The sequence below is a fragment of the Manis pentadactyla genome, chromosome 19, assembly GCF_030020395.1.
Source record: "Manis pentadactyla isolate mManPen7 chromosome 19, mManPen7.hap1, whole genome shotgun sequence".
Lineage (NCBI taxonomy): Eukaryota > Metazoa > Chordata > Mammalia > Pholidota > Manidae > Manis > Manis pentadactyla.
In genome coordinates this window covers 27,286,584-27,358,672 of record NC_080037.1, presented here as the reverse complement: position 1 = coordinate 27,358,672, position 72,089 = coordinate 27,286,584, and positions in this window count along the sequence as shown.

Sequence of the window (72,089 nt, the reverse complement as noted above, 5' to 3'; positions counted from 1 at the left end):
AATATGGAAGGCATTGTAATTTGCATAGATATGCTCTATTACTAGAAAAAGATACAAGTGAGAATTTAAATAAGACATATAGGTTTATATTCATAGTCACAGTGAATGTATGCAGACCTAGAATATATTGTGATTTGTTATGCCTATAATGTTTTAACAGTTATGGAGAGAGATTGCTTAGATTGGTAGTATCTGTATGGAATTTGAGGGAAGGGTAGATATTAGAAAGAGATGAAACTGAAAGGCCATTTTAATTCAAAACACATATGAATCTGGCTTATCTGAAAAGGAATTGGCTCTAAATTTTATCTCAAGATAAAATTATAGTGTGAGGTACTGATTTTGACAATGTGATTTTTTAAAAGAAACTTAACCCTCTTGATTGTCAACTCTTGCTTAATGATGTGCAGACTGAGTTATATCAATATGTGTCTTCAAAAAACTCATATACTAAGGAATAACGATTACTGGAGAATATGATACTCTCTTTAGTAACAGTTTTGAGCTCTAAATTCCAGTTTGCTTAAATATAAATATAAATATAAGTGCTGATTAAGACATAGCTACTTCAGTTGTAAAGTGATGCATAATACAGTAGTACCACTCAGCACACCAAAATGAAGGTACAATATGAAAATTAAATGAATTGTATTATACCACTCTGAACACTGCTGATCTAAAATTAGACTTTGAAATATATTATGAACCTCCAAAATCAACCAAAATCAAGTGTGATCAATGACGACAAATAATAATGTCATAGCTTGAATAAAAATCTCTAACCTCTTAAATTTTCCTTGCTTCATGAAAATATATACTTCAGTGGATTATAAAGTACAATTTGGTGATGTCAATATTTGTGGAAAACCAGGAACAAAAATGTGGTACTTCCATTCATTTAAAATACTTTTGCTCTCAGTGCTCATCCCCATAATGGAATCTGGACCTCAGCTCTCTACTACTCCATGAACAGAGTAGAAATAATGCTTCAGATTAGTTATTGCCTGTTCATTCAGGGTGTATACCAAACTTTATGAACAATGAAAGCTTTAAAATATAACATATTTTGGGGCGGAGCCAAGATGGTGGCGTGAGTAGAGCAGCGGAAATCTCCTCCCAAAACCACATATATTTATGAAAATATAACAAAGACAACTCTTCCAAGAATAGAGACCAGAGGACACAGGACAATATCCAGACCACATTCACACCTGCGAGAACCCAGCGCCTCGTGAAGGAGGTAAGATACAAGCCCCGGCCCCGCGGGAGCCGAGCGCCCCTCCCCCCAGCTCCCGGCGGGAGAAGAGCAGGCAGAGCGGGAGGGAGACGGAGCCCAGGACTGCCGAGCACCCAGCCCCAGCCATCCGGGCAGAGCGCAGACACAGTGCATGCACGGGGCCCTGGATTCTAAGGAAACAGGCCAGCAAGACCTGTGAGCTGGTCCCTGCAGTCGGCGCCTGAGGACAAAGAAAAGCGAGCGCCTTTTTTAAAAAAATTATTTATTTAATTACTTTTTGTTGTTGTTTTGTTTTGGCGAGTGCTTTTTGGAAGTCTTAAAAGGACAGGACGGGACACTTAGTCCAGAGGAAGGGAATATGGGGATCTCTGGGCGCTCTAACCCCCTGGGCAGCAGGGAGCAGGGAGGCCCCTTACGGAGATAAATAGCCTCCCAGCAGCTCCTGCTCCAACGCGACTCCACCACTTTGGAGTAGCTGCCCGAGCCAGGCCACGCCCACGGCAACAGCGGAGATTAACTCCATAGCAGCCGGGCAGGAAGCAGAAACCCTGTCTGCGCGCAGCTGCGCAGCACAAGCCACTAGAGGCCGCTGTTCTCCCAGGAGAGGAGGGCCACAAACCAACAAGAAGGGAAAGTCTTCCAACTGTCACTCGTCCCAGCTCTGCAAACTATTTTTATCACCATGAAAAGGCAAAATTAAAGGCAAACCAAGATCACAGAGACAACACCAGAGAAGGTGACAGAACTAACCAGTATTCCTGAAAAAGAATTCAAAATAAAAATCATAAACATGCTGACGGAGATGCAGAGAAATATGCAAGAGCTAAGGGATGAAGTCCGGAGGGAGATCACAGATGCCAGAAAGGAGATCGCAGAAATGAAACAAACTCTGGAAGGGTTTATAAGCAGAATGGATAAGATGCAAGAGGCCAATGAAGGAATAGAAACCAGAGAACAGGAACACATAGAAGCTGACATAGAGAGCGATAAAAGGATCTCCAGGAATGAAACAATATTAAGAGAAATGTTTGACCAATCCAAAAGGAACAATACCCGTATTATAGGGGTACCAGAAGAAGAAGACAGAGAAAAATGGATAGAAAGTGTCCTTGAAGAAATAATTGCAGAAAAAGTCCCAAAACTGGGGGAGGAAATAATCGAACAGACCAAGTAAATACACAGAACTCCCAACAGAAAGGAGCAAAGGAGGAAAACACCAAGACACATAATAATTAAGATGGCAAAGATCAAGGACAAGGAAAGAGTTTTAAAGGAAGCTAGAGAGAAAAAGGTCACCTATAAAGGAAAACCCATCAGGCTATCATCAGACTTCTCAACAGAAACCCTGCAGGCCAGAAGAGAATGGCATGATATATTTAATGCAATGAAACAGAAGGGCCTTGAACCAATGATACTGTATACAGCACGATTATCATTTAAATATGATGGATGGATTAAACAATTCCCAGACAAGCAAAAGCTGAGGGAATATGCTTCCCACAAACCACCTCTACAGGGCATCTTAAAGGGACTGCTCTAGATGGGAGCACTCCTAGAAAGAGCACACAACAAAACACCCAACATGTGAAGAATGGAGGAGGAGAAATAAGAAGGGAGAGAAGAAAAGAATCTTCAGACAGTGTATATAACAGCTCAATAAGCGAGCTAAGTTAGGCAGTAAGATACTAATGAGGCTAATCTTGAACCTTTGGTAACCACAAATTTAAAGCCTGCAATGGCAATAAGTACATATCTTTCAATAGTCACCCTAAATGTAAATGGACTTAATGCACCAATCAAAAGACACAGAGGGATAGAATGGATAAAAAAGCAAGACCCATCTATATGCTGCTTACAAGAAACTCACCTCAAACCCAAAGACATGCACAGACTAAAAGTCATGGGATGGAAAAACATATTTCAGGCAAACAACAGTGAGAAGAAAGCAGGGGTTGCAGTACGATATCAGACAAAATAGACTTCAAAACAAAGAAAGTAACAAGAGATAATGAAGGACACTACATAATGATAAAGGGCATACCCAACAAGAGGATATAACCATTCTAAATGTATATGCACCCAACACAGGAGCAGCAGCATATGTGAAACAAATACTAACAGAACTAAAGGGGGAACTAGACTGCAATGCATTCATTTTAGGAGACTTCAACATGCCACTCACCCAAAAATATAGAACCACCGGGCAGAAAATAAGTAAGGACATGGAGGCACTGAACAACACACTAGAACAGATGGACCTAATAGACATCTATAGAACTCTACATCCAAAAGCAACAGGATATACTTTGTTCTCAAGTGCACATGGAACATTCTCCAGAATAGACCACATACTAGCCTACAAAAAGAGCCTCAGTGAATTCCAAAATATTGAAATTCTACCAACCAACTTTTCAGACCACAAAGGTATAAAACTAGAAATAAATTTACAAAGAAAACAAAAAGGCTGACAAACACATGGAGGCTTAACAACATGCTCCTAAATAATCAATGGATCAATGAACAAATTAAAATAGAGATCAAGGAATATATGGAAAAAAATGACAACAACACAAAGCCACAATTTCTGTGGGATGAAGCGAAAGCAGCCTTAAGAGGAATGTATATAGCGATCAAGGCACACTTGAAGTAGGAAGAAAAATCCCAAATGAATAGTCTAACATCACAATTATCAAAACTGGAAAAAGAAGAGCAAATAAGGCCTAAGTCAGCAGAAGGAGGGACATAATAAAGATCAGAGAAGAAATAAAGAAAATTGAGAAGTATAAAACAATAGCAAAAATCAATGAAACCAAGAGCTGGTTCTTTGAGAAAAAAAACAAAATAGATAAGCCTCTAGTCAAACTTATTAAGAGAAAAAGAGAATCAACACAAATCAACAGAATCAGAAATGAGAGCGGAAAATCAGGACAGACTCCACAGAAATACAAAGAATTATTAAAGACTACTATGAAAATCTATATGCCAACAAGCTGGAAAACCTAGAAGAAATGGACAACTTCCTATAAAAATACAACCTTCCAAAACTGACCAAGGAAGAAACACAAAAGTTAAACAAACCAATTGCGAGCAAAGAAATTGAAACGGTAATCAAAAACTACCCACAACAAAACCCCCAGGCAGGACGGATTTACCTCGGAATTTTATCAGACACACAGAGAAGACATAATACCCATTCTCCTTAAAGTTTTTGAAAGAATAGAAGAGGAGGGAATACTCCCAAACTCATTCTATAAAGCCAATATCACCGTAATAACAAAACCAGGCAAAGACACTGTCAAAGAAGAAAGTTAAAGACCAATATCCCTGATGAATGTAGATGCAAAAATACTCAATAAAATATTAGAAAACCGAATTCAAAAATATATCAAAAGGATCATACACCACGACCAAGTGGGATTCATCCCAGGGATGCAAGGATGGTACAACATTCGAAAATCCATCAACATCATCCACCATATCAACAAAAAGAAAGACAAAAAAACACATGATCATCTCCAGAGACGCTGAAAAAGCATTTGACAAAATTGAACATCCATTCATGATAAAAACTCTCAGCAAAATGGGTATAGAGGGGCAGTACCTCAACATAATAAAGGCCATTATGATAAACCCACAGCCAACATTATACCGAACAGCAAGAAGCTGAAAGCTTTTCCGCTGAGATCGGGAACAAGACAGGGGTGCCCACTCTCCCCACTGTTATTTAACATAGTACTGGAAGTCCTCGCCATGGCACTTAGACAAAACTAAGAAATACAAGGAATCCGGATTGGTAAAGAAGAAGTTAAACTATCACTATTTGCAGAAGACATGATATTGTACATAAAAAACCCTAAAGACTCCACTCCAAAACTAATGGAACTGATATCGGAATACAGCAAAGTTGCAGGATACAAAATTAACACACAGAAATCTGTAGCTTTTCTATATACTAACAATGAACTAATAGAAAGAGAAATCAGGAAAACAATTCCATTCACAATTGCATCAAAAAGAATAAAATACCTAGGAATAAACCTAACCAAATAAGTGAAAGACCTATACCCTGGAAACTACAAGTCACTCTTAAGAAAAATTAAAGGGGACACTAACAAATGGTAACTCATCCCATGCTCGTGGCTAGGAAGAATTAATATCGTCAAAATGACCATCCTGCCCAAAGCAGTATACAGATTTTATGCAATCCCTATCAAATTACCAGCAGCATTCTTCAATGAACTGGAACAAATAATTCAAAAATTCATATGGAAACACCAAAGACCCTGAATAGCCAAAGCAATCCTGAGAAAGAAGAACAGAGTAGGGGGGATCTCTCTCCCCAACTTTAAGCTCTATTATAAAGCCATAGTATTCAAGACAATTTGGTACTGGTCCAAGAACAGAGCCACAGACCAGTGGAACAGACTAGAGAATCCAGACATTAACCCAGACATATATGGTCAATTAATATTTGATAAAGGAGCCATGGACATACAATGGCGAAATGACATTCTCTTCAACAGATGGTGCTGGAAAAACTGGACAGCTACATTTTGGAGAATGAAACTGGACCATTGTCTAAATCCATATACAAAAGTAAATTCAAAATGGTCAAAGACCTGAATGTAAGTCATGAAACCATTAAACTCTTAGAAAAAAACATAGGCAAAAACCTCTTAGACATAAACATGAGTGACCTCTTCTTGAACATATCTCCCTAGGCAAGGAAAACAACAGCAAAAATGAACAAGTGGGACTATATTAAGCTGAAAAGCTTCTGTACAGCAAAAGACACCATCAATAGAACAAAAAGGTACCCTACAGTATGGGAGAATATATTTGTAAATGACAGATCCGATAAAGGCTTGACATCCAAAATATATAAAGAGCTCGCCCACCTCAACAAACAAAAAACAAACAATCCAATTAAAAAATGGGCAGAGGAACTGAACAGACAGTTCTCCAAAAAAGAAATACAGATGACCAACAGACACATGAAAAGATGCTCCACATCGCTAATTATCAGAGAAATGCAAATTAAAACCTCAATGAAGTATCACCTCACACCAGTAAGGATGGCTACCATCCAAAAGACAAACAACAACAAATGTTGGCAAGGTTGTGGATAAAGGGGAACCCTCCTACACTGCTGGTGGGAATGTAAATTAGTTTAACCATTGTGGGAAGCAGTATGAAGGTTCCTCCAAATTCTCAAAATAGACTTACCATTTGACCCAGGAATTCCACTCCTAGGAATTTATCCTAAGAACGCAGCACTCAAGTTTGAAAAATACAGATGCACCCCTATGTTTATCACAGCACTATTTACAATAGCCAAGAATTGGAAGAAACCTAAGTTTCCATCAGTAGATGAATGGATAAAGAAGATGTGGTACATATACACAATGGAATATTACTCAGCCATAAGAAGAAAACAAATCCTACCATTTGCAACAACATGGATGGAGCTAGAGGGTATTATGCTCAGTGAAATAAGCCAAGTGGAGAAAGAGAAATACCAAATCATTTCACTCATCTGTGGAGTATAAGAACAAAGAAAAAACTGAAGGAACAAAATAGCAGCAGAATCACAGAACCCAAGAATGGACTAACAGGTACCAAAGGGAAAGGGACTGGGGAGGATGGGTGGGTAGGAAGGGATAAGAGGGGGGAAGAAGAAAGGGGGTGTTGTGATTAGCATGCATAATGGGGGTGGGAGAAAGAGGAGGGCTGTACAACACAGAGAGGACAAGTAGTGATTCTACATTTTGCTATGCTGATGGACAGTGACTGTAAAGGGGTTTGTGGGGAGGACCTGGTATAGGAGAGAGCCTAGTAAACATAATATTCTTCATGTAATTGTAGATTAATGATAACAAAAAAAAAAGAAAAAAAAGTAGGATTACTCCCTGATAGGATAAAACTAACTGTAAATCAACGATTTATGTATGCTTTAAATATCCTTAATTTTGATCATTTAACGGGTGTCAGATGATCAGCTATGGAAGTACATTTTTCTGATAATATTCCTTTCTCTTAAGAGAAAAGAAAAAAAAGAGCAGTTCCTGTGTGGTGATCTCCAACAAGTTCTTCACAATGATATAAAAGGCACGTCAAAGTTTGGGCAAAGGGTTTGTTTGTGTTTATACAGAGGATCAAAGCCTAATTTGGCTACACAGAAAACAAATTAAGACACGATATGAAGAAGAACTTCCAACATCAACATTCTCTGAAAGAGTCATTCAAGAAGATGATCATCAAAAATCTTCAACAAAGATCCTGGTGCTGTTGCAGTTGTAGCTGCATTCATCCCACCAGTTCCTGGACTTGCCATTGGAATGAAGAAGGAGATATCTAAGCTGGCCTGTGCATACAGTAAAACAACAAATTTGACTGGATCTATACTGTCGGAACTCAACCAAGAATTAGGAGAAGTGCAAGTTGCAGCGCTCCAAAATCTTGTGACTACAGACTATCTCCTGTTAAAAGAACATATGGGATGTGAACAGTCCCCAGGAATGTGTTGTTTTAATTTGTCTGATTTTTCTCAAACTATTCAAATTCAGTTAGACAATATCCATCATATCATTGATAAGTTTACACAAATGCCTAAGTTGCCTAACTGGTTTTCTTGGTTTCACTGGAGATGGCTGGTAATTGTAGGTCTGCTTTGGTTATGTAGCTGTATTCTATTATGCTAATGTGTGTGTGCAATTTAATTAGTAGTTTAAAACCTATACTTGCTTATGTTACTCTACAAGAAGATATGTCAAAGAAATAATCAATCTTCCCATATTTTCTTCCGTCTGCTACTTCAATAGCTTTTCTTCTTCCTTCCTAATTACAACCCTTAAGTAGAATTCGTGCCTCATAATGAAATTACCGAGTATCATAATTCTTCCAAGTGGTAAAGATACCTCAAGACAAATGCTGGGCATAAAAGCCACAGGGCATAAATCTGCAAAGAAGTAAAAAGCTAACCTTTTCAAACAATATTGCTTCTCTCTCACTTACCAACTTAACATTTCCCTGTATGGCCCCGGAAGATGACCGGTTAGCCAGAGACAGGAAAGATTCCTCAAGGGAGGAACAACCTAAGACAGGCACAGTCGCAGGGGGGTCATCAGGTGAGAAATTGGGGATCAACAGAGGTGAGGCTTAGAACCTCACCCCCCTGTTTTGAGAGAAATCTTCTGTTTTGTTGCCCTTGTCTAACTTGGATTAATACTTAGTCTACAGGCACACACCTAATCATCTACATTTGCCCTCTTACAGCACTAAACTATGTTTTCGACCTTTATCTTGCATCTACCTACCACTTCAGCATTTTATTAAAAATAATAATTATAAAGGGTGATATGTGATATCCACATATAAATCAAGTATAAAAGTCAAATGAATATTCATATTTGAACTGATTGTTTATAGTTCATAATGCATGAGCAAAACCGAAAGTTTCTGTGATGATTGCCCTTGTACTGTTCACCATGTAAGAACTTATTCACTATGTAAGAATTTGTTCACCATGTAAGAGCTTGTTTGTTATGCTTCAGAAGATTGGAGACTGTTTCGAATTAGGCTTGGGGTTGATTAATGACTGTGCATTGAGTCCCCTATACAGAATTTTATTGTTGTTAACAATCATTTGATCAATATGAGAGATGCCCTCTCAAAAAAAAATAACATATTTTAACATTTGAATTACCTATCATAAGCTTCTAATAATTTATTGAATTAAATGAATGTGATACATACTTATTCACTGAAAAACATTACTCTCTCTTATACAAATATTTCTGCTTCTAGCATTTTGACCAGCTTTTAGATGTTATATATGAGCACTTATCAGCTTTTATATCTAGTGATGATTGTATGGTTATTTTTTATTAACTAAAATAAATAGTTGATTCCAGTCTTTCCAACTTGGCCTATATATAGTATGCACGTGCACATGTACAAGGACATGCACAAGTACAATGTATATATGCCACAAAAATATTCATAAGGGAAAGGATTAACAGATTGCATTGACTGTTTCCCACTTTTATTTACATATGTAAATAGAAAGGTATGTGATGCAAGATACTTGGTGTTTTTAGGACTATGTTAGCTTGAGAGCGAATTCTCATAATATGCCAGATAAGGAACATACAATCTTATCTCTAACAAGATAAAATTCTGCCTTTACCTAAAAGTAAAAGAGAGTAGACAGGTGCCTGAAACAATATTGGGTTACAAATACTTCTAAAAATAGATTTAAAGAGAAATCTAATCTTAAGATATTTGAAAGAACATTTGTAATTAATTATAAAATTTACATTTAGGTTATAGAAAAAATAAGCTTATATGCATGATTGTGCATTAGTCCACATAATATGCTTTCGAAAGTAAGTTTTACTGCTAGCTACAAAGGAGAGTATTGCATAATAAAATTAGTTTCAAAAAATGTTTTTAAAATTGAATTTGTCTCTTGTGTTTGAAAAGTGGACATGTAAATATGTGACATATGTATATTTTTTAATCACACTGAACAAGAATACCACGCAGTGGTTTGTTTCTCATAATAAGACACATTATTTATGAATCCCAAAGAAATTCAAAGAAGTACACCCAGAAAAAACCATAAGAATGTAACTCAGTATTGGCAAAACAATAATGATAATTATGTTAAAAATAAGCTTTATCATTGACATATATAACCATTACAACAAATACGTATAACATCACTTTGCATGTGTGTGCATATATATCTGTGTGTGTGCATATATATACATACATGCATATGTATATGTATATATGTGTGTATGTGTGTATATACATATGTCTGACTGTGTGTATATATGTATACACAACTATCCATCTGATCTTTTCTATTACTGATGAGGAAACCCAGTAATTTATCCATATACCCAGAATATCTAGTAGGTAGATAGCTGACACTGAGGAAGTGAGAGAGAGAGAGATAAATACATTATGAAGAGGGAAACAGTGGAATGACTGCCAGATGATCCCACAGCACTTCCCTGGCTCCTAGCGACCCTGGGCTGGGCAGCGCCACGCCGCCATCACAGGAGACCCTAGCCCCACTTTGATTTCCCCAAGAATACCTCCACAACCACTATCATGGTTTCTTAGACAAAACACACAATTGTGTCCAAAAGATCGTGTAGGCTAATGGTCATCACTTGCCGCATTTCTATATACTCAGTCACATAAAAGAGACTGAGACCCCAGATCATTTCTCAGATATCATTGCATCTCCATGGAGACATGACCTACGGAGAAGGCCAGTCCCGCACCATCTCCCACCTCAACCACTGTACCGTCTTCTGAGATTCTTGGCCTTCCAGGAGTACGATACCTTGTAACTTCAACAATTTTTTTCTCATTTCATTTGAATCTGTGCTGTAACTGAAATCAAAGCTTCCTGAGATCGGTGCTTGTTTCTTCTTCTTCTTTCTCTACACATCTCTTCAGAAGGGGTGATTTTATCCCACAAACCTCTCTTGCCACTTTTTCTGATGGCAGTCTATTATTATTCACTTCCAAGCCCCTTTCTTCTTCTTCTCCTTCTTTTACTATGTATTTACTTTTGTCTCTCTTCTGTCTGTTCCTTTTTTCTCCCTCAGAATCATTTATTGTGTTTGCTGTATCTCAAATTCTCTTATCTTTTATTATTTAAGGTAATTTTGTAGGCAGCTTCCATACCAATACTTAATTACTCAAAAGTAGCACAACAATCTCCTATTTCAATGTTTTTCGTTTTTTCTTCAGTTTGTGAATTCCACTTTTAAGCTTAGGAAGACTTAAACTCCTCAAGGACTCCTGTTTTTATATAATTTCTGAGTTTTCCACCTAGAAATTCATCTTAATCTCTCTCTCTCTCTCTCTCTATATATATATATATACATATATATATAACTTTTTATATATTTATAATCATATATTTATAATTTTATTTTTAATAATATATTTATATATTTTTATAATTTTGTATTCTGATTGTTCAAATTGAATATCCTTTATTTGTAATCACTTCTGATGGGCAGTTATTATTCATTTTTGAATCATTTGGTCTCAAGTATAGTTATTGGAATGCCCTTATTAGTAGGACTCCTGCAGGTGATGTAAAACACTGTGGTCCCTGCTCTGTGAATTTAGGGCTTAAGGGTCAACCATCAGCCCTCTCCAGAGAATGCTGTCTGAGACAACTTTCAGTTGATATCCCTTTAGAGATGAGATAGAAATAAGTTTCCTGTAGAATGCAAGTTTCACCTCTCCAATCAGTTTTATCTCATTTTCATGAATCACAAACTCACACCAAATCACACAGAGTTGATACTGAAATCATTCTTTGAGGCACACATCCCACAAATTTCAGATTCCTCCAAGTACTTTTTCTTCTTTGGTTCTGAGACTCTCTCCAATTGACTTCCCAAATTACAGGGTTTGTGCATTGATTCAGTTCTCTACACGCGATCTCAGAAGAGTCAGCAATTGTATCAACACTATTTCCTCAGGATCTCAGCAGTTCTCTGGATCAAGAGAGTCAAGCATTTCGGAGTTGGGGATGGAAAACAAGGAAATGATGTTTGGATGCCATGTATGTACATATCCAAACTGCTGACTCTTTTACTTCATTTTATTCTACTGCATTGTATAACTCATCTCTCAAGGATAATTGTTGATATTTAAAATTGGGATATAAAAATATTTTTATCTCTGTATTCTACTGCCTTCACAAGAGGAAGGACTTCAATAAACTGATTTCTTTACTTTTGATTTTGTGTTTGTTAAAAAAAACTAATAATTTTATCATAGTCATGAATTCAGGAATGAATGTCCTAAGATGCATGATATCTGAAATCCTTAGTCAGGAAGACTTGCAGGCTTAAGGTAACTAGGTGGCTGGGGGATGGAACCATCTGAAGGTTCATTTGCTCATATGCTTGTTGCCTGCAGTGAGATGATTCTAAGACCAGTCTTCCGACCACAGCACCTTCACGTAGTCTCTCTCAGTGGCCTGGCTTCCTCACAGCACTGTGCCTCAGGGTTGTCAGGTTGACTCCCAGGCAGTTTAGGCTCCAAGCTTGGCTATTCTGGTGAACAAAGCCGAAGCTGCCGTCCTTTTCATGACAGCCTTGAAAGTCATACAGCATCACCTCCCACACAGTCGCTTGGTTGAAGCAATCATGAGACATTCCAGATTCCAGGGGAGAGGATGTAGATCCCCTGCACCCTACATGGGAGCAATATCAAAAAATTTTGATATTCTAAAGGAGATACTATTTTATCTTCAATTCACATCTTACTTTAAGAAATTAATGCAAGGCATAGAATTCAGAAAAATTGAGGAAAGTGCTTACATAGCCAAATTTTGCATATATTTGGGGAGTTCATTCCCTCCCTTCTCATTTCATTCAGAAAACAGTCTCAGAGTGTCACAATTAATTGATACTTATCCCATCAAGAGAGACTCTATGTCCCTTCCTCTGAATCTAGGCTGCTTTGTGATTGCTTTATATGCTGGAGTACATATTTAGAAAGGAAATGGAGATTTATTTTTTTAAAAAAAGTTATTTAAACTAATAGCAACATCAAGAAAAAATTATCATCCATTTCTCCCAGCCCCTACCCCCGCCTTTGGAAACCACCAATTTGTTCTATGAATCTATGAGCTTGGTTAGATTTTTATTTACATTTTTAGATTTCACATAGAAGAAAGATCATATGGTATTTGATCTACTATTGATTATTGGGGCTTAATGAAGTCAATAAAGAAATTCCTTCTTCTGCAAATAATAAGAAAATAAATAATACTTTAAGAACGAAAATTTCAGGTTTACTAAAAATAGAAAGAAAACTTCAGCTTTATTTCTGGTATGGTTCTTGGAGGATATGCCTTTGACACAGGGCAACAATGGGGTCCCAATGCTGAACTACAAAATTAGATTGATTCACACTATCAGACAGCACTGCAAAGCCACAGTTCTTCTCTGCAAACAAGACTTTGTTGCTAAGATTACTGCATGACCTAGATCAGAAGAGAAACTTAAATTTGTAAAATAGTTGTCTGTAAATTTCAATAGGACTTCCTAGATGTTTTACAGAAAAAAAATTAGTCAAATATTGAAAACTGGATCTTTATATCACATTTTCCTCTACAATTCAACAGATGTTGGAATTCCTTAACATTTCATTATAGGTTTATCTTCCTCTCATCTTACACTTTATGGTAAACTCACTCTAAAACTTTAATTACCATCTATACTCATATTATTCATAAATGTTTATCTCCAGTCTTGGACTTTACAGATTATTTGATAGAACCTCTTGGTGGTTCCAAAGTTTCTTCAAAGTCAACATGTGTGGAGAAAGCAGTGTTATGACGTTCCCTCTCCTTACATTCCCCACTAACAAACTAGCCATCTTTCACTATTCCTTGTCTAAGTGAGTGATATCACCTAATAAAGAACACTTGAAATTTCAGAATCATCCTTAATTTATTTCCTTTTTCCCACTCCCAATATTAGATCCATCATTAATCCATGTCTAAGTGACCTTCTACATATATCTTAAATTCATCCTTTTATTTTACTTAACTTGCCATAACTTTGCCTTGTTTGTATATCAAATGATATTTTAGCTGTTCTCCAAATGTCCTCTATAACTAAAGATATGTTTTTGAAATGCAAATATTTCCCCTTCATCAGAAACCACCTACACCACCAACCCTTTTCTTGCCTCAAACTTGTGCTTATTGTGCTTAAAACCCTTTTATGACTTTTTACAAATAAATACTAACACCCTGAATAATCTATCTTGCCTATCACCACAGTCTTTTATCTCCAAATTCTTCCCTCATCCTTTTGTTCAAATTAACTGGCATCCTCATGTACCTGTAGTTTACCATCTCCTTTCCATTATAAAACCTTTGCAGATGTTATGTCTTTAGTCTGAAACTCTTCCTTTACTTCACCTTACTAACTGCTTTTACTGCTTTTAAACCCTTCTTATTGTAACTTTTATGTACATCCTCAAGGAAACATTCCTTAACTTCTTAACTTATTAAATCATAAATTATAAATTCTACAAGGACCATCTATTTTTATTTGTACATATATTAGCTGAAGTATTCTTATATTTACTTAAAATTTTTGTTGATATTTTGTGTTGGAATATTCAAAAATTATAGACCCCATAAGATTAGGGACCAAAACTCTCTTCTTTACGAACTATTTTATTCCAAGTGTCAGGCATAGTAAATGCACATTATATAATTCCAAAGTGAAGAAATAAATACTTCCAATATAGCAGCATAAATTCAAATATATTCACGCAAGTGAATATCCTTGTCAAAATAACACTTATTCAGAGAATTCTACTTTTTAAAGGTAATATAAATATAAAAAACAAAGCTTCCATATCTATTATGATTATTCATTAAATCAACAAATAGTACTGAGAACTCATAAGCAGGGATAATACTAAATTCATGTTGGTCTGAACAAAATACAAATATGGTCATTGCTTTTGATTTATTGAACAAAGACAATGATACTGTTTTAACAATAGACGTTTTTATAGGAAAAGTGTGGTAAACTGTGAAATTAGATATAGAAAGGGTCATTGCATAATTTTGGAATGAGAAAATGTATTCCAAAGTATTTTTAATCTGAGATCTAAGTCTTATAAAAAGAAAAAGAAGAAGAGGGGAAAAGAGAAAAAGACTTTCTGGTACAGAGAAAAGAAAACTCGGACTCTGGCACACCAGAAAGAATGTGGGACATTTGAAGAACTGAAAAAAATTTAGTAAACTTTTAATAGTTTTCTTAAACCATAATTCACATATAAACGCTGCAGATACTTCATGCTTGATGAGTTTGGATATATGCATACATCCATGAACCAATCACCACTCCCAGTGTAACAGACATATCCATCACCTCCAAGATTTCCTCGGGCTTCCCATTTTTGTGGTAAGAATACAACATGAGATTTACCCTCTAAACAAATCTGTATGTACACAATACAGTATCAGGAATTGAAGCAGATTTCTGGAACTTGTTAATCATGCATAACTAAAACTTTATATTAAATGAACAAAAATTCTCCATTTCCCCTCTCTCCAGCTCCTGCTAAATACTAGTCTGTTTTCTGCTTCTATAAGTATGACTGTTTTAGATACCTCATATAAGTAGAATCATGCAGTATTTGTCCTTCTGTGACTGGCTTCTTTCACATAGCATAATGTCCTTCAAGTTTATCCATATTGTTTCAAATTGCCAGATTTCCTTCTTTCTTAAGGCTGAATATTATTCCATTTTGTATACCATATTTTATTTGCCATTCATCTGTCTGTGGACCTATATGTTATTTCCATATCATAGCTATTATGAATAATGCTGTAATACACATGGAAGTGCAGATATCTCTTCAAGATCCATATTTCAATTCTTTTAGTTTTATGCCAAGAAATGAAATTGCTGGTTCATATGGTAGGTCTATTTTAATTTTTTGAGAAACCTCCATTCTGTTTCCCACAGTGATTACACCATTTTTCATTGCCAATAACTGTGCACAAGGTTCTAATTTCTCCACTTTAACCTACATATTATACTTTATTTTTTCTTTTGAAAACAGGTATCCTAATGGGTAGGGGGTAATACCTCATTGTGGTTTTATTTGCATTTTCCTTGTAATTACTGATGTTGAGCATCTTTTCACATGCCCTTTGGCCATTTGTATGTCTTCTATGGAAAAATGTTAACCAGTTTCTTTGCCCATTTTGTAAATCAGATTGTTTTTTTTTTTGTTTGCTGTTGAGATGTAGAAGTTTCTTATATAATTTGGATATTAAACTTTTTCCATATATATGGTTTGCAAATATTTTCTTCCATTCTGTAGGTTGCCTTTTTACTCTGTACATTGTTTTCTTTACACTGAAGAGCTTCTTAGTTTGATATAGTTCCATTTATATAATTTTGCTTCTGTTGTTTTTGCTTTTGGTGTCATATCTAGTAAGTCATAGCTAAATACAATGTCATGAAGTTCTTCTCATGTTGTCTCCTAGGATTTTTGGATTTTTGGGTCTTAAATTCAAGTCTTTAATCCATTTTGAGTTGCTTTCCATGTATGGTATATGATTCAGGTCCAATTTCTTGTTTGCACATAGGTATACACTTGTCTCAGCATCATTTGTTGAAGAGGGTTTCCTTTTCCTGTGTTTACTCTTAGAATTCTCATTGAAAAATCTTGACCTTGAAAGTGTGGGTTTATTACTTGGCTCTCCATTCTGTTTCATTTGTTTATTTGCCTTGTTTTAAACTAGTACCATAATGTCTTAATTACTGTAGCTTTGTAATATATTTTGAAATAAGTAACTGTGATACCTCCAGCTTTACTCTTCTTTCTCAAGATTGTCTTTTGTGATTTCATATTAATTTCAGAATTGTTTTCTCAATTTCTACAAAAAATGTCATTGCTATAGAGATTGCACTGAATGTGTAGATTGCTTTGAGTAATATGAATATTTTAACAATATTAAATCTTCTGATTCATGAACATGAGAAGGTTTTCCATTTACGTCTTCTTGAAATTCTTTTATCAGTGATTTGTATCCAAGACCTTCACCTCCTTGGTAAAGTTTACTCTTAAGTATTTTATGCTTTTTGTTTCTATTGTAAATAGGATTATTTTCTTATTTCCTTTTTGGATAGTTCACTGTTAGTGTTTAGAAACAAACTAATGTTTGTATATGAAAGGCAGTAATAAAATGATCTCTGTTAAAGATTATATACAATATGTAGAAAATCTAAAGGCACCACAAAAAAGCTTTAGAACTAATAAATGAATTCACAAATCAATAAAGTTGATACAACACAGAATATACTGAGATTGAAGGGAAAAGAAAGCCTCAAAGCTATCTGTAGATTAAGACTTCACTCCACAGTATGCTTTTGGTGGATACATCAACCAAAGAAAACTCCTATACTATTTCAACAGAAATATATTATCCATTCGTTCTGACTCCAGTGTTCTTATACAGAAAATTATAATAAATGATATATAGGATAGCAGGTGAATAAATTGAATTAAGGAAGAAAAAACTCTAGGAAAACTTCTAGTTAAAGAAATGAAGAAAATCAATAAAACATGAAATGTTACAAAAAAATAACTAGTAATGAATGCTAATAAAGAAGCTCTGATTATATAAATTCCATGTGGAAAATATATAATGGAAATTATGTAATTTTATAAATACTTTTTTAATCCAAAGTAGTTTTTGGAAAAGAGCCTGCTTGCCTAATTTTGAGTAAAATATTGGTTTCAGGGAACAATGCTTTGTGCTGTTATACCATAATACTGATGTTATCTATTTTCAAGTTTTCACAAAACAGAACTGAAGTTATTTTAGATTACCTACTGTCAGATATGTTTAGCTTTATTTATTATAAATTTTAAAATATTTAGAATCACCATGAGAAACATGGTGGAAAACAGAGGCAAGGTGGAAACTTCCTCCTACTCACACCAATGAAGCAACCACAGCAAAAATAATTAACACTGAATATGCCGTGAAGACTGCAGAACAGACCACCAACACCTGGGGAAGAGGATAAGACCACACAGAGAAGGGTAAAGCGTCAGAGCCACCATGATGTGAAACTCAAGCCCTCCACTATCCCAGTGCACAGCAGTGGGGAGAGGGGCACAGCTAAGGGGGGATGAGAGCTCAGGAACTCTGTACACCTGGCCCTGGAGCTCTGTTCTGGGAACATGAGTCCACATGCATTGGGCTTTGTTGACAAATGGGACTGGACACCAGAAAGAGAGTACTCTTGGAGTCTAAGACTCCTGCCACCTGCGGAGAATTGGCTCACTTTGTTGGTCCCACTGATACCCAGCACAGACGTGACAGTTTGAAAGATTTATCAACAGTAGGAAGGATGCCAGAGGGCCAGCCCAGGGGTTGGAAGGAGCTCTCTGTGCAGGATAAAGGATAGGTCAATGGCATGTCCCCCAGCTCTCCATCAGTCTAACAGCCAGATGCTGCCAGGAGCTGGAGCCCCAAACACTCCATCCTCTTCACTGGTGGTTCAGCCCTGAGGCAAATCTCTGTGCACTAGCCCATCTTCCCAGCCCCTTTGGCCCAGCAGCTGTCACACTTTGTTGCCCGACAGGTGAAGGGAGGCTTTCCCAGCTTTCCCAGTCCTCTCTCAGCCCAGCTAAGGAACCTCCAAATACTCTTTCCTTTAGCTGGAAAGCCAGCCCCATGATGTGCTCCACTGAGCACCAGCTCTGTCCACCCCTCTAACACAACAGCACTATCAATGCTGCCCAGCAGGAAGAGGGCAGCCTCACCCACACCGATCCACAGAGAAGCACCTCCATATAGCTCACAAAGGAACTGCTGAAGCAAGCACTCAAGCACTGCTGACCAAGATCAGCCACTTCCAGAAGACAGGCAGAAAGGTGGTCCCCCCTAAAGCCCACCAACAGCAACTGTGGCTCCACCACTAAGGAAGACCAAGCATGGGAAAGTAAAGAGTCTTGAGCTTCTGGGCACCACAAGATGCCTTCTTCACAAAGTTATTACTCTCTAGACCAGAAAGCATAGCAGATCCATCTAACAAAAAAGGAAAAAAATGAGGAGGCAGAGGAATATTTTCCAAGCAAAAGTACAGGATAAGGTAACAGAAAGAGAGCTTAGCGAAACAGAGATCACCAAACTTCTTGAAAAATGTTTCAAAGTAACAGTCATAAATATCCTTAATGATATGTGGAAAAGTATTATCTTAGGGAGGACTTCAACAACGAGATTTGAAAAAGCCATTCAAAGTTAAAGAATACAGTAACTGAAATGAAAAATACAATGGAGTGAATGAGTAATAGACTGCTGCAATCAGAGGAGACAATGAATGAAATGGAAATTAGAGCCTAGGAAAACAACGAAACCAAGGAACAAAGAGAAAAAGGAATCTCTAGAAATGAGAAGGTGCTACAAGAGCCCTCTAACAACTCTAAATGAACCAGTAGTAGCATATTTGGGTTATTGGAAGTAAATGAGAGAGAGAAAGGAGTACAAAGTCTCTTTAAAGAAATAATTGGTGAAAACTTCCCCAATCTGGAGAAGAAAATAGACACCCAGGTCTAGGAAATGTGGAGAATCCCTAACAAAAAACAACTCCAGGAAGACAACATAAATATATATAATAATTAAAATGGCAAAAATAAAAGATAAAGAAAGTATTAAGTAGTATGAGAGAGGCAAAAGTTAACAATAAGGGTAACTACATCAGGCTATCAGCCAATTTCTTAGTAGAAACCTTATAGACAAGAAGGGAGTGGCATTAAATATTTAATATATTGAAAGAGAGAAACCTTCCAAAAAGAATCCCTAAATTAATAGGAGGGACACAACAAAGATCAGAGCAGAAATAAGTAAAATGGGGAAGAATAAAACAGAAAAAAATCAATGAAACCAAGAACTGGTTCTTTGAAAAGATAAACAAAATAGATAAATCCCTAGCTAGACTTACCATGAAAAAGAGAGAGGACAAATAAAATCAGAAATGGAAAAGGCAGTTATCATTGATACCACAGAAAAATAAAAAATAACTAGAGATTTCTATGAAAGATTATATGCCAATATATTGTACAACCTATAAGAAATGGACATTTTCCTAGAAAAGCAAAACCTTCCAAGACTGATCCACGATGAAGCAGTAAATCTGAACAAACTAATTACTAGTAATGGAATTGAATTGGTGATCAAAATCTTCCAACAAACAAAACACCAGTACCAGATAACTTCACAGATTAATTCTACCTAACATTAAAAGAAGAGCTAATATCCATCCTTCTTAAAGTATTCAAAAACAGAAGAGGAAGAACTACTTCCAAATGCATTCTATGAGAAAAGTATCACTCCAATACCAAAACTAGACAAAGACACTACAAAAAAAGAAAACTATAGACAAACAGCCCTGAAGAACTTAGATTCAAAAATCCTCAACAAAATATTATCAAACTGAATTCAAGTACGCTAAAAGTATCATCTATCACTACCAAGTAGTATTTATTCTGGGGATGGAAGGATCATACAATATTCATAAATCAATATCATATACCGCATTAACAAAAAGAAGGATAAAAACGTATGAACATCTCAGTCAATGCCGACAAAGAATTTGACAAAATTCAACATCTATTCATGATGAAACTCAACAATAGGTATAGAGGGACTGTACCTCAATAAAAATAAAGGCCATCACCACAAACCCACAATATACAACATACTCAATGGCAGAAAGCTGAAAGGTTTTCCTCTAAGATCAGGAACAAGACAAGGATATCCACTCCTACTACTCTTATTCAACATAATAGTGGAAGTCCTAGCCATGGCATTTAGACAGATACAATGATAAAAGGCATCCAAGTTGGTAAGGAAGAGGCAAAACTCTCACAGATGACATAACACTATGTATAGAAAACTCTAAAGACTCCACCAAAACACTATTAGAACTAGTAACTGGATTCAGCAAAGTTGCAGGATAAAAAATTAATATATGGAAATTTGTTGAATTCCTATACACTAATAACTAGAAAAAGAGAAATCAGGAAAACAGTTCTATTTATAATTATCTCAAAAAGAATAAAATACATAGGAATAAACCTAACCAAAGAGGTGAAAGACTTGTACAATCTAAACTGTAAAACACTGATGAGAGAAATTAAAGAAGACACAAATAAATGAATGTTTATCCCATGCTCATGGATAGGAAGAATTAAATGGCCATCCTGCCCAAAGCAATTTACAGATTTAATGCAATCCCTATCAAAATACGAGCAGTTTTTTTCAATGAACTTGAGCAAATAATCCTAAAATTCATATGGAACCACAAAAGACCCTGAATATCCAAAGCAAACCTGAGAAAGAAAAGAAAAATTGGGGACACTCTGCTACTTGGCTTCAAGCTATACTACAAAGCTACATAATCAAAATATGGTACTGGGAAAAGAACATACCCATAGATCAATGGAAGAGAATACAGAGCCCAGAAATAAACCCATACATATCTAGTTAATTAGTATATGGTAAAGGAGCCATGAACATGCAATTGGAAAAAGACAGTCCTTTCAATAAGTGGTGTTAGAAAAACTGGACAGATACATCAGAAGAATGAAACTAAATTAGTGTCTAACTCCATACACAAAAGTAAACTCAAAATGGATTACAGACCTAAATGTAAGAAATGAAACCATAGAACTCCTATTGGAAAACATAGGCAAAAATTTCTTGAACATAAGCATGAGCAATTTCTTTCTGGACACATTTCCCCAGCAAGGGAAACAAAATAAAAAACAGGTAGGTCTACATCAAACTAAAAAGCTTCTGTTCAACAGAGGACAACATCAGCACAACAGAAAGGAAACCTACAGTGTTGGAGTACATATTTGTAAATGTTCATCTCATAAGGGGTTAACATCCAAAGTTGGTAAAGAAATTATAGGATGCAGCACCAAAATAATAAATAACCCAATGAAAAAATGGGTAGAGGACCTGAACAGACACTTCTCCAAAGAAGAAATACAAATGGCCAACAAGCACATGAAAAGATGCTCCACATCAGTAATCATCAGGGAAACGCAGAGATACCACCTCACACCATTTAGAATGGCCACTATCAAAAGACAACAAATAAAAAGTGCTGGCAAAGATGTGGAAAAAAGGGAGCCCTCTTTCACTCTTGGTGGGAATGTCGTTTGGTGCAGCCACTGTGGAAAGCAGTATGGAGGTCCTTCGAAAAACTGAAAATAGAACTACCATATGACCCAGGAATTCCACTTCTAATAATTTACTGAAAGAAAACAAAATCCTTGATTTGAAAGATATATGAACCCCTATGTTTATCACCGTATTATTTATAATAGCCAAGATATGGAAGCAACCTGAGTAGCCATCAATAGATGAATACATAAAAAGGAGGTGGTCCATATATACAATGGAATATCATTCTGTCATAAAAAGGCAAGAAATCCTGCCATTTGCACCAGTGTGGATGGACCTAGAGGGTATTTTGCTCAGTGAAATAAGCCCGGTAGGGAAAGACAAATACCCTATGATGTCACTTATTTGTAGAAACTAAAAACAAAACAAAATAAATAAAATAGTAATAGACTCATAGAAACTAAAAAGTGACTGGTAGTTACCATAGGCAAGAGGTTGGGATGGGTGGGTGGAGAAGGAGAGGGGTAAAGGGGCACAAAAATTTTCGATCATAGTATAAGTTGGTCACAAGGTCGGTAGTACAGCATAGAGAATATGGCCAATGATTCTGTAATAGCTTTCTATGTTGACAGATAGTAACTGCAGAGTTGGGGTGAGGAGTTAATAGTGTGGTTAGCTGGTGAACCACTGTGTTGCATTCTTGAAAGTAATAAAATATTTTATATCAACTATACCTCAATAAAAAATAGAAAAGTTTGAAAGAAAATTAAATTAGTGAATTTATAATTATTGTCTGAGTAAACTAATTTTAATATTCTAAACATGGTAATTTTTCAAATAAGCTGAGTCATGCGTAATACAATTTTAATGATCCTTAACAAATCCTAGTCAACTGAGTTATGAATAATTAAAGTTTATAGCCTTAAATGGCTTTTAGATCTGAAATGGTAATAAAAATAAAATTGAAATATATTTTATCTACTCCCAAATTTAATTTGCCCTTGAGCATCTATATTCCACCTGATAATTATTTTATTTTCATATTTTCATAATTTCTATCAATTGCTATATTTTTCTGTAGTGGTATCCTGCAGAATAAAATGACCACTTAGCATATGGCCTTTTCTTTTTACTTTTGTGCAGCACCCTCAAATCTCTTTGGACAAATATCCAACCACATCTAATTTTTTCAGGGTATATATCCTTAAATTTTGTGAACATTCAGTTCTTTTTATGGAAAAACTATATGTGGAAAATAACAATAATAACTTATGATTGTTCAGGAATTCACAGTCTTGAGGAAAAACAGATATGAAGTCATTCTGATATGAACTAATCTTTGCTTCACATTTTATTGTTTAAAAAAAGGAAGGACTTCTGCACATGACTGAGTGAAGAGGTAAGGATGTAAAGACAATACTATTTATGCAAATTAAATAATATAAAAAAATCACAACAACAGTACATATTTTGTTAGTATAAAAAATTGAAATTTATTTCAAAAGGAAATTTTGATTGGGAAGAGGATGAGTTTGTGACTGTATGAAATGTGAACCAATAAGGAATCAGATCAGGCATGTAATTGTTCAGGATTAACTATGAGGTGTTCAGTGAACCACATTTTATGATTAAACTTGCTGTATCTCAAGTCATAATATAATCCAAATAATTGTTTGTATTTCAGTTGAGTTTATCCTGCCATTATTGCATGATTATTGTAATTGATGCCCATTCTATTTTGATTAGTTAGGCGCTTATTAATTCTCCTACTTGTACAGTAACATTTTACTGTAAAATTAGAAGAATAATCAGTCCTTTCCATTATAAATATGCATATGTCTATTTTTTTTAAAGATTCTATTGTTTAGAAAATTCATTTGCCCAAATGTTGCTTCTTTAAACCAAAATACATTTTCAAAGAAATTCAGTTTAGGTTATTTTCTATCAAAACTTAATATATTTTTAATAATCATACTGAAAATGAAAAATATATTTGAACAATAAATATATGTACACTGTGAACTTAATTATCTAATTAGTAATTAAGTGAACTTAATACACTTAATTAAATTTAGTGAAGAATCATTTTACAAAAAAAAGGTTTTGGTGTTCACAAATTATTCAGGCAGTTATTAGCTTGAATTATGTAGAACTGTACTTGCAGTTCAAAAGCAATAGAGCATAGCAGTCTCATATGGTTTGAACTTTCTTTCAGTACGAATTATAATGAACCATAGAGCACTAAAACTGAAAAGTAAAAGCACAAAGATATATCAGAAAAATAATAAAACACTATCTGACCTGCTTGTTATGACTACTAATTGAATATCATCTTTAAAAGAGACAACAACAGTTAAATGGAAACTTTACTCTTCTTTTGGTTTTGTTTCATTTTGTGTACATTTTCTCATTTTAAAAAGAATTGAGGCACAATTGGTATATACCATTATATTAGTTTCAGGAGTACCACATAATAATTTGATATTTTTGCACACTATAAAGTGATCATCATAATCAGCCTAGTTACCATCTCTCACCATACAACTGACCCCCTTTGTCCTATTTACTTACCCCAAACCACTTCTCCTCTGAAAACCATGAATCTGTTCTTTGTATCTATGAGTTTTGCTTCTCTTTGTTTTGTTTATTTGTTTTGTTGTTTAGCTTCCACATGTAAGTGAAATCATACAGTATTTGTCTTTCTCTGTCTGACTTATTTCACTTAGCATAATGCCCTCAACATCCATCTATGTGGGTGTAAATAGGAAGATTTCCTACTTTTTTATGTCTGAGTAGTATTCTTTTATATATATTTGTAAAACTTCTTTATCCATTCATCACTTGAATGAATGGATAAACTTAGGTTGTTTTCATATCTTGGCTATTTTATATACTGCTGTAATGAACACAGGGATGCATATGTCTTTTCTAATTAGTGTTTTTTTCCCTCAGATAAATACCCACAAATAATAAGCTGGATCATATGTAGATCTATTTTTAATTTTTTGAGGTGCCTCCTTACTATTTCCATAGTGGCTGCCCAATTTACATTCCACCAACAGTGTATAAGACTTTTCTCCACATCCTCTGCAGCACGTACCCTTCTTGGTAATAGCCATTATAAAAGATGTAAGGTGGTATATCACTGCAGTTTTGAGTTGCATGACCACACCTCTACCTCTCCTACCCATCTCAATGGCCTTTTTATCTCTTGTGGAGGGAGCTATTAACCTACTTTTCAGTTCTTTTTCAGTGGGAATTATTCCATATGTAGCCATAAATTTGGTCTGCCTGGGGTGGATGTAAATTCAGGGTCTTCTTATATCACGATCTTGGACTTCCCCCTTCTATATCTTACTCTTCCACTTTAGGGAAATTATCATATTGAACATCAAATCTCTAAAAAATCAAATGCAATTGCTCTCTTTGTCTAATTCCATATTAGAATGACTTTATTAAATTACAATATGATACCATATTATTGACATATCTATATGTATATATATATATATATATATACACTATATAAATAAGCAAACAATTGTGTTAAAAATAAACAGCGTACACTTTTAAAACTTTACTATGGTAAACAATATTGCATTGAACATTTTTTAGAATTATCAGATTTTGAACTGTTTTTCTTCCTTCACTCTCTTTTGAAATATACTAATAATACTATATTCCCAAATTGACAACTATTATTATCTTTATTGGCACACTTTTAAAAATAACTGGGTGCTTATGGATAATGTAGATTTGCCTCTTACTGAAAATAGTATCCAGAACAATGGCCTGCATCTCCAAGTTACTCAATAAAAGGTAAATGAATTAAATCAGACCTCTAATCATCATTTCATATATTATAAAAATAGCTAATCCTAAATGAATTAATGTCTTATTTCACAGGAATATATAAATAAGATATAAATAGGTTTCCATTTTCCACCCTTGTAACACTGTCTCTACTTTTCAGGCTTCAGAGGAAGTTTTTAGACATGGAGTTAGTTGAAATACAGACTAATTCATTAGTCAAATATAGTTTTGTATTTTTGTAAAATTGTGGGATATTTCAGAAAAATCACCAATGAAATAAAAAAATTTAAATAAAATTTTTTAAATGTTATATTTATGAAAGTAAAGAATAAAGATAGAGGAATGCAAGCATTAGAAAATTGGAAGTGCTGTAGGCAATAATAATTGGTTATTCATATTTATATATTGTTAAATATTTATATTGTAAGCTTTACTACTTGATGTCATGAAATCTAAAGCTCAAGGACTTTAGCTTGATAGTAGTTTACTTAGATTTTATTTTCATAGAACCTAAAATAAAGTTTCTATGAAGAATTTTACACCACATGATGAAAATATGAATATGAATTAATAAAAACATTTTGAATGTGGTGATGTTACGGGAAGTTGTCAGAGAAATATTAAGTGGCAGCTATCATCTTACAAATGAAGAAATTGATTTTGAAAGTCATTTTCAAAAATTTAGGACAGTTATACTTTCCACATGTTCAGTGTTTTTAAAAATCATATTAGTAGTACATGTTAAATATGATAGAGAAATTGCAAATCTTTGGCAGAATTCAGAATGGGAATCTTCTAATTTCAAAACATACAACTATACAAAGAGATTATAATAATAAAATTTTGTGAAATAACTCTTATAAAAGATTTATGTTAGTTACATAAAAATGCAGAATTTTATGACTGAAATTATATACTCAAGATTAGAATCAGAAATATTTTAAAACATCTGATTCATTTTGTCTTAAATTACTATATTTGATAACCCATGAGCATTTAAATTTAACATACCCTATTTTCAAAGAATTGTAGATGTTCATCTTACTGAATTTTATGCCAGAATACATCAAATATACTAGACAGTTTTATATTTCTTTATCCTCCCCTCTTCACTTTGAGAAGCTACCGTGCCCCATTGTAAGCAGTCTTGGTTAGACAATCATTCAAAGTCACTTTTTCTCTACTGGCCCAAGGATGAGAGATGGGTGTATCACCATACTAAGCCTATGAACATCTTCTAAAATCTGAATACAAATGATATACAACAAGAAAAACTTGGAGTTGTTTTCTCTAAGGAGGCATCCTGTGGAGATGTCCTGTTACTGCAGTGTTTCTAGAGCTCCAGACCTGCCTGTCTCCTGTCCCAGAGGCTGGTCTGAGGCCTACCTGAGCAGCTTTTCCTTTTGTTTCTGTGAAATACCCCAAATCCATTTAATAAATCGCTTTTTCCTTTAAGTTAATTGTATTTGTTTGATATTGCTTGCAATAAAATGACATAAATATGAAATGTTTGTAGGCATTACTTCTGACAAAAATACATTGTCAAATATAAAATACATTCTGACATTTTCATATCAAAACTTTTATAAAATGCCCATCCTAATAATTGTGTTATCAACATACCTAAATAACACTAAAATATATGTGTTATCACTAGCTCTTAATATTTATAGAAACTCATTCTGGATATTTATATGTGGTTGTATCTAATTTATAGATACAATTTAGTTTTATTTTTGTTTGAAAGTATTTTTATTAAACTATATTTCTAGCAGGCCCTCTGCCTATCAATATAGAATTTTCCTAAAGTTCCTGTCTTTTAACAACTGTTTACCTGTTTGGGGCAGTTTGTTGCTTTTCTTCCTTCACGGAGAGAGGGCAACAATATGCAAGTTGAAGAGCTCTGTTTTCTGTCATCTTTTTGCATTACCTCATTTTCCTAAAAAATAGTGGTGATTTATCTTTTCAGTTTTCTTGAGGGTCTAAAGACAGTTTAAAAAATAAACAAACAAAACAAAAGCATTTTGTCATCTCACAATTTTCCCTGTAAACACTGTGACTTATTAATGTAGTCTTCTTGTATACTTCCTTAGGTGTGTATGTCACTATGATGTCTACACATGTCTCTTGAAACCCATGTTCACTGGATGCAGCCCCTGTCCACCTTTATTTTAGATGTGTCCTACTCTACCCCTGATTGGAGCTATTTGTTATTTATAATCTTTCTTGAAATACATTAGATTTTGTAGTTATTCTCATGTTCCTTCCCCATCTTTTCTTCATTAGCAATACCACCACAGTTATCTATAATTAGTGAGTAGGATGTTTAGAGAAAATAAAAATGAGAAATTTAGAGCAGAGATTCATACCAAAGAATAAGGTAATATTTTTTTAACTAGTCAAAATGTGTTATAATATAATCTATCACAATGACAACAGTTAATGCCATTTATCACTTCCCACATCATACCTGGCCTTTGCTATGAATCTTCCTCATCTCAAGAAATGTAATCCATCCAGTTCTTCAAGCCAATTTTGCAGGAGCAATTGCAAATTCTTCCCTTTCTTTCTTCAGCAACTTCCAATCCATGAGCAAATCCTGTCAACAGCATAATATTCAATTTATATTTAAAATCCAATTGTTTTAGGTATGATCCTAATTCAGGTGATCAATTTCTGACATAAATTATTATAATAATCCAAATTCTCTCCATCCTTTTTTCATGGCCTCTTCCAATGCATTCTCTACTTATGTTCGAGAGATTTCTTGTCAATTATAATATATTAGATCTCTCTACGAACTCATCAATGACTTTCATCTGCACTCAGAATAAAAATCAAGTGCCATATCATAGTCTATACAGTCCAACATAATTGAGTTGTATTGTGTGTCTCCCACCACACCTGTGACATGAGATGACTTGTTTTTATTCCTTGCATTCTAGCCTCACTGAGTTTATTTAAATTGTTCAAACATGTCAAGCTGATGACCATGACTTGTTTTCTCCCCATCCCTGCAATTTTCCCTGTTACATTAATTCATTGTCCAATACTCTCACCTGGACTGGTTTTTATGTCTATCATCTTCCTTTCCTTCAGATCACAACTTCCTAATACTCCTGCTATCCACCCTAGGGAAAAAGGTATCCTTCTACAGTCTTTTTACTGCTACCAATAAAACTTCAATTCAAAGCATATATTCAGACACTTAATAGATGCTTAATTGCTTGTTGAGTAAATGGCACAGCCAACATGAAGTTTCTCATTACTTTCATCCTTCCAATATGTCTCTATTATCTTGATGTATGCATGAACATATGTATATACATATATGTGTAATTGGGTATACAATATGTGTGTGTTTACATATGCATGTACACATATGCATTAATCAGAGTATAACTTTGTGGCATATAAATATTAAACAGCTCTACTTTTTCACTAAGCACTGCTTTTACTCAAAACCCTTCCTAGTTTCCTTAATCATTACTTTATTACATACCATAACTTTCAGGTCAGTTTCAATTTTTCTCTCCTGAGGTGTAATTGACATCTGCCATTATATTATTTTCAGATATACAACAAATTGATTCGATACTCGTATCCACTATGAAATGATCACCACAGTAAGCCTAGTTATCAGCTGTCACTTCCATAGTTACAAATTTTTTCTTTTTTATTGTGATGAGGATTTTTAAGATCTTATTAATTTTCAAATATTCAATACAGTATTATTAACAATGTCACTGTACTGTACATTGAAGATTATTACATATTTATATTATAGTTTGAAATTCGTACCTTTTTACACCCTTTAAACTTTTGCCCACCTTCAACTTCCCTTCTGATGCTTATTGTCCCATAGAAAATAGCAGAAGTACAAATTTCTCCACCACTATTTTATTTCGTTTCTGTCATCTCATTCCAATTTTTTGTTATCCCTTTCCATAGATTGGCACTGAAGGAAAAACAGAAATTCTCTTATTAAACAGACACCTCACAGAGCAATAAAATACACCCACATCTTCCTGACATCCTAATCATTTACCAGGTTTTTTTCCTGAAGCTGCTATCATTTGCTGGCTTGGTAAAGAAAGATGCACTCCAATTGAGTGAATGGGGATGGATAAGCCAAACTTTCTCCCACTTAGACTTTTAATTCACAGTTTCTAATTTCCCCCATCTATCCTTTCAGTGTTCTGTTTACATATAACTGTGGAAATAGGGACTGTCTTAACCTGGTATTCCTTCAAAGGAAGGCCCTGCAACAAGGATTTAGGTTCAGATTAGTTGAAAGGTAACCTCAGAGAACACAAATGAAGAAGAGAAGGACAAAATGAAGGGTAAGCAGAAAAGCCAATAAAGGGGGTGTCACTAAGTTTACTATTGTGTACAAGTAGGGCTCATGCTAAGTGGGGAATGGAGAATCCATTGGAGATTCCAATTCTATTTGTGTATTTGTTGAAGATGGTCCTCAAGTACGAAACTCCTCAACAATTCACAGTTGGTACCTCTCACAGCTCAATAAGCTCTGTGGTGACAGGGAAAATACTTAAAAGCAGGAAGAGAAGAAGGAAGGGGAAGGTAGGTAACTATCAATGCATCACAAACTGCCTACCACAGCAGACGTTAAACTCAAGTGAGCAGAGAAGATATGGGTGACCATCAATCAGCATTGTCTACTACAGGGCCCAGGCATAATTACACAAACTCTAGGTCACTTATTTATAAGCCCTAAAGTGAGTGTGGCCAAAAGTAGCTATAGCTTTCTTTATAATGTGTCATTATATAGAATAGAAGCCTCTTTCCCTACTTTAGGTCTTATTTACCAATTTCAAAGCAAAAGGAATTCCGCCGCACATTCTGTTATATAGTTCAACATCATTATGGATTCCCAGAAGCCAATGAAGCAGAAAGGAATTCCATGAAAAATAGGTAACAGCTGTTTGCTAGAATGCATCTAATAATCCAAAGAGTGGTGAAAAAAAGAGCTTACAGTCTTTGGAGTCTTTATTTTAGATTCAGGTTGAAAGAGGGATGGAAATGACAAAAACAAATTCCTCTGACAGGAAAGAATCCGCAGTGACATTTAAGCATAGCTTTCCACGAGTGCAATCAAGATCTACATTTTAAAACATCAATTATAACTCTACGTTATCTAAAAGCACGTATCCTTAAACCTTCCTATTAATAGCCTTTTTGGTGACATAGCTTCTCTTTCTGTCATATGTGAATAAGGTAGAAACTAGTGATGATACAAATTAAACAACATTTCCTAGCAAAGATAAAAGGTAAAAGTAGAAATAACGCTGTAAAGTTTGATGTACCATAACTTATGTAAGTCTCTTTACCCTTTTCCTTTGGGAATTATTTTAAAAGTATGTCTGGATATGTGATAAGGATTGCCTTTCTGCGTATATGCTGAGTTTGGAAATTGCTTTTTTATCTCGGCAGCTGACTGCAGCTATATTTATGTTACCAGAAAGAAGTCCTGGAACACAGCCCAAGAGCCAACATTGAAACACTGCCTCTAAAATCACAGTTCTAGTAGGAGGGACAAGTTCGATGAATGAATGAATGATAGTTGCATACTTACATGAATTGAAGTTTCATAATTACAAACAGGAAATATAGAAGAAATACTTAAAAATTTTTCATAGAAAACAGAGATTTAAAAAACTTTGGACAATTCTGAAACAATACCAATTAAAACAGTTTGTCCTAAGTTGTCTAGGGAAATAATCGCTAAAAGTGTTTCATAGGATGCTATCAGTACACACTAAAGGTAATTCTATATGTAACAGTAAATTTAAAAACTCTGCATTGGAACAAAATGGAAAGGACTGTTCATATGCTCATTTTTTCACCAAATGTGTACTAAATACCAAGGACTGTCATGTTTGTAAGAAGTATGAGAATGAATAAATTTCAACTCTAATACAAAATAATGCAATAAAAATTATCATACAAGTATAATATGGCTATTCAATGTGATAACTATATTTTGCACTTATGCTATGAAAATACAAACTAAAAATACTAGTTTTCATTCATTAGTGTGAGGAAATACATAGAAATACATTATCACATAGTACATTTTTATAAATGTAAATCACAAATGTCACAGAAAATTTGGATTAATTGATAGAAAACATATTTTCAATTTTGTAGTGTTATCATTATCCTAACAAAAATGGAATAGAATTGAATGTAAAATATGTCCAAAGGAATGTAAAGTAGAATTTCATATTGGTATTATTATAATAAAAGTAATAAAATGAAAACAAAATATATCTAAATGTATTGATTTTGACAATGTAATAGTCATGGAATAATTTGTGGCCTTAGATATTTATAAACAAATCAGTAAGCAAAATTTTGAAAAATACAAAGTTTTCAACTAAAAAAAAAAAAGAACATGAAAGGAAATAAAAAGTGTTAACTAATAAGCTGATAAGATTAGAAACCAAAAAATAAAGGGATATTATATTTTTAAAGCTAAAAGTGGATTCTTAAAAATAAAACTGAAATAGAACAACTTAGGCAAACAAGTTCAAGGAAAAAAGATACAATCTACAGACATTTAAAACATATCTGTAAATATAAAAGAAATCAAATTCATTTTAAAGTACATTATAAATAACAGACTAATAGAATTGAGAACTTATATGAAATTGGCAATTTCATAAAATAAAGTGTAAAATTGTTGAAAGAAATAGGAAACGCTCTTCATGAAAACCAAGTTTGTGATATCAGTAAATTATCTCTCCCTCAAATCAGCCACCAATCTCAGTCAGCTCAAAATGGATATGATAAATGTATCCCAATCAAAATAATTAATCATATTTTGTGCAAAGCTTTGTGTTTTATTTTACACAAACCTAAGAAATTACGTTTATGTAATAAAGTTAGTCATCATTTTGTTACCCTCTTCCATTCATACCACATCATATTTTACAAAATCAGAACAAAAAGTCTTGCCTTTGGACCTATAAGGGAGGAAAATATTCTTTAGCCCTTTTAAGGTCCCTGGATGGGTCTGAAAATTAAACCGACAGACAGATTAACAAATTGAAAGCATATGAATTTATTTAATATACATTAGTGTGACGTGGGAACCTGATTCACAAGGAAATGAAAACTGAAATAAATGGACTTGAGTATCCTTATGGTAGGTTTGATGAAGAGTGGGCAGTCAGAGAGAAATACAGCAGGTTAGAGAATGTGAGGTTTAAGTGTAATAAACTGGGGGAAATTAAGCAGTCTGTTTGTTCAGAGAAAACGAAGCTCCTTTTCTCCGGGTAGAGGGGCCATCTTTCATGGGAGGATTATGATCTGTTTCAGGGGAGAAGAATGGAGGCGAGGGTCAAAGTGAACTTCCCACTTCTGCTGTTTTCTCAAATTCTTCAGCTTAACATGTTCAATATGCCAATGCGCCGTACTTTGGGAAAGCCTATGCTGAATCCCACCAGGCTGCTGTGTAAGAATATACTGTAGGGAGGCAACTGCAGGGACATGGACTGGTCAGAAGGCCTCAAGACATTTTGTTAAAGAGTTTAAATCTGTTTGCCCTCTCCTGCAAGCCTCTGAGAAAAATATTATTTTCTCAATTTTGCCCTTCCTGACCATCATATTTAATGCTGCCACCTGCCCATTCCCCACACTGCAAACAAAACTTCCAGCTTGAGATGCTAAGACTCTGACTCCCTCTAACCTACTAGACAATTTCTCTGTGTAGGTATTCTGGTATGTCTCCCAATATTATAGTTTCTAAAACACCAGAATCATTTTCTTTTTGCTCATAATAGGCATACTACAAATCCCTCTTATTGAATAAAGACTGAATTTTGTAATTTTAATATTTTAAGACATATTCTATTTTTTCTGGCTCTGTTCATTTTTGTGATCTATGTTTTATTAAATATGTCATATATTTAAAGATAAGCACTATATTAATTTTACATTTTCCCCCTCAATTTCACACAAATAAAACTTCGTATTAGAAGGAAAACAAACAAAAAATCCAAAATTTGAAATAGAGTTCAATTTGGTGATTTCAATCATATAAAATGTATGTGATGGTTGAACACTGGTATACCACAAGATAAATTATATGAACAACTGGTATTTTTCTGCCAGATTGAAGATAGAAAGTGATTCATTTATTTCTATTACATTTTTCATCATAGTTCAAGTTGTTGACATTTTAAGAAGTAGTGTATTTAGAAACTGAATTTCTAAGGAGATAATCGCTCAGAATAAAATTGATCTTTTCCTCTTGGACAAAGATTATTTCCTTGATCGGTCAGGCTCCTCTGAGTCGATGTTTTGACTCAACCCCATACTTTGGGATGTCTATAGAGCCCAGTCTTTGCAAGAACCATGTTGAGTCACTTTGACCAGAATGCCTCCTTCTGGCCCCCTGGCACAGCGTCAGATTCTCGAGCCCGACCACTGCTCAGGTCGTGGTGATCGCTCTGGCCTACGTATAATGCAAATTCTGTTAGGTTGGCTTAGCCAGAATCCCCCATTTCCCCTGATGTTTCCTGTTATTAATTTTCCATCCACCAACCTCTGCCCCACAACCCTGCTCTTTGACTATAAATTCCTACTTTTCCTTGTTAAGGAAGGAAATTGGAGTTTAGCCCAATCTTCTCCCCACAATAAAACCCCTTTGCAGTATTCCCTTCATAGTACAATAGTGTCCCTGAATAAATCACCTTTATTGTTTTAGCAAATGTCATGAATAACATTTTCTTTGACATCTCCAAAGTTAGAAAAAATACTGGTGAACATCCAGATGCCTCACTGTGGGCCAAATATGTTCCAGGCCTAATATAAAGTCAGACACATTCAGAACTGGCTGTGAAACTGGCAGAGGCTAAGCTTACGAATTATGAACTAAGCACCTGCTGTAGAGGTGGGACCAGGGAAGGAAGAGCAGTGATTAGTACCGTGCCATTCATCAGTCATTTTTCTAATTTAAAAAATGTGTAAGTGTAAATAGTTATGTTTGAACTAATTTATGTATCACTTTTAAAAGTTAAATAAAATTCTGATTCATTAAAGAAATAAAATCATAATCTTAACCTTGTCTTCTGTTCCTAATAAATGGACAATGGTGTATATGTTTTCAAAAGAGTTAAAATATTTCTGAAATCATTCCAATGGTTCTCATTTTATAGAGTTCTCATTTTATGGTGTTTAATATACATTTAGAGCCATATGTCTCTTCTCATTTGAAAGTCAGATGGAATGAGTTGAATTAAAAAAAAAGATTTTGGCATTTAGATTGTTATCTGCATATAAATGAATGTGTTAATTCCACTTTCCGGATTCACATATAAAGGGATCTGCGCAGTAGTCAATGTTAATTCTGGAAGGTGGACACATTATTATTGAGTACGAGAAGCTTACCTGAGTATATTTGAGAAATGCTGTGAATAGCAGATGTGAATCATAAAAACAGTCCAATTTTTATATCAAAGAACAAATAGACTGATAGACAAAAAAGTTGAGAGACAAATGCAAGAATACTTGAAATATCTGTCTTACAAATGTGTTAAATTCATAAAACAAAATATTAATTATTATATTTTAATCAAGTAGATTCTCAAGTTTAAACATTACACTCAAGTTCGGCTCCTGGACCTTGTCACAGGCACAAAAGTAAGCTCGACTAATATATAAATAATATCACCATTTGTCTTCAACTTAATGCTTACTGTTCTTAATTCAATTCATTTTCTTGTGGCCTAAGAGGTTACCTTACCGTGTAAAGGCCCAGTAACAAAATTCGTTTTATTCAATTAAATTTTTAACTGTAATTTTAATGGGAATGGCTTCAACACTATCTAACCCTCCATTCTGGCAGGAACAGAAATCCTAGCTTTAGTTCTTTAGTGTTCATCTCTTCCTGTGTCCCTTTTTGTTATTAAGGGAGGAACCAGAGGAAATTGAGGGATGAGACCCAACTATTTTAAGTTCAAGGATCGGGTTTCCAATAAGATATTGCTGGCTTCCTTTAATGTTAAATACAAACAAGAACAGTGAATATGCAAGTGTAGTGAGAGTATAAAAAGAATGTTAATCAGGATCATGTATTGCACTATGGAATTTAAATATTATCAAAATACTTTCTTCTTTGCTATAATCGAAAGAATAATAGATTGTTAAAAACCTGTAGGTTTATGGGCTAAAAAATACTGCCTTTTTAAACGTCCATGACAGGATGTAACTAACACTCCTCAAAAATTTCACTTAGGTCCTTTTGTTTTTCAAGTGATAGATTAGAAATACTTATGATTTTATGAAGATGCTGCTCTCACTGTTTATACATACTGTGTATTTTATACACCTTATATTAGACCTTAGAATTTGTTGGAGGTTTGTTGTTACTCTTGTTTAAAAGGAAAGACTCATATATTTATTTATATTATTGTCCTCTCATTCTGACTCTAACCAATTCTTACTGCTAGTTTTCTTATCATTCAGTAAGATGTTGAATTTGGGGATATATTAGGTCTGTTGTATAGAGTTAATGATTATTTTCCCAGAGGAATATTTTCATATTTACTTAATTTATTTAAGTATTTATGTTTTTGTGTGTTTAAAATTTATCTTTAAGATAAGAATGCTTCTTGTATTTAGATGTACATTGAGATCTTCAAATACTATATCCAAATGTTCTTTTTAAAAACCTGAATTTAGGCTCCCTTTAAAATACAATTTCATATATTTATCTTAATTGATGTATTCCTAAAAGCCTACATTAAAAATATTATTTTCAATAGTTCATTTTTTTCACTCATATATTTTTAAGCCTTTATCTTATCTTCCTATCTTGGAAATCAAAGATCAATCTGGCACATGTACCCACTAACTTCAATAACACTATGTACTATTTAAAACTTACTAGCATATATGTGCCATCTGTTCCTAATTTAAATATCACACATTGAGATTTCTAAATTTGCACATCTTAAGACATTCTTATTTTTTGATTTTCTAGAACTTTCTTCATGTTCTTAAAGTTTGCTAAACACAATAAAACAATTTTAGTTTTTCAGATGTGAACTACAATCTAAGTGAAATTATGTTGTGAATATGGGAAGTGAATACAATGCTGCAGTGAAAGAGCAGAGATAGGCAGAATTCGAAGCTAAATCTTTGTTTTGTCACAATTTTGTGACAATGTATATATGTATATGTGTATATATATATATGCACACACATAGTATTAAAGTATTACATATATATGTAGTATTAAAGTTACACAAGCTTTATAGTATATAAAGTTACTATATGTCCTTCACTGCATAATATTTACAAAGGAGAAAATAACTAACTGGTAAAGTTTCTGAGAGGATTAATATTCATAAAATAATAATGAACAGTATTGCTATTGCAAACAATCTAAATGTTTTATATGCTTTAACTCATGCCTCATAACAACCCAATGAGATAGATAACAATTGTTATTTCCATTATGTAGATAACAAAACTGAAGCAAAGAGAGGTAACTGCCTGATGTGCCATAATAAGTAATAAAAGGGGATTTTAATCCAGATAGTCTGGGTCCTACATCTCAGTGATCTCTTGTCTCTCAGGTGCCAATTCATTGCTGATCAGTGCTTTGCACATTTTTCATTGTTTGGTAGCTAATATTATTTATATTCCATGAAGAATAAAAAAACAGTATAGCAAATGTGACATTTTAAAAATGTAGATTGTGTAATAAAAATTTTCTATTTATATTTTTAATATGTCTTGATATTTATTACAGTTTTGGTGAGCTTTACTGCTGCCATCATGTAATTCTCATGTTCCAAGTAAATGGCAAAAAGTAAAATATGTTTTAGACAAGATTCTAAGTATAGTGGCAGAATTGATAGTGGAAAGCTTTTTTGTATTAGCCAAAAATATAAAAATTAAGGGGAAGAAATTTACTGAAGGCAAACTCAAAGGTCATTTTTTGGCACAAGTTCTGTCACAGAATCCCTTCCACCTCCATTTTTTTTTCATTTCTATTTAAACATTTTGATGGCATTAATTTTCCCGAAAAACTTGACTAAGTACAAATTGACTCTCTGTATCAAGAAAAATGAAAGAACATTCTTGCATTTCTGTGTGTCAGTATCTGAATGCCAATACTTACAATATTAAACAGATCTGTCTTGAAACCATGTCTATCCCCTATATTTTGTTGATTGATTTAAATGAATTAAGCAGTTGTATAGAAGTACATGCACTAAATCATTGATTTACATATTAATCATTTAAGATGCAGGTTAAGAAATGTAATTTCTCATGTTTCACTTCACAAAAAATCTGATTCATGATATTAATTATACCACTCTCCTTTAATATATTATTTGAAAGACATATAATCAACAACTTCAATACTTGAACATATTGCAAAAGTTATTTTTTTCATAATTTGTACTTGTTTCAACTACATTGATAAGTCTATCAATATAGGGACCTCTCAGTTCTTGATGTACTTTTGTTCAGTGATTATATCTCCTATTCTGACTCAGCCAGTGTTCCATGATCATAGATGAAATCTTGTTATTATCCACAGCTGTGCCTTCTCCATAATATTGATTCCTTATATCTCTCTTTTAAACCAGTATAATTGATGTTTCCATACCATCCCTCTCTTCCTCTTATTTCAAAAATCACTTGAGCACCCTGGGACCTCTAGTCCAATGACACATCTTTGACATTATTTTTTCTATCTTTATTTTCAATCTTTCCTATCTTATTTACACATGATGCATTAATATAATTTATAATTAAATGGATTATAACAATTAAACAGCTGCTAAATTATTGACATCAATGTATTCTTCCCCCTGGAATTTACCTTAAAACAGTCTTGCCTCCCTTCGTGTTCACCAGAGTACTCTTTTAAAGTTCATCTGTGATCAGAATATTGCTAAATCCAAAGGTCAATTATCAGGACACATTTTACTGGGTTTATCAGAATCATTTATCAAAGACGATGATTCCTTCTTTCTTAAAATATTTTATTCATTATTTTCCATTTTGTTGAGATTTTTCCTCTTACCTTAATGGCTATCGCAACTCCAGGGGAAAGATTCTGGGGCAAAATACCTTAGAAACTGAAATCAGTCAAAGGGAGAAATGAAGTGGGTGAAACCTGTTTATTTCTTGCAAGCAGTTGTCCACTTCTGCTCTCCCGTGCCTCTCGTGACCCAGCTATAGAAGAAGAGGCCCCACCCAACCTCTCTGGTCCAGATATGCCCTTGCTTCCACTTGGAAACACCTATTGATATGGAGATACACTAAGGCCAGGTGAGAGATTCTGGAAATATTGCAATTTTATGCACACACATATTTTAATTTTTGTTGATTTCTCCTCACTTCTCTGAGGTTAGAAGTTATTTCTTACTTCTCTCGCTATGTTCTTACCACACATATTATTTTTTATTTGCATGGCTTTTAAACACCTCCTTGTGTCTATGAGTCTCAAATATTTACTTGTAGTCCATACTTCTCCTGTGAGTCCCATATCAATATATGCAAATATCCAAGAGATGTCTCCACTCATATCTAAAAGAAGGCATCTCAAACATGTAGTAAAACAAAAGGGAACTCCTGATTTTCATCTAAAGTATAGTTCTGCTGTAGTCTTTCCCAACTCAGAAATGGCAACTCTATTCTTCTATCACTGAGGCCAAAACTTATAGTCCTCTTCAATATTTTCTGTTATTAAATACTGTATCTCAGTCTCTTTAAACCTATGTGTATATGTGTGTCTGTGTGTGATATTGGCCACTGTCCACCACCTCTATCCATGAACATTCCAGATAAGTTAACCAGTAACTGTTATTACAATAGACATAATTTAGGTCCTTTCTCCTACTTTTGGCTTTTATTCTCTATATTCAACAAAGTATCGATCGGTTACCTTGCAGTATCTGAGGCATGTTGTTGAATCAAGTCTCTTATACTTTTTCCATCTCTCTGAAATTCTCTTTTCCTAGCTATTTGGGTAGATATTTGGATGACCTTCTCTCTTATGTCATTCAGTTTCTCTCCTTTATCAGAGAATTGTTCCCTCACTCTCTTATATGTGTCAGTTATCATTTATTGCTTCTCAGTTCCAAACCATTGTTTATTGCTTGAACTGTGAAAATGGATCTTGCCCCTTTAAATATTTTCCTTGTCTAGCTAGGAGTCTGGTAAAACTTTGTCAATAGCACTGAAGGGAAGTGGAAAAGAGTACTTTTTATAGTTCTGGAATGCTCTATCTTCTTCCTGACACTTGAAGGTTTTCTGGTGAGACCTTGTATCTTCCACCAAGCATGCAGCATCTTCATGATATTAGTGTAATGGCCAGCAACACTCAACAGCCAGCAAGTTCCCCTAGGGCTCCCCTAAGATAATTTTGTACTAAAATACTTCTGGTGAGACAACTCTCAGTGGACAATCTCTCTAACATTCTAGAGGAAAAATTTCCAGGAAAATCCCACTGGTGTGGAATTAGATGATGTGTTTGCCATTGAATGAGTCACAACAATGTCCTCCTCAACAGGGACTGGATCACAGCACTGGGTGAAGGGTGAGGGGCCTCTTCTCTTTGTGTTCTATCACAGCCCTAGAAGTAGTGGCTGCTCCTAACATCTAAAATCTCTGTATTCTTTAGATTTTCCTTAATTTCCTAGTAGTTAATATCTCATTATTCCAACCCCTTTTAGAGTTAACAATTCTTATTTGCTGTTATTTATTTTTATTTTGGTATCATAGATATACAATCACATGAGCAACATTGTGGTTACTGGATTCCCCCATTATCAAGTCCCCCACTCATACTCCATTACAGTCACTGTCCATCAGCACAATAAGATGCTATAGAAATGCAATGAACCAGAAGGGCCTCGAAAAAAGAATAGTGTATCCAGCACAATTATCATTTAAATAGGAAGGAGGAATTAAACAATTCCCAGACAAGCAAAAGTTGAGGGAATTTGCCTCCCACAAACTACCTCTACAGGGCATCCTACAGGGACTGCCCTAGATGGAAGCACTCCTAAAAAGAGCACAGAAAAAAACACCCAACACATGAAGAAGGGAGGAGGAGGAATAAGAAGGGAGAGAAATAAAGAATCAGAAAACTGTGTTTATAAAAGCTCAATAAGCGAGTTAAGTTACACAGTAAGATAGTAAAGAAGCTAACCTTGAACCTTTGGTAACCACAAACTTAAAGTCTGCAATGGCAATAAGTACAAACCTTTCAATAACCACCCTAAATGTAAATGGACTGAATGCACCAATCAAAATACACAGAGTAATAGAATGGATAAAAAAGCAAGACCCATCCATATGTTGCTTACAAGAGACTCACCTCAAACCCAAAGACATGCACAGACTTAAAGTCAAGGGATGGAAACAGATAATTCATGCAAACAACAGATAGAAAAAAGCAGGTGTTGCAGTACTAGTATCAGACAAAATAGACTTCAAAATAAAGAAAGCAACAAAAGATAAAGAAGGACTTACATAATGATAGAGGGCTCAGTCCAAAAAGAGGATATAACCATTATAAATATATATGTACCCAATACAGGAACACCAACATATGTGAAACAAATACTAACAGAATTAAAGGAGGAAATAGAATGCAATGCATTCATTTTGGGAGACTTCAACACACCACTCACTCCAAAGGAGAGATCCACCAGACAGAAAATAAGTAAGGACACAGAGGCACTGCACAACATACTAGAACAGATGGACCTAATAGACATCTACAGAACTCTACATCCAAAAGCAACAGGGTACACATTCTTCTCAAGTGCACATGGAACATTCTCCAGAATAGACCACATACTAGGCCACAAAAAGAGCCTCAGTAAATTCCAAAAGATTGAAATCCTACCAACAAACCTTGCAGACCACAAAAGCATAAAACTAGAAATAAATTGTACAAAGAAAGCAAAATGGCTCACAAACAAATTGTGGCTTAACAACATGCTCCTAAATAATCAATGGATGAATGACCAAATTAAAATGGAGATCCAGCAATATATGGAAACAAACGACGATGACAACACAAAGCCCCAACTACTGTGGGACACAGCAAAAGCAGTCTTAAGAGGAAAGTATATAGCAATCCAGGCATATTTAAAGAAGGAAGAACAATCCCAAATGAATGGTCTAATGTCACAATTATCGAAATTGGAAAAAGAAGAACAAATGAGGCCTAAGGTCAGCAGAAGGAGGGACATAATACAGATCAGAGAAGCTATAAATAAAATTGAGAAGAATAAAACAATAGCAAAAATCAGTGAAAACAAGAGCTGGTTCTTCGAGAAAACAAACAAAATAGATAAGCCTCTAGAAGGACTTATTCAGAGGAAAAGAGAGTCAACACACATCAACAGAATCAAAAACGAGAAAGGAAAAATCACTACGGACCCCACAGAAATACAAAGAATTATTAGAGAATACTATGAAAACCTATATGCTAACAACCTGGGAAACCTAGGAGAAATGGACAACTTCCTAGAAAAATACAACCTTCCACGACTGACCCAGAAAGAAACAGAAATTCTAAACAGACTAATTACCAGCAACAAAATTGAATCGGTAATCAAAAAACTACCAAAGAACAAAACCCCCGTGTCAGACGGATTTACCTCAGAATTTTATCAGACATACAGATAAGACATAATACCCACTTTCCTTAAAGTTTTCCAAAAAATAGAAGAGGAGGGAATACTACCAAACTCATTCTATGAAGTCAACATCACCCTAATACCAAAACCAGGCAAAGACCCCACCAAAAAAGAAAACTACAGACCAATATCCCTGATGAATGTAGGTGCAAAAATGCTCAACAACATATTAGCAAACCAAATTCAAAAATACATCAAAAGGATCATACACCATGACCAAGTGGGATTCATCCCAGGGATGCAGGGATGGTACAACATTCAAAAATCCATCAAATCATCAACCACATCCACAAAAAGAAAGATAAAAACCACATGATCATCTCCATGGATGCTGAAAAAGCATTTGACAAAAGTCAACATCCATTCATGATAAAAACTCTCAACAAAATGGGAATAGAGGGCAAGTACCTCAACATAATAAAGGCCATCTATGAAAAACCCACAGCCAACATCACACTGAACAGCAAGACACTGAAAGCTTTTCCTCTGTGATTGGGAACAAGACAGGGATGCCCACTCTCCCCACTGTTATTCAACATAGTACTGGAGGTCCTAGCCACGGCAATCAGACAAAACAAATAAATACAAGAATCCAGATTCGTAAAGAAGAAGTTAAACTGTCACTATTTGCAGATGATATGATATTGCACATAAAAAACCCTAAAGACTCCACTCCGATACTACTAGAGCTAATATTGGAATCTAGCGAAGGTGCAGGATACAAAATTAACATACAGAAATCTGTGGCTTTCCTATACACTAACAATAAACTAGTAGAGCAATCAGGAAGACAATTCCATTCACAATAGCATCAAAAAGAATAAAATTCCTAGGAATAAACCTAACCAAGAAAGTGAAAGACCTATACCCTGAAAACTATAAGACACTCTTAAGAGAAATTAAAGAGGTCACTAACAAATGTAAACTCATCCAATGCTCCTGGGTAGGAAGAATTAATATTGTCAAAATGGCCATCCTGCTCAAAGCAATATACAAATTCGATGCAATCCGTATCAAACTACCAACAGCATTCTTCAATGAACTGGAACAAATAGTTCAAAAATTCATATGGAAACACCAAAGACCCCGAATAGCTAAAGCAATCCTGAGAAAGAAGAATAAAGGGTGGGGGGTGATCTCACTCCCAATCTTCAAGCTCTACTACAAAGCCACAGTAATCAAGACAATTTAGTACTGGCACAAGAACAGAGCCACAGACCAATGGAACAGAATAGAGACTCCAAACATTAACCCAAACATATATGGTCAACTAATATTTGATAAAGGGGCCATGGACATACAATGGGGAAATGACAGTCTCTTCAACGATGGTACTGGCAAAACCAGACAGCTACATGTAGGAGAATGAAACTGGATCACTGTCTAACCCCATACACAAAAGTAAATTAGAAATGGATCAAAGACTTGAATGTAAGGCATGAAACCATAAAACTCTTAGAAAAAACATAGGCAAAAATCTCTTAGATATAAACAGGAGTGACCTCTTCTTGAACATATCTCCCCAGGCAAGGGAAACAAAAGCAAAAATGAACAAATGGGACTATATCAAGTTGAAAAGCTTCTGTACAGCAAAGGACACTATCAATAGAAAAAAAAGGTACCCTACAGTATGGGAGAATATATTCATAAATGACACATCCGATAAAGGGTTGACATCCAAAATATATAAAGAGCTCACACACCTCAACAAACAAAAAGCAAATAATCCAATTAAAATATGGGTAGAGGAGCTGAATAGACAGTTCTCTAAAGAAAAAATTCAGATGGCCAGCAGACACATGAAAAGATGCTCCACATCGCTTGTCATCAGAGAAATGCAAATTAAAACCACAATGAGATATCATCTCACACCAGTAAGGATGGCTACCATCAAAAAGAAAAACAACAACAAATGTTGGCAAGGTTGTGGAGAAAGGGGAACCCTCCTACACTGCTGGTGGGAATGTAAATTAGTTCAACCATTGTGGAAAACAGTATGGAGGTTCCTCAAAATGCTCAAAATAGAAATGCCATTTGACCCAGGAATTCCACTTCTAGGAATTTACCCCAAGAATGTAGCACTCCAGTTTGAAATAGACAGATGCATCCCTATGTTTATCGCTGCACTATTTACAATAGCCAAGAAATGGAAGCAACCTAAATGTCCATCAGTAGATGAATGGATAAAGAAGATATGGTACATATACACAATGGAATATTATTCAGCCATAAGAAAAAAAGCAGATCCTACCATTCACAACAACATGGATGGAGCTGGAGGGTATTATGCTCAGTGAAATAAGCCAGGCAGAGAAAGACAAGTACCAAATGATTTCACTCATATGTGGAGTATAAGAACAAAAGAAAACTGAGGGGACAAAACAGCAGCAGAAGCACAGAACCCAAGAATGGACTAATAGTTACCAAAGGGAAAGGGACTGGGGAGGATGGGTGGGAAGGGCGGGATAAGGTCGGAGAAAAAAAGAAAGGGGGCCTTACGATTAGCATGTATAGTGCATGGGGGTCACGGGGAGGGCTGTGCAACACAGAGAAGACAAGTAGTGATTTTACAGCATCTTATTATGTTGATGGACAGTAACTGTGAACGGGGATATGGGGGGAATTTGGTGAAGGGGGGAGCCTAGTAAACATAATGTCCTTCATGTAATTGTAGATTAATGATACCAAAATAAAATTTAAAAAAAAAAAGATGATATAGAGTCACTACTTATCTTCTCCATGCTATACTGCCTTCCCTGTGCCCACCCCCCTATGTTATATGTGAGAATCATAATGCCCCTTATTCCCCTTCTCCCTCCCTTCCCACCCACCCACCCTACCCAGTCCCTTTCCCTTTGGCAACTGTTAGTCCATTCGGGGGTTCTATGATTCTGCTGCTGTTTTGTTCCTTCAGTTTTTCCTTTGTTTTTATGCTTCACGGATGAGGGAAATCATTTGGTACTTGTCTTTCTCCACCTGCCTTGTTTTACTGAGCATAGTATCCTCCGGCTCCTTCTATGTTGTTGCAAATGGTAGGATTTATTTTCTTCTTATGGCTGAATAATATTCCACTGTGTATATGTACCACATCTTTATCCATTCATCTACTGATGGACACTTAGGTTGCTTCCATTTCTTGGCCATTGTAAATAGGGGTGCATATATCTTTTTGAAACTGGGATCCTGCATTCTTAGAGTAAATTCCTAGGAGTGCAAATCCTGGGTCAAGTGGTATTTCTATTTTGAGTTTATTGAGGAACCTCCATACTGTTTTCCACAATGGTTGAACTATTTTACATACCCACCAGCAGTGTAGGAGGGTTCCCCTTTCTCTGCATCCTTGACAACATTTGTTGTTCTTAGTCTTTTCTATGTTGGCCATCCTAAGTGTTGTGAGGTGATATCTCATTGTGGTTTTAATTTGCATTTCTCTGATGATTAGCAATGTGGAGCATCTTTTCATGTGCCTGTGGAACGTCTGAATTTCTTCTTTGAAGAATTATCTGTTCATATCCTCTGCCCATTTTTTAATTGGGTTATTTGATTTTGGGTATTGAGGCATGTGAGTTCTTTATATATTTTGGATGTTAACCCCTTGTCGGATATGTCATTTACAAATATATTCTCCCATACTCTAGGATGCCTTTTTGTTCTGTTGATGGTGGCTTTTGCTTTTGTTTTGCTTGCATGAGGAGATGCGTTCAGGAAAAAATTGCTCATGTTTATATTCAGGAGGGTTTTGCCTATGTTGTGTTCTAAGAGTTTTATGGTTTCATGAGTTACAATCAGGTTTTTGATCCATTTCGAGTTCACTTTTGTGTATGGGGTTAGACAATAATCCAGTTTCATTTTCTTGCATGTAGCTGTCCAATCTTGCCAACACAAGTTGTTGAAGGGACTGTCATTTCCCAATTGTATTTCCATGGCTTCTTTATCATATATTTATTGACCATATATGGTTGGGTTTATATCTGGGCTCTCTATTCTGTTCCATTGGTCAATGGGTCTGTTCTTGTGCCAGTACCAAATTGTCTTGATTACTGTGGCTTTGTAGTAAAACTTGAAGTTAGGGAGCATAATCCCCCCTGCTTTATTCTTCCTCTCAGGTTTGCTTTGGCTATTCAGGGTCTTTTGTGGTTCCATATGAATTTCATAACTATTTGCTTTAGTTCACTGAAGACAGCTGTTGGTATTTTGAAAGGGATTGCATTGAATTTGTATGTTGCTTTGGGCAGGATGGCCATTTTGACGACATTAATTCTTCCTATCTTTGAGCATGGGATGTGTTTCCATTTACTGGTATCTTCTTTAATTCCCACATGAGTGTCTTATAGTTTTAAGGGTATAGGTCTTTCACTTCTTTGGTTACGTTTATTCCTCTGTATTTTATTCTTTTTGATGCTACTGTGAATGGAATTATTTTCCCGATTTTTCTTATGTTAGTTCATCATTAGAGTATAGGAGTACAACACATTTCTGTGTATCAGTTTTGTATCCTGCAACATTGTTGAATTCAGATATTAGATCAAGTAGTTTTGGAATAGATCCTTTAGGGTATTTTATGTACAATATCATGTCATCTGCAAACAGTGTCAGTTTAACTTCTTCTTTATCAATCTGGATGCCTTTTATTTATTTGTGTTGTCTGATTGCCATGGTGAGGACCTCCAGAACTCTATTGAATAGAAGTGGAGAGGGTGGGCATCCTTGTCTTGTTCCTGATCTTAAAGAAAAGCTTTCAGTTTCTCACTGTTATGTATAATGTTGGCTGTGGGTTTGTCCTATATGGCCTTCATTATGTTGAGGTACTTGCCTTCTATACCCATTTTGTTGAGCATTTTAACATGAATGGATGTTGAATATTGTTGAATGTTTTTGGTATCTATGGAGATGGTCATGTGGTTTTTGTCCTTTTTGGTGATGTGGTGGATGATATTGATGTATTTTTGAATGTTGTACCATCCTTGCATCCCGGGAGTATATCCTACTTGATCAAGATTAATGATTTTTTTGACATATTTTTGAATTCAGTTTGCTAATATTTTGTTGAGTATTTTTGCATCTATTTTCAGCATGGTTATTGGTCTGCGATTTTCTTTTTTTGTAGTGTCTTTGCCTGGTTTTGGTAGTAGAGTGATGCCGGCCTCATAGAATGAGTTTGGAAGTACTCCCTTTTCTTCTACTTTTTGGAAAACTTTAAGGATAGGTATTAGGTTTTCAGTATATGTTTGATAAAATTCAGCAATAAAACCATATGGTTCGAGGAGTTTTGTTCATCAGTAGTTTTTTGATTACCAATTAAATTTCCTTGCTGGTAATTGGTCTATTGTGATTTTCTGTTTCTTCCTGGGTCAGCCTTGGAAGGTTGTATTTTTCTAGAAAGTTGTCCATTTCTCCTAGGTTTTCCAGTTTGTTGGCATATAATTTTTCATAGTATTCTCTCAATATTCTTTGTATTTCTGTGGTGTGTCCATAGTGATTTTTCCTTTCTGTTTCTGTTTCTGTTTATGTGAGTAGACTCTCTTTTTTTCCTGATAAGTCTGGCTAGAGGGTTATCAATTTCTTTATTTTCTTTAATAACTAGCTCCTGCTTTCATTGATTTTTTTCTATTGTTTTATTCTTCTTGATTTTATTTATTTCTGCTCTAATCTTTATTATGTCCCTCCTTCTACTGACTTTAGGCCTCATTTGTTCCTCTTTTTCTTGTTCATTAATTGTACATTTAGACTGTTCATATGGGATTGTTCTTCTTTCGTGAGGTAGATCTGTATTGCAATATATTTCCCTCTTAGCACGGCCTTTGCTGTGTCCCACAGGTTTTTGCAGTGTTGAATTATTGTTGTCATTTGTCTCCATATATTGTTTGATCTCTGTTTTTATTTGGTCATTTATCCATTGATTATTCAGGAACATGTTATTAAGCCTCCATTTGTTTGTGGGCTTTTCTGTTTTCTTTGCCTAACTTATTTCTAGTTTCATACCTTTGTGATCTAATAAGTTGATTGGTACAATTTCAATCTTTTTGAATTTACTGAGGCTCTTTTTGTAGCTTAATATATGATCTATTCTTGAAAATGTTGACTTGAAAGGAATGTGTATCCTGTTGCTTTTGGATGGAGTGTTCTGTAGATGTCCATTAGGTCCATGTGTTCTAATATGTTGTTCAGTGCCTCTGTCTCCTCACTTATTTTCTGTGTGGTTGATCTGTCCTTTGGAGTGAATAGTGTGTTGAAGTCTCATAAAATATATGCATTTCATTCTATTTCCCCATTTAATTCTGTTAGTATTTGTTTCACATGTGTAGGTGATCCTGTATTGGGTGTATAGATATATATCATAGTTATATCCTCTTGTTGGACTGGCTCTTTTATGGTTATGTAATGTCCTTCTTTGGCTCTTGTTACTTTCTTTGTTTTGAAGTCTATTTTGCCTGATACAAGTACTGCAACTCCTGCTTTTTTCTCCCTATTAGTTTCATGAAATATCCTTTCCCATCCCTTTACTTTCAGTCTGTGTATGTCTTTGGGTTTGAAGTGCCTTTAGGCGACATATAGATGGCTCTTGTTTTCTTATCCATTCAGTGAGTCTATGTTTTTTGATTGGTGCATTCGGACCATTTACCTTTAGGGGGATTATCGATAGTTATGTACTTAGTGAAATTGCAGGCTTTAGATTAGCATTTACCAAAGGTTCAAGGGTAATTCCCTTACTATTTAACAGTATAATTTCATTCACTTAGTATGCTATTACAAACACAACCTAAAGGTTCTTTTCTTTTTTCTCCTTTATCTTCCTCCTCTATTCTCTACATATTAGGTATCATATTCTCTACTCTTTGTCTATCCCTTGATTGACTTTGGAGTAGTTGATTTGATTTTGCATCTGCTTAGTAATTAATTGTTTTACTTTGTGATTGTTTTATTTCTCCAGGTGACATCTATTTAGCCTTAGGAATACTTCCATCTATAGCAGTCCCTCCAAATTGCACTATAGAGGTGGTTTGTGGGAGGTAAATTCTCTCAGCTTTCGGTTATCTGAAAATTGTTTAATCCCTCCTCCAGATTTAAATTTAGTCTTGCCTGATAGAGTATTCTTGGTTTGAGGACCTCCTGCTTCATTTCATTAAATATATCATGCCACTCCCTTCTGGCCTGTAAGATTTCTGTTGAAAAGACTGATGATAGCCTGATGGGTTTTCCTTTGTATGTGATCTTTGTTCTCTCCCTAGCTGCTTTTAAAAGTCTGTTGTTATCTTTGACCTTTGCAATTTTAATTATTATATGTCTTGGTGTTGTCTTCCTTGGGTCCCTTGTGTTGGGACATCTGTGCATCTCCACAGCCTGAGAGACTATCTCCTTCCCCAGATTGGGGATGCTCTCAGCAATTACCTCCTCAAACACACTTTCTATTCCTTTTTTCTCAGTCTTCTTCTTCTGGAACCCCTATTATGTGAATATATTTCCTTTTGGATTGGTTACACAGTTCTCTTAATATTTTTTCATTCTTAGAGATCCTTTTATCTCTTTGCATCCCCAGCTTCTTTGTATTCCTCTTCTTTAATTTCTATGTCATTTACCATCTTTTCCACTACCTCTAATCTGCTTTTAAATCCCTCCATTGTATGTTTCATTTCAGATATGGAATTTCTTTATGATTGAAACTCCATCCTAAATTCATCCCTGAGTTCTTGAATATTTTCTGTATCTCCATGAGCATGTTTATAATTTCTATTTTGAACTGTCTTTCAGGAAGATTGGTGAGTTTAGTTTCATTTGGTCCTTTTTCTGTTTTTTGTGAGACTTTTGTTTGATCTATGTTCTTTTGATGTTTCATATTTGTATGTGGCACCCTCTAGTACCCAGAAGCTCTAGTTTCTGGTGCTGCTCCACCCCTGAAGTGATGTTTCAGGTCATAGGGGAGCAACTCTGGTGCCTCGGGGAAGGACAGAGCTGTTTCCTGCTTCCCAGCTGCAGTGCCTGTCTTCATGGTCAGAACCAGTGGGCCAGCACACAGGTAGGTGTAAGTCCCTATTCTTTGCATCTATAGCTGCCATAGTCAGGGCCTCTGGCTGGCCTGACACCAGGGCAGGGACTGCTGTTTGTGAGCCAGTGCTGGAAGGCCAGGAGGAAGGCACAGCAGGCTGCATATCACAGTGGAGGCCCTCAGAGTTGAGTAACCAGCCAAGGGGATGGATTGCCTGGAGCTTTTGAAATTTCCTAACATGCTGGGCAGAGCACACCCAGACAACCTTGTCCACCTATCCCTTCTCCCATACAGCAAGCTCAGTGCAAACCCCACCCCTTCAGCAGCCTTCTCACTGCTAGGAAGCCTCTCAGATTGCCCACCTTTCCTTTCTTTGTCCCAGAGTGGCCAGATGTGGATCTCTGTCCTCCGCAAATGGCTGGAATCTCAGTCTCTCCAAAATCCCACCTGTCTTAGCTTTCCAACCCCACTATTCTCCACAGCACAATGAAATGTAGGTTTGTGCTCCCAAATTAGATCTCCAGGGCTGGGTGTTCAGCGGTCCTAGGCTTCCACCCCCTCCATGGTGTGTTTCTCTTCCTCCTACCAGTGAGCTGGGGTAGGGGAAGGGCTTGTGTCCCGTCAAATCAAAGCTTTGGTACATTATCCTGTTTTGTGAGGTTGGTTCTGTTCTCTAGGTGTATGAAGTCTGGCGCAGCAGCCTTCTTTCCTGTTGCTCTTCTAGGATTAGTTGTATTAACTATATTTTCATAATATATGTTGTTTGGAAAGGAGTTCTTTGTCTCACTTCTCCTGCTTCCATCTTGAATCCTGTCTTATAGTTAATAATTCTTCAGTTTGAACTTTTCCTGTTCAAATTTTTGAGTGGTTTCTGCCCCCTAGTCATAGAGAACTTTCTTGAACACATTATGTAAAACATCAATCTCCACCCATGAGCATTTTTAATCTACTTCTCCTGTTTTATTTGTCTCCAAGACAACCATCTGATATTCTGTGAATCTGACAGACATTGTCTGTCTCCCTTACCACATAACATGAAGCCCATGTGCTATAGATACTTTGTTGTTTTCATTGCTATATCCATTGAGTATAAAACAGTGCCTGATATTAAATTAGCATTTAAGATATATTTATAAAATGAATGAATATTGTCCAAGGCAAATATATGGAAAATAAATAAATAAATCACTCACATTATAATCTCATTCTAATGGACATTAAAGATATCTAAAGGGGCAAAATTACTGTTTAATATATTTTAAAATCTATATAGTGATAAAATATGTTTAATGAAAAATTAAGATTTTTAATTCTCTAATAAGATATTGTGAAATGGGAATGATTTTCCTTTTATGCATAGTAAGTATCATGTAATAACAGTAATTGAAAGACACTGGTAAATGAATAACTTTTTAAAAAATTTTTTATTAAGGTATGATTGATGTACACTCTTATTAAGGTTTCACATGAAAAAACAATGTGGTTATTATATTTATCCATATTATCAAGTCCCCACCCATACCCTAATGCAGTCACTGTCCATCAGTGTAGCAAGGTGCCAGAGATCCAACATGTCCTTTCTTTGTGATACACTGTTCTCCCCATGATCCCCCACACCATGTGTACTAAACATAATACCCCTCAGTCCCCTTCTCCCTCCATTGCCACCCACTCTCCCACACCCCTCCCCTTTGGTAACCACTAGTTCATACTTGGAGACTCTGTGTCTGCTGCCATTCTGTTTCTTCAGTTTTGCTTTACTGTTTTACTCCACATATGAGGGAAATCATTTGGCATTTGTCTTTCTCTGCTTGGCTTATTTCACTGAGCATAATGTCCTCCAGCTCCATCCATGTTGCAAATGGTATGATCTGTTTCTTTCTTATGGCTGAGTAGTATTCCATTGTGTATATGCACCACTTCTTCTTTATCCATTCATCTACTGATGGACACTTAGGTTGCTTCCATATCTTGGCTATTGTAAAAAGTGCTGCAATGAACATAGGGGTGCATATGTCTTTTTGAATCTGAGAAGTTGTATTCTTTGGGTATATTACAAGAGGTAGGGTTCTGGGGTTAAATAGCATTTCTATTTTTAGTTTTTTGAGGAACCTTCATATTGCTTTCCACAATGGTTGAACTAGCTTACATTCCCACAAGCAGGGTAGGAGGGTTCCCATTTCTCTGCATCCTCGCCAACATTTGTTGTTCTTAGTCTTTTCGATGCTGGCCATCCTTACTGGTGTCAGGTGATATCTCATTGTGGTTTTAATTTACATTTCCCAGATGATTAGTGATGTGGAGCATCTTTTCATGTGTCTGTTGGCCATCTGAATTTCTTCTTCGGAAAATTGTCTCTTCATATCCTCTGCACATTTGTTAATTGGGTTATTTGCTTTTTGGGTGTTGAGGTGTGTAATTTATTTATATATTTTGGATGTTAACCCCTTGTCAGATATGTCATTTACAAATATATTCTCCTATACTGTAGAATGCCTTTTTTGTTTTGTTGATGATGTCCTTTGCCATACAAAAATTTTTAGTTTGATGTAGTCCCTCTTGTTCATTTTTGCTTTTGTTTTCCTTTCTCGAGGAGATGGGTTCTAGAAGAAGTTGCTCATGCTTATATTCAGGAAATGTTTGCCTATGTTGTCTTCTAAGAGTTTTATGGTTTCATGACTTACATTCAATCATCTTTAATCCATTTCAAGTTTACTCAATAATCCAGCTTCATTCTCTTGCATGTAGCTGTCCAGTTTTGCCAACACCAGCTGTTGAAGAGGCTGTCATTTCCCCATTGTATGCTCATGGCTCCTTTATCATATATTAATTGACCATATATGGTTAGGTTTATACCAGGGCTCTCTAGTCTGTTCCACTGGTCTGTGGCTCTGTTCTTGTGCCAGTACCAAATTGTCTTGATTACTGTGCCTTTATAGTAGAGCTTGAAGTTGGGGAGCGTAATTCCCCCTGCTTTATTCTTCTAAGGATTTCTTTGGTTATTCGAGGTCTTTTGTGGTTCCATATGAATTTTAGGACAATTTTTCTCTAGTTCATTGAAGAATGCTGTTGGTATTTTGATAGGAATTGCATTGAGTCTATAGATTGCTTTAGGCAGGATGGCCATTTTGACAATATTGATTCTTCCTATTCATGAGCATGGGATGTGTTTCCATTTATTGGCATCTTATTTAATTTCTCTCATGAGTGTCTTGTAGTTTTCAGAGTATAGGTCTTTCACTTCCTTAGTTAAGTTTATTCCTAGGTATTTTATTCTTTTTGATGCAATTCTGAATGGAATTGTTTTCCTGATTTCTCTCTCTGCTAGTTCATTGTTTGTGTATAGGAATGCCACACATTTCTGTGTATTAATTTTGTATCCTGAAACTTTGCTGAATTCAGATATTAGGTCTAGTAGTTTTGGAGTGGATTCTTTAGGGTTTTTTATGTACAATTTCAAGTCATCTGCAAACAGTGTCAGTTTCACTTCTTCCTTGCCAATCTGGATGCCTTTATTTCATTGTGTTGTCTGAATTCCATGGCTAGGACCTCCAGTACTATGTTGAATAGAAGTGGGGAAAGTGGGCATCCTTGTCTTCTTCCCGATCTTAAAGGAAAAGCTTTCAGCTTCTCCTTTCTCACTGTTCAGTATAATGTTGGCTGTCGGTTTATCATATATGGCCTTTATTATGTTGAGGTACTTTCCCATTTTGTTGAGAGTATTTTTCATGAATGGATGTTGAATTCTGTCAAATGCTTTTTCAGCATCTATGGAGATGATTATGTGTTTTTTGTCCTTTTTGTTGATGTGATGGATGATGTTGATGTATTTTTGAATGTTGCACCATCTTTGCATCCCTGGCATAAATCCAACTTGATTATGATGGATGATCTTTTTAATGTATTTTTGAATTCAGTTTGCTAATATTTTGTTGAGTATTTTTGCATCTATGTTCACCAGGGATATTGGTCTGTAATTTTCTTTTTTTGTGCTCTCTTTGCCAGGTTTGGTATTAGAGTGATGCTGGCCTCATAGAATGAGTTTGGAAGGAATCCCTCTTCTTCTATTTTTTGGAAAACTTTAAGGAGAATGGGTATCAGGTCTTCACTAAATGTTTGATAAAATTCAGTGTTGAAGTCATCTAGTCAGGGAGTTTTGTTCTTAGGTAGGTTTTTGATTACCAGTTCAATTTCATTGCTGGTAATTGGTGTGCTCAAATTTTTTGTTTCTTCCTTGGTCAGCCTTGGAAGGTTGTATTTTTCTAGAAAGTTGCCCATTTCTCCTAGGTTATCCAGTTTTTAAGCATATAATTTGTCATAGTATTCTCTAATAATTCTTTGTATTTCTGTGGTGTCCATAGTGATTTTTCCTTTCTCATTTCTGATTCTGTTTATTTGTGTAGACTCTCTTTTTTTCTTGATAAGTCTGGCTAGAGGTTTATCTATTTTGTTAATTTTCTGGAAGAACCAGCACTTGCTTTCATTAATACTTTCTATTGTTTTATTCTTCTCAATTTTATTTATTTCTGCTCTAATCTTTATGTCCCTCCTTCTACTGGCTTTGGGCCTCATTTACTGTATTTTTTCTAGTTCCATAATTGTGAGTTTAGATTGCTTCTATGGGATTGTTCTTCTTTTTGAATGAGGTCTGTATTGCAATATACTGTCCTTTTAGCACAGCCTTAACTGCATCCCACAGACTTTGTGGTTTTGAATTATTGTTGTAATTTGTCTCTATATATTGCTTGATCTCCATGTTTATCTGGTCATTGATCCATTGCTTATTTAGGAGCATGTTGTGAAGCCTCCATGTGTTTGTGGGATTTTTCATTTTCTTTGAATAATTTATTTCTAGTTTCATAGCTTTGTGATCAGAAAAACTGGTTGGCACAATTTCAATATTTTTGAATTTACTGAGGCTCTTTTTGTGGCCTAGTATCTGATCTATTCTTGAAAATATTCCATGTGCACTTGAGAAGAATGTGTATTCTGTTGCTTTTGGGTGTAGAGTTCTGCAGATGTCTGTTATGTACATGTGTTCTATTGTGTTGTTCAGTGCCTCTGTGTCCTTACTTATATTCTGTCTGGATGTCCTTAAGAGTGAGTGGAGTGTTGAAGTCTCCTAGAATGAATGCATTACATTCTATTTCCCCTTTTAATTCTTTTAATATTTGTTTCACATTTGTGGGTGCTCCTGTGTTTGGAATCATAGATATTTATAATGCTTATATCCTCTTGTTGGATTGACCCCTTTATCATTATGTAATGTCCTTCTTTGTCTCTTGTTACTTTCTGTGATTTTAAGTCTATTTTTTCTGATACAAGTATTGCAACTCCTGCTTTTTTCTCCCCATTAGTTGCATGAAATATCTTTTTCCATCCCTTCACTTTTAGTCTGTGTATGTCTTTCGGTTTAAAGTGAGTCTCTTGCAGGCAGTATAAAGATGGGTCTTATTTTTTTTATCCATTCAGTGACTCTATGTCTTTTGATTGGTGTATTTAGTCCATTTACATTTAGGTTGATTATTGATAGGTATGTCCTTATTGCCATTGCAGTCTTTAGATTTGTGGTTACCAAAGGTTCAAGGTTAATTTCCTTATTATCTAAGAGTCTAACTTAACTCACTTAATATGCTGTTACAAACGCAATCTAAAGGTTCTTTTCTTTTTCTCCTCCTTTTTCTTCCTCCTCCATTCTTTATATATCAGATATCATATTCTGTGATCTTTGTCTATCCCTTGATTGACTTTGGGGTTCGTTCATTTAATTTTGCATTTGCATAGTAATTAACTTTTCTACTTTATTTACTGTGATTTTATTTCCTTTGGTGACAGCTATTAAACCTTAGGAACACTTGCATCTATAGCAGTCCCTCCAAAATAGACTGCAGAGACGGTTTGTGGGAGGTAAATTCTCTCAGCTTTTGCTTATCCTGAAATTGTTTAATCCCTCCTTCAAATTTAAATGATAATCTTGCCGGATAAAGTAGTCTTGGTTGCAGGCCCTTCTGCTTCATTGCATTAAATACATCATCATGCTACCCTCCTGGCCTGTAAGGTTTCTGCTGAGAAGTCTGATGTTAGCCTGATGGGCTTTCCTTTGTATGTGATCTTATTTCTGTCTCTGGCTGCTTTTAACAGTCTATCCTTATCCTTGATCTTTCCCTTTTTAATTACTATATGTCTTGCTGTTGTCTTCCTTGGGTCCCTTGTGTAGGGGGATCTGTGGACCTCCATGGCCTGAGAGACTATCTCCTTCCCCAGATTGGGGAAGTTTTCAGCAACTACCTCCTCAGAGACACTTTCTATCCCTTTCTCTCTCTTCTTCTTCTGGTGTCCCTATAATGCGAATATTGTTCGGCTTGGATTGGTCACACAGTTCTCTCAATATTCTTTCATTCTTAGAGATCCTTTTTTCTCTTTGCCTCAGCTTCTTTGTATTCCTCTTCTCTAGTTTCTATTTCATTTATTGTCTCCTCCACCTTATCCAACCTGCTTTTAATACCCTCCATCATGCTCTTCAACAATTAGATCTCTGACCTGAATCCATTCCTGAGTTCTTGGATGTCTTTCCGTACCTCCATTAGAATGTTGATGATTTTTATTTTGAACTCCCTTTCAGGAAGAGTCTCGAGGTCCATATCTTTTAAATCTTTCTTGGGAGTTGTATTAATAATTTTACTCTGGACAAGGTTCCTTTGGCGTTTCATGTTTGTATATGGCGCCCTCTAGTGTCCAGAAGCTCTACTCTGGAGCTGCTCAGCCCTTTAAGCAACGTCGGGGTCGCAGGGGAGCGGTACTGGTACCTGGGGGAACTAAAGAGCTGTTCCCCGCCTCCTGGCTTCTGTGCCTGTCTCCACTGCCTGAACAAGTGGGCTGAGCACACAGGTATAAGCTTTTGTCCCAGAGCAGCCAGATATGGATCCCTGCTTTCCACAGGCAGCTGGAATCCCAGTCTCCCCAGGAACTCTGCCTGTATTAAGTTTCCAACCTGGTAGTCATGTTAGTATCATGAAAGCACCATGAAATGTAGGTTTGGGCTCCCAGAGCAGATCTGTGGAGCTAGGTATTCAGCAGTCTCAGGCCTTCCACTCCCTCCCTGCTCCGTTTCTCTTCCTCCTGCAGGTGAGCTGGGGTGGGGGAGGGGCTCGGGTCCCACCGGTTCACGGCTCTGGTATGTTACCCTGCTCCAAGAGGTCTGCTCTTTTCCCCAGGTGTGTGCAGTCTGGTGCCATCCTCTTTCCTGTTGCTCTCTCAGGATTAGTTGCACCAACTATATTTTCTAATTGTATCCAGTTTTAGGAGGAAGCCTCTGTCTCTCACACTGCCATTTTATGAATAACTTCTTAAAAGAGCAAATTTAACCTATAGCCTATTTTAAGATGTCAACTTTGATGTCCCAAATATAATTGTTGAATTCGTACTTTATTGAGGATTTGTGTCGATTTTTATTACTGGAAAGAGTTGAGAAAAGATGTTGTAGTGTCATTAATTTTATATTAAATTGCTATAATAGAAAACATTTCTTAGAAAATTAATTTATTAGTAAATCTTCTAGTGTGATGATAAACAAATTTCACTGGGAACATCTACCCACCTCTTAGTTATTGGTACTGGTCAAAGTTTCCTGATTCTCAGTGCAGGTTTAACCACATCTGAAACTGTTATGGTAAGTGCCTCTTCCTTTTCCTCTATGTTTATTAGACTTCTTTTCAAACAAACACATATAAAAGGCAATACAAATAGTTTAATAAAGACAGTGCATTCTCCCATATATATAAATTAAAAACTGTTACCACATTTGTCTCATTTAAATAACAAACCTTTTAAAGACACATTTCTTATTCATTTGGCTCTATTGTTCATAATGTCAGAGCAACTAAGCTTTGGAAATCTCTAGATTAGTAAAAGTTTTAAATTATTTTCTATCTAGTAGAAACAAATTGAAAAGTCACTTACTTTTGAAGATTCATTGTTTATGCACAGAATTGAACTGAATCATCTCACAAGACATATAAATGTGTATTTATTTCTGACACTTCTAGTTCATGGACTTTCAATCTCAAGTTAAAAACAAATTAACTTTCAAAGCTTCAAAGACACAATGACATTCATTCTCACTCTGCTGAAGCTACATCAGTTGTAATTGATGGAAAAAAAATTGAAATGCAGATGTCAAGGCCCCCTGAGCATTAGATTCAGTGGCTACTTACTGGAAAAGTGTATTGGGTCATAACTTTAATAACTTACACATATCTGTTTTAATTAGTCCTTGGCAGACTGAATGACCTCTATAAAGCAGTTAAGGAATATTTCCATTCTGTCAGGCCCCTGAATAATGCCCATGACTGACACACCACTGTCTCTCTTCCCAGAAACAAACATACTTACTCCAGGATGTACAAGGAAAAGCTCAATTAATATCTGGCCTTAGCATTTTTTGGTTTACCCAACTTGCTCAAGTTTCAGGTACTTCTAAGCAAATAATCTATATATCATTAATTCAATTTAGATTTCAGTTTCTGAATAACTTTCCCAATATATATCAAACTGGTAATCTTCTTAGATTTTCTGTCACTATAGAATTGAAGACTCTTTTATCATATCAGATTGCTATCTTTACTATATAAACTTTGAAAGTTAATATTATTAAATTTTTATAAAATATAACTGGGTTTTAATATGTGTAATTAATATGTATAAAATGATTCCCTGGTTGTTGTTTTTTTTACCATAACTTTGCAACAGGGGTACCATTTTCATGCATTTTTTAAAACAAGTGATGGTAATCACTGCCCTTGCCAATATAATGTTAAGTTTAATGTTAAATTTAATGTTCATCTTTTTACTATTCCTGAAAACAGAAGTTAACGCATAGTAAAAATAAACAAAACAGAAATAATACAGCCAAGAGAAAAGAACCATAGAAAAGTATCTTGCTGCAAATATCTAGTTTACTAAAACTTTTCTTCATGTACTTTTCAATAATCTCTTCCAGCCGCTATGCTGTAAGGAAAAATTAGAAAAAGAAAACCTCCCTGTAGTCCTTTAAAATAACTATATGCTTCTAAAACAGCTCTATGTTTTCCTGAATAGATAATTTAATTAGGTGGCTTCAAGACTCTTCAGTTTTATCTCCAAATGCACCTTGGGTATTCAACAGGACCATGCTGATTTTTTTCTTTCTAGTGCATTCTGCTCATTTTAATTTGTTTCTGCAGATATGAAGTGAAAAAGGGGAACATTTTATAAGGAATTGGAATTTCTACAAATCTGAGAAAGAATAAAGGAAGAAAGAACACAAGTGCTCAGCAAAACATTAAGGTCAAGCACTTTATTGTTAATAATGAGTGTTTGCATAATACTGTCTAGTCTATGATGCCTCTTACTCTATTTGCTGTGTAATGACATCAATAGCACACACCTCTGCCTGTCTCTTACAATAATACCTTTGTCTCTGAGTTGAAAAATTAACACCGTCATTTTAATATAGAAAATTCCACACATTAAATATCATTTAACATACGTGACTATATATTATATGCATACCTCTGGTGATATATATCAAATGACCATTGGTTAAAAATAAGTATATATTTATTAGTTTCCCATGAAACAATTTCACTACTGTGTGTTTGACAGAGATTTTGTTATATTTTGATTTGTGTTTAGTATTTGTTTTGTTTTTAATATTAAATAGATAAATGTGTAAATAATAGAAAGAAGTAATTCAGAGAGAAGATCTGACACAAAGCCAGAATAACAGTCACAAAACTCCAGGATACCTAGATAGCACATTTCCAACCCTTTTGGTTAACATACAAAAAGGCTATGAACATCTATGGAGGACAAAAATCTACTTGATTAGAAATATGAAGCCCATAGTAAATGATTGCACAAAGGATATTTTACATATATATACACATATATATAATTTTCTTAATAATCTAATATCATTGTGAATAGAGTTACATAACAAATAATTGAGTACCTATTACAAAGCCCAGAAGAGTATTTGATATTTCAGAAATATACAACCTCTACCTGCCAAGGCTAATTGGGGATATATTCCTAAGTTTTATAGAACTATAGAATAAATCAGTAAAACTTGGAGATAATTCAAAATAAAGACATTAATGATTTGTGTGACTTTTGATTAAAGTGATAGGGATTCATTGACAAAGAGAATTTTAGTGAAATGTTCAGAGTTGATTTTTTTGGAGAAACAGTGATAAGGACTAGGACTTGAAAGAGAGTAAAAGAAGGAAAGACATACTGAAAGAGTGAGACAATGAGAATGTTGCCACCCATTCCTTCCAGGAGATATGTCTAGAACAAAGTCAGTATATTCACTTATGAAAGCACACCCTCCCCAACCAAGGGGCTAAATTTTCACTTAGGCATCTCTAGTATTAATTTCATATAAAGTGGTTACTTCTTTATCTCTAAACAGACAAGTAATGAGGGAATATGTTTTGGGCTTCTTCTTAAACACTGACAATTTTATGTCCAGTGTTTTTTCATTTTAAAAATTCAGGACCAAGTATAACACTTTGCTTTTGATAGTTATTAATGAATGTGAATAAATGAGATGCCTGAGTATCCTGAGGCACTTTCTCATTTTAATAATGATAATGAGTAGTTGGAGGAGGTAGTGGACAAGAAAGGAGGGAGAATGAAGAGCAGATGTGAAAGCAGAAGAAGTAAATGAAAAGAACCACAATTACAATAGATAGCATATCCTGCTATGGATCTACATAAATGATAACTTAATTCTCCCAGTGTCCTATGAAGAAAATGCTACCAATGAATAAATCAATATAGCATTTTAAAGCAATTTGAGTGAGTTAAATATCCTGAAACAAAATGTCTGTGTGATTCCACAACACTTTCCCTAATAATTGCACTTTACATTAAAAAAAAAAACATAACCTCAAGTACTTTCTTTTGGTCACCTAATTCTAAAACAAAATGGAACTACAAAAATAAAAGAATAAATAACTGAATGGCATCTTCTGTGTAACAAAAATCTGAACAAAATAAAATAACAGTAAATACTCCCAAAAAACAAACTAGAAATTGTGTCAAAAGTACATGAAGAATACCAGAGCAGGTCAATTTTTATTGTAAACTTGAACAAAACAAAAGGAAAGATTATGAAAATGTATGATGACTAAACTTGATAAATTCTGGTTTTGAAAAATTATGAAAAATATTCAAAGAAGTGGAGGTGTCACTAAGATTAATCTGAAAGATCTAGCAGGAAAGTAAATATTCTCTGGGTGAAAGGAATAAAGAAAGGTCACTTTTTTGCCTTTGATGAAAGTGCTAATTCCAGAATATTGAGCTCCTTGTAAGTAAACACATGGAAAAAAAGAAAAAACAATATATATCTGCATATAATGGAAGAATTAAAGAATCATTAGTGGGAATAAAACATTAACATTTTTCATGTAGGGAAGAATAGTATTTAACACAGCTATGATTCTGAAGTATTTCCATTGACACAGTTTTTCCTATTCCAGTCTTACATAGGTATATTAAGTAATCTAGTAATTTTTAAAATTCACAATGTTTTGGCTTATTATTATAAATATGTGAAAGATTTTAGAGTTTGATTTAGTAAAAATAAATAACGTTACTGATAGTTCTTTCATTTCAAAGTATAAATATAAGACAGTAACTAAAAACTGTCAGTAGGTAACCAATGATAAAATGCACACATACTTTCTAAAACAAATTGCTGAATCTTTCTATAAAGAATTTAGATGTCTGGTTAGTTTGTAGTCTGCCTTTCACTAGGTGAGAGAAGACATTATGGACACCAATAATATATCACTCAAAGCTTTTTACAATAAATAAATAAAATAAATAAAAAATATATATAAATAAATATATACAAAAACATAAAACTTTAGATTAAAATAATTTTGAGCTGCAGAATTAGATATGCTGATTTTGTTCACTTAAACCTGTCACTAATCCCTGGTGTTTTTCTTCAAATATAGATTGAAAGTTAAACATTGTGAAGTTTTTTTATTCTTGTAGTTCCTTTATATTCATCACAGCTCCAGTTAGTTCTCTCCATTCATATGAAACCAAAAATTTGACATTGGTACATGGTATGCATAAGAAAGTGAAAAGGCAGTGAACTCCTACTGGGTAGCATTCCTTTTACCATGATTTGAGAATATATTTCTCCATGAATTGGTAGTTGTAAATATAGAGCTATTGAGATTGTGTTTCTATTATAGAAAAAACTCAAGTGTATTAAATTATATTAAAAAATATCCAGTAATCCTGCCTTATTTTTCTTCAGAACACTGCAGCTCTGTAAGATATGGGACTCTGATTTGTTTGCTGCTATAACCTAGAGCCTCAAATAGTAGCTAAGATAAATAAACTTTCAATAACTGTTTGATATAAAAAATAAATTTAAATTTAGTTTGTTTCTAATGTTTGCTGTCATAAATCATACCATAGCAAGCATCATTTTCTATAAAAATTCAGGTGAGTTCCTGAGTATGTTTCAAAAATAAAAGTGTTTTATCAATGTAGTTAAACAAAGGATATGTTTTTTATATATACATATGTATATATATAATCATTAAATAGTTTTCAGTCTTCAAATTGAAAGACTATGTAAGATATGGTTATTTTTCTTGGCCAATGAAATATTAAATATCAAGCTATATGCTGATAACTAATACATCTAAGAAAAGAATCCGGTGATCTTCAATAATGTATTAAGACTTTACTTGTAACAAGATATTTATAGTCTATATAAAAGATAATTCTATCCATGTTTTCACTCTTGTAGAGTACAAGAAAGGCAAATACAAGAATTAAATTACTGGTTTTTCCTTTGTCTTTTGCATAACTTGCTTCTCTAAATGTCTATTTGCAAGATGATAAATCACTAGTAAAATACAAATACTGAAAATAGAAGTTATAAGTTCTGATACAAATAAAAGCAGATGAAACATATATTATAGTGAATAAGAAATCACCCTCAGAAAAACCAAATCAGCTTTGAACCATTGAGCTTCAAGTGGTATAACTAAAAAATTTTAGAAAATCACAGTAGTGGAGATGACCAACTGATGCAAACATAATAATAAAGTTGCAGGTGTCAGTCTCACATTCATGGTTCATACCAAACAGAGTGAATTTAATATCAGATATCTAGCTTTTCCTGGCCCCTACGTACAAAGATAAAATACCACTTGTGTAAAAAAGCTTCCCTAAAAACTTTCTATAATATCGCCCTCTCACAGGACCTTGTGAGTTTTCTTCTTACACAATAATGTAAAATTTTATGGTTGTTTAATATTTTATCTCACTCACTGTATTATAAGACTCAAGACTGTAGGCACATTACCTCTTTGTTCACCACTTCACTTCTCATATTAGTACTTAATGTTTAGAAAATATTTGTTGAATAATTAAACAAATGAATAATAGCTGAAAAAACATACTCAAGGTTAATTATATATGTAGTATGCAACTAAATGTAGTATTGCTATAGTCACATCTGTTAGGACACTAACATAAACTCAGTGACCTAAAACAACAATCATTTAACTTAATGGATCCAAGGGTTGTCTGGTGAAGGATAAACATACCTGTTTCAAGCCATAGTATCTGAGGTGTCTGTGCTTCTTAGGTATACTGATGGATTGATCAGCTGAAGGGACTCTCTCCAGAATTTGCAGTCCACCCTCCAGTCACTCCTTAAGCCACTCTTTCCATGGCATGTCAGAGTGCAGGAGACCCTATTTCTGACTCCCAGTATTCCATTGGCCACAGAAAGACACATGACTAAACTGAATTTGAAAGATGGAATACACTCCAATGTTTTGGAAGAACCTGGAGTATCACATGGTAAAAAATAAATGTGGATACAGGGTAAGGTCAAATATTTGGGCAAACTTTTCAATCTATTACTCTACCCTACATACAATCCCAATTACCTCTAAATTATTCAAGTGATTAGGGGCCACTCCATCTCCTAAACACAATTCACTCTAGAATTTGCTTATGTTATCACTGTTTAAGCAGAATGAAATTCATGGAGGACATTAAGGAGCTTCAAGATATTTGCAAAAATCAGGGTCTCAAGAATGGCTACTGTACAGCTTGGAACAACACAGCCTAGAAAATGACACAGGTCTTCTCTAACAGATAGTCCTATGAAGTAAAGGATGTAGAAAGAATTTCAATTACAGCTCCTCCAAAGAAGAAAATTTCCCCATTTCGGATCTGGTCTTTGCTGCTGTGGTTGCCATTTCACATTGCTCACATTGTAGTATGAGTCTGTCTTTTCCTGGTGATGTTGGTAAGCAGAGCACGTATCAGATGGAGGAAGTCTGGAAAATAGTCTTTTGCTTTCTATCCTCCAGGAAGACTCTCTAGAAAGGAATTTCCATGGATGTTGATAAATTAATCTGCAGTTGATACCACAGAGCCCTCTTTTCCTTTTTCCTACCTACCTGTGGGGTATGGAAATGTTACTGATGGGGCTATGCACAGTTCTTGACTTGCTGAGATATTGATAGGGATCCCCAGAGGGCACCATGGGACTACTGGATGGGGTGCAGACACTGGAATGCTGGGGTCTGCTGAAAGACTTGATCATTGAAAGACGCAAGTCTCCTGCTCCTATTGTTCCTATGACCCTGAAGGTGTTTTTCACACATGCTGTTTTTCCAGTTTAACCAAGCACATAGCACACATAGAACCTTGCTTTGCATCTCTGATAATAATCAACACGTCAAAGCCTTTGATTATATGAAAGGTTTAAGGTTAATCACATTCTGTAACTTTCTGAACTCTTGTGATCTGCACCTGTGGTATTTTTAATAATGATGTAAAGATCTGAAAGCACACAATAAATATGAAAGTGAACAGAGTAAAAGTGTCTTCGCCTCCAAGCACCTATCCCCTTGCATTCTCCTCTCCTGCTGTAAAGTAAGGTGTGGAGTAATCTTTCATCTGTCGTTTCAGGGATTGCTGGCCATTCCTGGCACCTACCCAGATCTAACCTATTTGTAAAGTTGACAGTTTGATCTGCAAAATAAATCATGAGAATGAGCAAGTTCTACATTCTAAGCCAATCATAATTACTTACACTTAAATTACTGTAATATTTCTTAGAATAGTTTGCTAATAATTTTGATTTTTACATCTATTCTCCTTGATCATCCAGAGTGACTTCTTAAACTGTTGAATCATGGTATAGAACACATGGTATAGGTTGTGGTGGTCATTTTACATTTGCCACAGTATATTGATTCATTACCTAAAATGGGTGAATCTTATCGTATACTTCAATAAAGGTGATTGAAATACAAGTGTCAGTAAGATCCCACTCACCCATGCTTAAAGTCCTTGAAAGACTTCTCATTCAAGATGAAGCAAATCCAGATTTCCTTTGGTAGGCTTCATGGTGATACATGACCTCGTGGCCTCTTACTATTTCTCTGGCCTCTGATCCTGCATAGGTTTTGCCTTTGTTCTGCAAACAAAAATTTCTGGCCTGCCTGAAGTTTTGCTGTTTCCTTTATTTTTAACTGGTTCTATTTTCTTACTGTCAGACCCACTGAAGTCTTTCCTGGCTACTCATACACATTAAGAGGTGTCTGTCCTTCCTCAGGCAACTATCAGTTATCAGTATACTTATCACTGTCTTATTTATTCACTTATGTTCTCAGTTATTATTTTTCTTTCCTTCAGGAACAGGTAAACTTACCCAATGTTCTTGTTATGTTGACTATAGTGACTGTATGACCTAAAAGAACTTATGGTATATAATAGGTACTGAAAAAGAATTTCTTGGGAAAAATACAATAATAAAATAGTGATCCTTACTGTGGGGAGAATGGCAGCTTTCTTCAAACAATGAAATCTGTTTCATATCCACCATCTCTAGGAAGCAAACATTAGTCCTTTTTGATTTTGGAAAAGCTTAAGTAGATCCATTCTTGACCAAGAGGAAGGAGGAATCATATTTTCTGTAAGTGTTGTTAATTATTTAATACACAGCTTTTATAAATGTAAAGTTTATTCTAATGTTTTCCTTATTGTCCACAAAGGATATTTATAAAGTCAACAAATACCCAAAGGGGAGTAGATACATGAATCCATGGACATTCAAATTTTAGAGATTTAAAAAGAAGCAGAAAATGAGATTTTAGTTTAAGGGAGAAAGACTGCTGTGAGGGTCATAGATTGAGTGCTTCAGAGGAAGGCTGAATCCAATTCCTCTACAGCTTAAATCTCTTCTCAAGTTTGGGGAGCATCATATCAGTATCCACAGCCTATCCCTGGGCTCAGTAGTCTTTATGAGGATGGAGAGTGTACTTCACTTAGCAACAGCCCCCCTCAGCAGCTCTCTGTGCAGCATAGTCAACCCCACCCAAGTCCTCATTTGTGTCCCAGAACTCTCACCTCTGTATCTGACATCTATACTGTGTATGCAAATTAGAGGAGAGTAGATTCTAACTTTACAAAATCATTTCACAAGTGTATCTGGATATCATATAAGGTAATTCTATAAAAATTATCAAAGCTATTCATTCATTTGATAATTTTGAAATTACTTATAATGCACATATTCTCTAATTGTATGATTATATTAATAAAATTATTTGTATCATAGATTTGAGAGTGTAGAAAAATGCTATATACTACAAATTAAGTGGCAGGGGAATAAGCAGAAACTTAGTAAAATACCTTTATTTGCAATAAGAGATGTTATCCAGGAAAGCAAAGGTTGATTTTTAAAAATACCTATCAACCTTTGTGTATCTAGAATATTAAAGAAAGTGCCTTGCTTCTGTCCTGTTTTGTGCACAAGATGTCCAGTGATTCTTAACTCCATCAAGTATTGAATTGTACATACATTTCAGTTTAATCTGGCCTGTCAGTATATGGAATTTTCAAGTCAAGGTTGACTTACTTCATAAACTAACAAATTCTATGCTTTAGAGCTCTAGATTTTGTTTTCTAGTTTGCAGATTCAAGTTAAGTTGACTTTATACTTCACAATCTATTTACAAAAAAGTTAAATAAACATGAGGTTGCTTACTTTGCATTTATGCCTTCTTTCTCTATGATTCTGCTTACTACCTTTTAAAAATCTCTCCTTTCTATATTTTTTTCCATAGCCCTACTCTTTCTCAGATCATTTCCAATCTTTCTGGCTAGTTATTCTTGGGATGCCTCTGCTTTTGTCCTTCTCTCAGCTCCTAAATGTGACTTTCCTTGGTGGACCATCCTCTATTTGTCTACACTATCCCTGGAAAGTTTCATACATGTAAAAATGTTTAATTCTAGAGAGGAGGAGCCAAGATGGTGGTGTGAGTAGAGCAGCGGAAATCTCCTGCCAGAAACATATATATTTTTGAAAATACAACAAATACAACTCTTTTTAAAAGAGAGACCAGAAGACACAGAACAACAGCCAGATTACATCCACACCTGTGAGAACCCGGCACCTCATGGAGGGAGTAAGATACAAGATGCAGCCTGGTGGGATCCGAGCACCCCTCCCCCCAGCTCCCAGTGGGAGGAGAGGAGTCGGAGCGGGAGGGAGACGGAGCCCAGGACTGCTGAACACCCAGCCCCAGCCATCCGGGCCAGAGCACAGACACATAGTGCATGGGATGCTGGACACTAGTGGAACGGGGCAGTAAAATCTGCAAGTGGGTCCCTGCAGTTGGCACTCCTGGGACAAAGACAAGCGAGTGCTTTTTGAAAGTCTTAAAGGGACAGGAACCCCACAGCATCATGGCACAATAAGCTCAGCAGCTGGGAACACGGGGAACTCCGGGCGCCCTAACCCCTGGGTGGCAGCACAGCTCCAAGGCCCCTCAAGGAGATAAACAGCCTCCCACCCATTCCCGCTCTGGCACAACCTTGGTAGAGAAGCCCACAGCAACCACATGTGGAGCTTCCTTCACAGCGGCCAGGCAAGAATCAGAGACCCCATCTGCATGCAACTGCCCAGCACAAGCCACTAGAGGTCGCTGTTCTCCCAGGAGAGAAAGGCCACAAACTAGCAAGAAGGGACGTTCTCCCAGCTGACATGTGCCAACTACCCACGACTATTTCTATCGCCATGAAAACGCAGAAAAATTTGAGACAGACCAGGTTAACCCAGGCAGTCTCCCAAGAAAAGAAATCTGGGGAGATAGACCTAACCAATCTTCCTGAAAAAGAATTTAAAAGTAAGGTCATAACCATGCTGATGGACTTGCAGAGAAATATGCAAGAGCTAAGGAGGGAGAATACAGAAATAAAACAATCTCTGGAAGGATTTAAAAGCAGAATGGATGAGATGCAAGAGGCCATTGATGGATTAGAAACCAGAAAACAGAAATGCATAGAAGCTGATGCAGAGAGAGAGAAAAGGATCTTCAGGAGTGAAACAACATTAAGAGAACTGTGACCAATCGAAAAGGAGCAATATCCAATTATAGGGGTACCAGAAGAAGAAGAGAGAGAAAAAGGGATAGAAAGTGTCTTTGAAGAAATAATTGCTGAAAACTTCCCAAATTGGGGGAGGAAATAATCGTTCAGACCACAGAAATACATAGAACCCCCAACAGAAGGGACCCAAAGAGGACAACACCAAGACACATAATAATTAAAATGACAAAGCTCAAGGACAAGGACAGAATTTTAAAGGCAGCCAGAGAGAAGAAAAAGGTTACCTACAAAGGAAAACCCATCAGGCTATCAACAGACTTCTCAACAGAAACCTTACAGGCCAGAAGACAATGGCATGATATATTTAAAACAATGAAACAGAAGGGCCTTGAACCAAGGATACTGTATCCAGCATGATTATCATTTAAATATGAAGGAGGGATTAAACAATTCCAAGACAAGCAAAAGTTGAGGGAATTTGCATCCCACAAACCACGTCTACAGAGTATGTTAGAGGGACTGCTCTAGATGGGAGCACTCCTAAGGCTAAATAGATGTTACCAGAGAAAATAAAATCACAGCAAAGAAAGCAGACCAACCAAATATCAACTAAAGGCAAAAAATAAAATCAACTACCCACAAAAGCAGTAAAAAAAAACACAAAGGAACACAGAATAAAACAATCAATATATAAAGAATGGAGGAGGAGGAATGAGAAGGGAGAGAAATACAGAATCATCAAACAGTGTTCATAATAGCTAACTAAGTGAGTTAAGTTAGACAGGAAGATATTAAAGAAGCTAACCTTGAACCTTTAGTAATCATGAATGTAAAGCCTGGAATGGCGGTAAGTACATATCTTTCAATAATTACCCTAGATGTAAATAGACTGAATGCACCAATCAAAAGACACACAGTGAATAGAATGGGTTAAAAAGCAAGACCCATCCATATGCTGCCTACAAGTGACTCATCTAACCCAAAGACATGTACAGACTAAAAGTCAAGGGATGAAAAAACATATTTCAGGCAAAAAACAGCGAGAAGAAAGCAGGGGTTGCAGTACTAATATCAGACAAAATAGACTTCAAAACAAAGAAAGTAACAAGAGATAAAGGACACTACATAATGATAAAGGACTCAGTCCAACAAGAGGATATAACCATTATAAATATATATGCACCCAACACAGGAGCAACAAAATATTTGAAACAAATACGAACAGAATTAAAGGAGGAAATAGAATGCAATGCACTCATTTTAGGAGACTTCAACACACCACTAACTTCAAAGGACAGATCCACCAGACAGAAAATAACTAAGGACACAGAAGCCCTGAACAACACACTAGAAAAGATGGACCTAATAGACATCTACAGAACTCTACACCCAAAAGCAACAGGATACACATTTCTCTCAAGTGCACATGGAACATTCTCCAGAATAGACCACATACTAGGCCACAAAAAAAGCCTCAGTAAATTCCAAAAGATTGAAATTCTACCCACCAACTTTTCAGACCACAACAGTATAAAACTAGAAATAAATTGTACAAAGAAAGCAAAAAGGCTCACAAACACATGGAGGCTTAACAACATGCTATTAAATAATCACTGGATCAATGACCAAATTATAGTAGAGATCAAGCAATATATGGAAACAAATGACAACAACACAAAGCCCCAACTTCTGTGGGAGGCCATGAAAGCAGTCTTAATAGGAAAGTATATAGCAATCCAGGCATATTTAAAGAAGGAGGAACAATCCAAAATGAATAGACTAATGTCACAATTATCAAAATTGGAAAAAGAAGAACAAATGAGGCCTAAAGTCACAGAAGGAGGGACATAATAAAGATCAGAGAAGAAATAAATAAAATTGAGAAGAATGAAACAATAGAAAAAAATCAATGAAACCAAGAGCTGGTTCTTTGAGAAAATAAACAAAATAGATTAGCCTCTAGCCAGACTTTTAAGAGAAAAAGAGAATCAACACACATCAACAGAATTGGAAACAAGAAAGGAAAAATCACGACGGACCCCACAGAAATACAAAGAATTATTAGGGAATACTCTGAAAACCTATATGCTAACAAGCTGGAAAATCTAGAAGAAATGGACTTCTTAGAAAAATACAACCTTCCCAGTCTAAACAAACCAATTACGATCAAAGAAATTAAATCGGTAATCAAAAAACTACCCAAGAACAAAACCCCCAGGCCAGATGGATTTACCTCAGAGTTTTATCGGACATACAGAGAAGACATAATACCCATTTTCCTTAAAGTGGGGGAAATCTTGCTCCCAAACTTCAAGCTCTACTACAAAGCCACAGTAATCAAGACAATTTATTGCTGGCACAAGAACAGAGTCACAGACCAATGGAACCGAATAGAGACTCCAAACATTAACCCAAACATATATTGTCAATTAATATTCTAGAAAAGAGCCATGGACATACAATGGGGAAATGACAGTTTCTTCAACAGATGGTGCTGGCAAAACTGGGCAGCTACATGTAAGAAAATGAAACTGGGTCACTGTCTAACCGCATACACAAAAGTAAATTCAAAATGGATCAAAGACCTGAATGTAAGTCATGAAACCATAAAACTCTTAGAAAAAAACATAGGCAAAAATCTCTTGGACATAAACATGAGCGACTTCTTCATGAACATATCACCCCAGGCAAGGGAAACAAAGGCAAAAATGAACAAGTGGGACTATATCAAGCTGAAAATCTTCTGTACAGCAAAGGACACCATCAATAGAGCAAAAAGGTACCCTACAGTATGGGAGAATATGCTCATAAATGAAAGATCCGATAAAGGACTGACATCCAAAATATATAAAGAGCTCACACACCTCAACAAACAAAAAGCAAATAATCCAATTAAAAAATGGGCAGAGGAGCTGAATAGACAGTTCTCTAAAGAAAAAATTCAGATGGCCAACAGACACATGAAAATGTGCTCCACATCACTAATCATCAGAGAAATGCAAATTAAACTACAATGAGATATCACCTCACACCAGTAAGGATCATGCCCATCCAAAAGAGAAACAACAACAAATGTTGGCAAGGTTGTGGAGAAAGGGGAACCCTCCTACACTGCTGGTGGGAATGTAAATTAGTTCAACCATTGTTGGAAAGCAGTATGGAGATTCCTCAAAATGTTCAAAA